This window comes from Elgaria multicarinata, chromosome 8 (genome assembly GCF_023053635.1).
Source record: "Elgaria multicarinata webbii isolate HBS135686 ecotype San Diego chromosome 8, rElgMul1.1.pri, whole genome shotgun sequence".
NCBI lineage: Eukaryota > Metazoa > Chordata > Lepidosauria > Squamata > Anguidae > Elgaria > Elgaria multicarinata.
In genome coordinates this window covers 107,157,017-107,217,964 of record NC_086178.1, presented here as the reverse complement: position 1 = coordinate 107,217,964, position 60,948 = coordinate 107,157,017, and the positions used below count along the sequence as shown (strand labels likewise).

Below are 60,948 nucleotides of genomic sequence, written 5' to 3'. Positions count from 1 at the left end.
AGAAGCACTTCGTAGCTTTGCAACAAATTAGGATAGTGTTCTGTAGTAAGTGTCTAATGCTTTCAACAGTCAGCTAACTGAACGCCAACGAAGTATAATCCACGCCCTGATTCAAATTGACAGGGACAGGTTGGTTGGGAAATAATCTCTTTAAATAGCAGCAGCCAATTCTCAAAGTCATTTCTTTGCCCCATCTTGAGTGGGAGGACGGCTTGCAGCAACCTGTTCACCAGGCACCTGGAGTTTGCTGTGCCCTTGGCCCTATTCGGAAAGGCAAGTTGTGCCAGTGGCCCGGGAATCTCGCCGTTTCAATTACAAACCAAGGAGTTGCTATGAATTTTGTTGCACAGTTTCTCTACTCCAGGGCTTTAAAGAACCGAACTCCCAGGGAACGCATCAGAGAAGAGGAAGAATATGATCCTTTCTGGCAAAGGTTGGAGAATGTTGCCATGTGACGTAGACCTAGAGTGTTGATTTATCCCCCTTAGGAGTTATGGACAGTCCTAGATATGTACCTGGGGCCAAGCATCTGGCAAACACCTCCCCTGGATCCTTCCTGCCTCCTTATGGTGCAATAGTTGGAGTATTGCTTCACTTCTTTGTTTATTTCATAGCCATACTTTATAGGTAATAATAATAATAATAATAATAATAATAATAATAATAATAATAATAATAATAATACAACCTTTTCTGCTCCTCATTCCAAGAAATCACAGTTAGCATGTTTATTTGCAGACTAGATTCATTTCTTCTAGAATAAATTGTTAGAATGCATGGCTATTCATCAAAAATTATATTTGTTTTATTATGATATAGGCCACATCAATTTACTTTAAATTTCCGTATTTTGGAACTTCTTACCTAGCACTGTAAAGGTCCTGCTGAAAATGAGCTCAAAGGAGCCAGCAAAATATCAGAAAATTGTGTTTATCTCATAAACTGCATTCAGTTTTATATGTTTTCCTAGAAGTTGTTATCACTAACAGATGTATATTTAGATGTGATTATAGACTGTGCTTAAACCTAATTGTATTACAACAGTATCCAGAGACATCAGTTGAGTTTAAGGAGCCGTGTGTAGAAGATTCAAGACATTTCCTTGCCCCCAGATCTTGAGTTCAAAGATGTACTTCTAGTTTTGAACCTTGAGTCTCAACCCCCCAATAGTAATGTGGATGTAGCTACCTGGAAGTGCTGTAATTGAGGATGCTCTCATGTAAACCCTTCAAATTACCATTATATAATGGATGCTTCTACCCTTGAGACCTTTGGCAGTGCTGAAACATTCCTTTTTCTAGCATCACTTAGCTGGAAGTGGAATTAAAACACAGGATCCACATAGCATTTAATATAATATCAAGCAATGTTCTTTTCTCCTTCTGTAATTATGCACAAATAAGTTGCATTCAAATGAATTCAATGTCAAATGAAATGTATAGCTTGCTGGTTCAGCCTTTTTTAATGCTTCCTGTTATTATTAAATATATTTATACCCCACTCTTTCACTAATAGCACACTCAGTTAAAAAATGTACAGCACAAAAATTAAAATAAAATTATAAAACCATATGGTTTTAAAAATAAATAAAATAAAAACAGCAATAAATAACAATTAATTTAAAAACAACATAAATTATTATTATTATTATTATTATTATTATTATTATTATTATTATTATTATTATTATTTGCATTTTATACCACCCAATGGCCAAAGCTCCCTGGGCAGTTCACAATTAGAAATTACAATTTAGAAAGCCTGTTGAAATAAAACACAGCACTAATCGTAAATGTTTTGCAATAAAAAAAAGAGTGAAGTAATTAAACACATAGATCCTGACACAAAAAGTGATATAGGGCACTTCATGGAGGTGTTACTAAGTCCAAGTCAAGACAGAAAGCAGTAAAAAGAGCCAGTGTGGTGTAGTGGCTAAGGTGTTGGACTGGGAGTCAGGAGATCTGGGTTCTAGTCCCCACTCGGCCATGGAAACCCACTGGGTGACTTTGGGCCCGTCACAGACTCTCAATCCAACCCACCTCACAAGGTGGTTGTTGTGAGGATAACACGGAGAGGAGGAGGATTATATATCCTGTCTTGGGTTCCTTGGAGGAAAAATAGCAGGATAGAAATGTAATAAATAAATAAATAAAATGGACTGAACTTGTAAAGAGGAAGTGCTTTGTCAAAAACTGTGGTTCCCAAACTTTTTCAGGTCACCACCCCCTTGGTTCCACAAACTCATGCTCAGTGCCCCCTACCCTACACTATAAAAATCATTATTCAGAATAGTGGTTTTCAACCACCCACTAAGGAAGATAACAATAAAATTCAAAACAGTAACAAGAATTTTGAATATTTATTCAAAATCCAATTACATTTTTTAGTTTATTCCATTAAACATAATTGATGAACTTGATCCAGTGATATCATCTTTTCAAAGTCTGATAGTCATTTAGCAAGAATATTAGATATCACATTTAGTAACTAGGGTAGAGTACCTCACTATTCTGTAAATTCTTAATGTGATGGATGGGCTTGATGTAGTGATACCAGTTTCCCAATGTCTGGTTTAAAGTAATTTAACATGAGTCTTAAATCACCACGTTTAGTAATCTGGAGTCGATTTCTTTGCTTGGAGAGAAGTAAGCAGACCACACTAAAACCACATTCCACCAAATATGATGTTGGAAATGCAACCAGGAGCTTCTGAACCACTCTCCATAGTGCAGGATAGCGAACAGAAATTTCCTTCTGTAACCAAAACTCCTGGTACAATTTCTTAAACTTTGGCTTCAGCTCAATGTCATTTTGTAGCTCAATTGGCCCCTTTAAATGGGAAGCACTCGCAGCAGGCTTGCTGAGGGAGGGAGGGAAAAGAGAGCGAACGCCTCTGTTTTGCAGCCGGTGTGGCGAGGCACACCAAGCAGAACATGTCTCTTCATTAGCGTTTTGGTGCTTTTGAAACATTACAATTCACTGTTAAAAGGACTCTTCTTAAACGGTATTAATACATGTCTGGATTCTTCCCCTATATGGCTTGGGACCAAACTACCTTCTCCCATAAAAATGTTCCTGGGTTTTAAGACCTTCTGGAGAGGTGCTTCTCGGAAAAGACCACCTTGAGCGCCCCCCTGCCGTCCCCTTGCCTCTTAGCGCCCCCCTGCCACCCCTTGCCTCTTAATGCTCCCCTATGCAATCCCACCGCCCCCAAGGGGGTGGTACCGCCCACTTTGGGTACCACTGGTCTAAAGGTAGAAGCACCCTGAAAAGCACCGACAGCGGTGCTGATGAATAGTAAATAGCATATTAATTGCCCCTTGAGTAGCCTCATTATCGAATTTTGTTCCTGTGGAAATTGGAGGCTTTAATTAGTGCCCCTTTTTTCCTTATACCTTTAGAGTAAAATAGTGCTATTTTACTATAAAAATTAAAAGAAAAATAATAATGCTAAAAAAACACAAATTAACTTCTCCCACCTCCCATAGAACTTGACACTGGAGCAATTAAGGGAAGCTATCCAAGGAGCAATCAACACAGTACTCTCCAGTAAACCTTCAGCTGTTATGAACAGGTGATACAACACATGAACGCTTAATTCTACATTGTAATAGACTAGGGGTGTGCAACCCATAGCCCGCCCTCAAAGCCTTGACTGTGATCCCCCAAGTCTGCCCTGATCCCGCCCACCTATTTCTGCCACCCCCCAGAGATACTCATACTGCTTGCTTTTTTTCCACCACTGCTAGCAGTGAGAAAAGAGCACTCTGTGTAAAGATTGCTGGGGTGGGGTGGGGGCGTTATCTCTCTGTTTGTGTGCACATGTGTAGCCCCCCAGCACAGCATCCCATGTAACCCTCAGGGCTTATGCACCTCTGGAAGAGACCTCCCCTGATCAGAAGGAAATTATGATTATACTTTATTGAGGAATTTTAGCCATTGGAAAGAGCATTGATGGATAAAGCAGTGCTAAATTAAGTGCTATAAGGAGCCTCCACTTTATTGTGCTTGGAGTAATGGTTCAGTAGTGCTAAAGGGGGCTCTAGTTAGGGTGACCCGATGAAAAGGGGGACAGGGCTCCTGTATCTAACAGTTGTACAGAAAAGAGAATTTCAGCAGGTGTCATTTGTATACATTCACCACCTGGTTAAAGCTGAAGAAGCTATACTAGAGTGAGCAGATACAAAAGAGGACTCCTGCTGCAGCTTTAACTGTTGTGATACAGAGGGAATTTCAGCAGGTGCTGCCTGCATACAAATGACACCTGCTGAAATTCCCTTTTCTATGCAACTGTTAAAGATACAGGAGCCCTGTCCTCCTTTTCATAGGGTCACCCTAACTCTAGTATAGAAGCATCTTTTGTTTTACCAGGCCAATAGGAGAGTATTGCTATCTTTCCCTCTTCTTCTGCCAGGGGCAAGTGAACTAGCTGCTTAACACATTCCTCCTGGAGAGGGGAAACACTTTAGGGCTGAACTACACACTACTCTAAATGTATAGCATGCAGCTGATCTTCACTGGACCGGTTCACATGATCTCCGCAGCGGACAGCATGAAGGTGGCCATTTTGAATATTCAACCCCTGGTAGGGGGTTGCCATGGTTTCTTGTGTTGTCCAAACCTGGGCCGCAGGTGTTGTTTGAGGGTTAAACAACTCTCAAATAACTCTACAACAGCCAATGGGTTATTTGAGGGTTGTTTAACCCTCATGCCACTCCCGCTGCAACCTGGTTGCCCACAGATGCCACAGGTCATCATGGTTTAAATAAGCCATGGTGGGCTGCTGTAATCATGCAAATCAGGTCACTTTCTTTTTTGCCTGTCAAGTAAGTGTGCAGCTCCAATCCAAATCAAGACCACTATGTGCAGGTAGGGAAGACTTAAACCTTCCCACTCAATCACTTTTCCCGCCTTTCTCCGCTGTGGCACCCCGGCTGTGGAACGAGCTCCCCAGAGAGGTCCGCCTGGCGCCTACACTGTACTCCTTTCGTTGCCAGCTGAAGACCTTTTTATTCTCTCAGTGTTTTAACACTTAATTTTAACTTAAATTTAAATTTTACTGTTTTATTTCTGCATTTTAATCTTATATCAATTTCTGCTGCGTGGTTTTATCGTGGTGGTGCTTTTTATACTGTATTTTGTATTTATGTTTTTAGACTGTTGGTTGTTTTATTATGGTTTTAATTTTTGCGAACTGCCCAGAGAGCTTCGGCTATTGGGCGGTATAAAATGTAATAAATAAATAAATAAATAAATAAATAACTCCCCAACAAAAGGACTGAAAAAAGAGAGAGAAAGGAGGGAAACTCCATTGGTTCCAATGGAGTTTTCCCCCTCTTTATTTTGGGGAATATGAGATTTAGGGGTGTGGGAAGTAGCTGGGTGGTTTTAAACCTCCCTTACTCACATGTAGTGATCTTGATCTGGATTTGGGCCCACACACTTACTTGGAGGCACAAAAGAGAGTAAGATCAGCCACTCGCTATGCATTTAACATAGTCTGTAGTTTAGATTTTAGCTTTCTTATTTTATTTTAGTATTTTTGTTACCTTTATAATGTATCCACATTTCTGTGTTTCTCCCCTCTGCCTCAGCTCTGCAAAGAAGCTATTTCCCAAAAAGTAGGTTTTATAATCACATTGCATGCCTTTCTAATTCCTCTAACGCTGAAGTGTGTGTGTGTGTGTGTGTGTGTGTGTGGGAGGCCTGTATCGAAGCCTCACCGCTACATCTGTTTGAATTTCTAATATAATAATAGAAAAATCTACATGCAAATAAAAACATCAGCAAAAACACCTCTCGGTGTATACAGAAAACAACTCCAGCTGCAGCCCTATGCCCAATCACCTGCAAGTAAGCCCCATTGAACACAGTGAGACTTACTTCTCACTTACACTAAGGCCTTAGCTAGATGTAAGGTTTATCCCGGGATCATCCCGGGGTCATCTCTGTGCATCTAAATGACACACAGGGGATCCCGGGAGCAGGCAGAGACGACCCCGGGACAATCCCGGGATAAATCTTAGGTCTAGCTAAGGCCTACGAGTCTTTATTTTAGCATATGGGTTTATTGGTAAATAAACTGGATCTGTGTGATCAGGATACATCCAAACTTTTTTCTATGGGGACCGTAAAATACCTTCCTTTCATTTATTTCCAACCTTTCACTAACACAGCATCTAAAAGCAAGGCCTCTGACAATGGCCTTCTTCCCATGAGCAAAATAAAGCACGCTCGTGATTGGCCACTCAAGGAAGTTTGCGGGTCCTTTTGATGACGTTGTCAACAGCCAGGACATTTTCTGGTGATCCTAACCCCCTTATTCCGTTTGAAAATATATCAGAGGTAAGCTGGAAAAAAACCCTAATGGTTGCGATATTGGCTGTGTGTAAAGCTGGCATCGCGCTATGAACTAGCTGCAATCGAGGGGGGGGGAGGGCAAAATGCTTCCCTGCAACGAAGGGAGGCAGATCTGATCCCCCCACCCCAGCAAAAGCACCCCTTTAAGTTCAATGGGGCTTACTCTCAAGTAAGTGTGTTGAGGGTCTTATGTCTACTCAGAAGTAAGTCCCATTGTGTTCAATGGGGCTTATTCCCAAATTAATGCAGATCTGCAGCACAATCTTACATTGAATCAGAACTCCTGACTTTCCTGAGTGCTTCGAGCACAAGTTAACCCACAAAAACAAGACTTCCCCTTCCCTCCTTTGCACACATGCCAGGGAGGGAGGGCGCTCCCTCAAATCAAACCCTTAAAAGAACCCCGGGAAACAGCAGGATCTTCTGACTTGTCACCCCTCTCCTCTGGTGTAATGAGCTCATAGCAATCGGGCCAAGAAACAGGAAGCACAGCAGCCCCCAGGGGGGAAAAACCCATTATCCTCACTGGGCTGTTATGCTGCTTTTGAGTGTCAACGAACGAGTGTTTTATCGCACGCTCGCTACTGCCCACTTACGGATGTTCGCGAGTCCTTTAGACGACGCCTCCTACATGCCTCCCTCTCCTTCCACTTATTTTTCCATTGAAAAATAGCCCTCTTTTATTTCCTGCTGTGTGCAAGAAAAGTGGCGCAATATATAAACGGCCCCTGAATGGGCCATGTGGTCGTTGCTGCTTCCTCATTCTCTCCCAGTGTAAAGAGACCGTAGCAATTGTGGGACAGCAGAAGAAGAAACACGAAAATCCACTCGTCTGATGGTGCTCTTTGTCTGGGCTGGAAGGTGGATCTGATGGGGGAGATTGCTCTCAGCAGGGTTCTGTCCAGAGGGCAGAAAACACCAGTACTGCAACCTGTGGCTGTAATGGGCACGGCTTCCACCTAATGGGCATGGCTTCCACCCCTCTGCTCAAAATATTTGAATGACTATGTATTCTGCATGGAACTATGACTCGCCTGCCACTATCTCTTGATTTTTCTTTCCTTTTGCTCCCACTAGAATGTTTATTAATATAACCATGTGTTAAACAACCAGAATGCGGGTTTTGCTACAATGGATTAACATGGCTCCCCGTCACAAATCCATTCTGTTTTGGAATGGGTATAGACTGAGCTCGATGCACTCAAGCCCTTCTCCAAAGTGGACAGCAACAGAGGGAAACTGGTTTGGCTTTTGACCACAGATGGGAAGACCCAGCTGGGATCTGTCACTGGCCTCTTGGTGCCTTTCAGCTTTGGGGTTGATGGTGGTGTGTTGACCTGCCTGATTTTGCCAGTAAACACTTCTGTGTTGTGCTATCCTGGTGTGTGTGTTTGTGTTGGGGAGTAGGGGTGAATGGTAACAGTGAGCATGGCTATGCCTATCTAGAGTATTGCATCCAGTTCTGGGCTCCACAATTCAAGAAGGACGCAGACAAGCTGGAGCGTGTTCAGAGGAGGGCAACCAGGATGATCAGCGGTCTGGAAACAAAGCCCTATGAAGAGAGACTGAAAGAACTGGGCATGTTTGGCCTGGAGAAGAGAAGATTGAGGGGAGACATGATAGCACTCTTCAAATACTTGAAAAGTTGTCACACAGAGGAGGGCCAGGATCTCTTCTCGATCCTCCCAGAGTGCAGGACACGGAATAATGGGCTCAAGTTACAGGAAGCCAGATTCCGGCTGGACACCAGGAAAAGCTTCCTGACTGTTAGAGCAGTATGACAACGGAACCAGTTACCTAGGGAGGCTGTGGGCTTTCCCACACTAGAGGCTTTCAAAAGGCAGCTGGACAACCATCTGTCAGGGATGCTTTAGGGTGGATTCCTGCACTGAGCACGGGGTTGGACTCGATGGTCTTGTAGGCCCCTTCCAACTCTGCTATTCTATGATTCTATGACTTAGGCCATAGCTAGACCTAAGGTTTATCCCTGGATCGTCCAGGGGTCAAACCTGTTCATCTAGGTGACACACAGGGGATCCAGTGCTCAGGCAGGGGTGAACCCTGGATGATCCCAGGATAAAGCTTAGGTCTAGCTGTGGCCATACTATCAAATGTGGGAAGCGTTAAGTCTTGGTCACGTTTTGATAATATAGCAGTGATGTAACGGAATGGTGTGGTTGGGACCAGATAGACTAGCACCATCGTGGCCTGGCTGAATAATCACCCAGCTTTTCCCTCTAATTTTCATCACCTCAGATTTACCTCGTTGGTGTTATTCATCAAGATATGGAGTTGCAATTCACTGATTTAGCCCATTGGTCCATCAAGCCTCTACAAAGAATCTGGTGGTATCTTAAGGACTAACAAATTTTAATCCATCATAAGCTGTCATGACTATAGCCCACGTCCTCGCAGGGTGGGAATTGTAAACGGTGAGGTCAGAAGGGAATTAAATGCAGCAAATATTTAATGAAGAAAATGTAGGAACGTATTCTTCTGACATAATTCTTTATAATTCCACCCCCGCTCTGAATCTGAAATTCACTATAATATGCCATGCATCTGTTGAAGTGGGCTATGGTCCATGAAAGCTCATGGCAGAATAAATTTGTTAGTGTTTAAGTTGCCACAAGACTGTTTGTTATTTTTTCTGTAAAAGACTAACAGACCAGGCAAGGCAGAAGTATCAATGCCAGGCTTGGTTAATCCAGAGTTTTCATTCTTCCTTTTAGTTGTGGAAGCTGACGTTGCACTCCCTGTACCCTTCTGTACATAAATAAAGAACTGAGTGCACTTAGTCCCAATAACACATTACATGTTCTGCCTTGGTGTCATATCCCCAAAGGCCGGCTGCTGCTTCTTCTCCTGTGCATAGCATGGCCAGGAGAAGTTGATTTGCAGAACAGTGATTCTCACTCCCCCACACTTTCCCTTTTTGTGTGTTCAACTTCTCCCCACCCATCTCAAACATGGGTCTCGAACCTGGGCTGGGAGAAAAGGAACCGTGGAGAAAAGAACTGGGGAGGGTCCTCTGACCCACACCTTTTATCTGCTTGCCATGCTCTTCTGGCCCTGATTTGCATAGGAGAGGCAACAGCTATGCAATATTGATGCAGGATATGTAGTTCTGCCCCAAGTCAGGCCATGAAGTTCCTGGAGCACTTACAATAGAGGAAGATAATCCGCAGCTGGGCAAGCTGATTGACTATGCATATTTAAAATGAATGGTAATGCTTCTCTTGGTAATGCTCTTAGAATATACTTTTAACTTGCCACTTGTAATAATAATAATAATAATAATAATAATAATAATAATAATAATTCTTACCCGCCTCTCCCTTTGGATCAAGGCCGGGAACAACATTAGTACAGAATCAATACATCTTAAAAATTATTGATTTTACATTGATCTAGATAGGCCTGCCGGAAAAGGCTAGTCTTCAAAGCTGCCTTAAAATCACACAGAGAGTTAATTTTACGAATCTCCTCTGGCAGGCCGTTCCACAATCTGGGGGCGACAGAAGAAAAGGTCCTCTGGGAAACTGATGTCAGCCTAGTTTTGGCTGACTGAAGTATGTTCTCCACAGAGGACCTGAGTGTGCGGGGTGGACTGTATGGGAGAAGGCGATCCAGTAGGTAACCTGGACCCAAACCATTTAGGGCTTTAAAGGTAATGACCAACATTTTGTACTTTGCCCGGAAACTAATTGGCAGCCAGTGGAGTGACTTTAATGTTGGGGTAATACGCTCACCCCTAGATGTACTGGTGACCAACCTGATATGATGGGAGGGGGCATAGCTCAGTGTGACGGAGCACAGGTTTTGCATGCAGAAGGTCCCAGGTCCGATCCCTGGCTTCTCCAGGTAGGGTGATGGAAGAATCATGGCTGAAAACCTCCAGAGATGTTGCTGGTCAGTGTCAACAATATTGGGCTAGATGGACCAATGGTCTGACTCAGTAAAAGGAAGCTTCCTATGACGGTTGGTATCACCACCACCACTCCACCATGCGTCCCACTTTGCACTTGAAAACATGATGTACCGTATTTCTTCGACTGTAAGACGCCATCGATTGTAAGACGCACACTAATTTCAGTACCACCAACAGAAAAAAAACCCGTAAGACACACCCGCGATTCTAAGACGCACCCTATTTTTAGAGATGTTTATATGGGGAAAAAAGTGTGTCTTACAATCGAAGAAATAGGGTATTCTCTTCCCCACTTTCCCCCCCTGTTCCTTAATTCATTCCTAAATTTGCTCATGAGTTTAGCCATCTCTTGCAACCAAACAGGCTGTCTCCCTCCCTGCCTGTGTGTGCGCTGTGGCACATGAATGTACAAAGAATGCAAGTGAAATTCAGGTGTTGGATGTATGGTAAGTTTTAACTTGGTTGATGTTCCATAACACGTTTCTCTGTCTCTATCCTTTCTCCTTAGGGGTGAATGTAAAGTGAGAAAACTAGATGCTCCCCCACACTGTGGACTTCATTGCTGCAAGGATGGCCCCATAAGAAATGGCCATATTGGGCAACGGCCACCTTCCATCAATCCTGAAAGACTGAAAGATTTTGGCGAGGAAGATTACTTAAATGGGGGAGTGAAGACATGGGAAATGAAGATAATTAGCCATAACGAGGAACTGCTAAGAGACTCGGTCATCCGTCCAGATAGGATTCGCTTGCCGACCAACAATAAATTTATTAGATTTGAAGATATCAGCGCAGCAGCTTTCAAAATCCAGTGTGGAGTCCAAAAAACACCCTGTATGGTATGATATTGTTTCACAGTTAAGTCTAGTTAACTCTCCACAGCATCCTGGAAATCATTTACTTGTGAAACATGCCGCTGGTTTTAGTGGAGTGAGATTGTAGCCTTGCTTTAAGCTCACATACACAAGGCACGGGTTATTTCAGACAAGTTTGAAGCTAGTGATTCCAGATAGTTCCTTCCTCTCGCTTTGTTTACACAGGTTGGCTTTTTTTTTTTAGCTACGCTGCTTACCTTCTCAGAATTGGACCTTCTCAGATTGGTCTCTGATCAGTGTGTGCTTGAGATATGATTTCCCCTTGTCTCTGAGTATCTAAGGCTGTAGCTAGACCTAAGGTTTATCCCAGGATCATCCCGGGTTCGTCCCTGCCTGAGCATTGGATGCCCTGTGTGGCACTTAGATGAACAGGTTTGACCCCTGGACAATCCTGTGATAAACCTTAAGTCTAGCTACGGCCTAAGACAGGATCTACACTACTGCTTTAAAATGGTTTATAACAGTTTTGACAACTGTTGGGGGCCATGACACACTCCCTATACGGTCTTCAAAACATTTTCAAAGTGTTTTATCCTGCTTGGGGTGCTGACTGAGAAAACAGTGTGGTGTTGCTTACGTTGGAAGTGGCCTCTTCCAGTCAAATCAGAACGGGTTCCACTTGCTCACCCTGTGCTGCAGCCAGCTTGTACCCTGCTATAGCATCCTCAAACATTCATGGTTTAATGGATTATTTAAATATTCTAGGAGCAATACTTGCAATAAGTAGAAATCTTTTTATGGACAAAGTACGTATGTTTTGTGAAAACAGAATTGCGTGTCAAAATGAGCTTCTATTAGCCCAGGGTTGCAGAACCTCTTTGTAATGATCCAAGGCGTGGGCAGCCGGACTTGAGGGCTGGGCCGCCGGGACCCGGGAAAGCTAAAGTGTAACAGAAGGCCTTCCTTTAATAATACTAGCCAGGGGTGGCAGGGCCAGAGACTAGAGCAAAGTCCCGGAATGAGCAAGGCTCAGAGTCCTAAAGGGATGCTTTAGGTGGATTCCTGCATTGAGCAGGGGGTTGGACTTGATGGCCTTGTAGGCCCCTTCCAACTCTGCTATTCTATGATTCTATGATTCTATGATTCCTGGAGTACGCAAAGTCCAAGTAGGGCCAGAGGCAAAGGCAGAGTCCAGGAATAGCAGGATTCAGAGTCCAACGGTACACAAAGTTTGAGCAGGGCAAAGGCAGAGTCCAGGAATAGCAGGGTTCAGAGTCCAAAGGCAAACTTGAGTTCGAGCAGTGGCGGAAACCAGAAATGTGGTCTGAGGGCAAGCAAGGGTCCGGCTCCAAGTCCAAGAGCAGCAGGGCCAGAGGCAAGAGACGTGGTCTCGCTGAAACAGAGGTTCAGGCAGAGCAAGGTCCAGAGTCACAAGGAGTATGAACGGGCTACAGCAGATCCAAGACACACTTTGCTGAGGCAAAGGGTTGAGTGGGCATGCTGGTCTTATATAGCCCTTTCCCTAGCTGCTCCCAGCTGGTCTACATCAGCCCACCCAGGAGTGCTGCTGGCAGTGGGCCTGAATCTTGCAAATACTCCGCAGCAGGACAGCTCCCAACACTGGGCCCGGGTCCTGCAAATCCTCTGCAGCAGGGCAGATACTGACACTCTTTCAGCCTAAGGGCTGAGTTCCATTTTGGAGAAGCTGCAGTCCAGTGGGGAGCGGGATAGAGGGCCCAAAATATCAGCATATTTCAGCTTGAATTTCTTTCAGCCAGTAAGCCTTAGGAAAGAGGTCTCAGCCTTTTAGAATGGGGGGAAAACTACACAAAAGCTGGAAACCACTTGAGAGTTTGCATTTGGGGTTTTGCAGCTGGTTAACAGTGATTCCTCAGCAATGGGAATGCTTGCTCAGGTGACATCTGGCTGGTTGAGCCATGGGCCTGCAGTTCTTCCATTACAACAACTCCATCTGGAAGAGCCTTAATAGATATGTGTAGGGTTGCTTAAAGAGACTGCTCATAACTTTCCTTGAGGTTATTTCCTGCCTCTGCCTATGAGGAAAAGGATTATTTCCTTTCTTTATGGTTCATACAGCCAACCTCATGTGTTTAAAAATGGGTGGGGGTGTTTATGGGGCTGTGTAGGTTATCCTTGCTGGGGCCTAGCAACCCCCCCCCCCCCATACACACACACAATTCAGCGCATGTGAGAAAAAGCTCTGTGCAAGTACAGAGGTCCACCACAAAAGGGAGATTCTGGGCCAACTATGCCCCCACACATACACACACACTTTATTTATTTATTTATTACATTTCTATACTGCCCAATAGCCAAAGCTCTCTAGGTGATTCATAAGAATTAAAACCATAAAATACAACATGATAAAATACAACATAAATGTTTAAAACTGTAGTATAAAATATAAATATAAATAACACCTAGCAGGAGTACAAGATTTAAAATAAAACAACAGAATCTGAAAGACTAAAATGCTTGGGAAAATAAGGTCTTCGCCTGCTGAAAAGAGCACAATGTAGATGCAAGGTGAGCCCCTCTGAGAAGCTCATTCCACAACCTGGGTGCCACAACAAAATCATAGAATCATAGAATAGTAGAGTTGGAAGGGGCCTATAAGGCCATCAAGTCCAACCCCTTGCTGGATGCAGGAATCCAAGAAAAGGACATCTTCTTAGTAGACACCCACCTCACATCCTTTGGTGGGGGGTTCCCATGCAGATGGAAAAGTACTGGCATAATATGATCACGCTTGCCAGTCCCTGTAAACAATCTTGCTGTTCTGTTTTGGACCAGCTGAAGTTTCTGGACCATTTTCAAATGCAACCCCACATCTAACACATTGCAGTGATCCAGATAAGAGATTATCATAGCATGGATAAAAGTAGCTAAACTATCTCTGTCCAAATAACAATGTTGTTGGTATAAAAGCCTAAGCTGGTAAAAGGTGCTCCATGCCACCAAGTCCACCTCTGCTTCTAGTGACAATGCTGGATCCAAGAGCACCCCCAAACTACAAAACTGACCCTTTAAGGAGAGTGCAACCCCCTCTAGAACAGGTTGAACATCTCTTAGCCAGGTAGACAATCCACCCACTAATAGTACCTTCATCTTGTCTTGTCTGGACTGAGTCTCAGGCTGTAGCTAGACCTAAGGTTTATCCCAGGATCATTCCGGGTTTGTCCCTGCCTGAGCGCTGGATGCCCTGAGTGGCACTTAGATGAACAAGTTTGACCCCAGGACAATCCTGGGATAAACCTTAGGTCTAGCTACGGCCTCAGTTTATTTATCCAGTCTAATATTGAGCCCAGGCACTGATTCAGACAGCCACTGCCTCACCTGGATTCGATAAAAAGGAAAAATAGAGCAGGGTGTCATCCACATATTGATGACACCTCAGACCACACCTTCAGATAATCTCCCTCAGTGGTTTCATGTAGATGTTGAACAGCATGGGGAATTGAATAGAGCCCTGTAGAAGCCCATAGCATAGCTGCCAAGGCACAGAGCAATAATCTCCCAGCACCAGCACCTTCTGGAATTGGCCATCCAACTAGAAGTGGAGGCACTGTAACACACTCCCAACCCATAAAATCTATCCTAAAATATATCATAGTCAACGGCATCAAAAGCTACTGAGAGTTCCAAGAGAATCAACAGGTCTTACTTCCCGTCTCTCGCTTTTGCAAAGATCATCCCACAGGGCGACCAAGGCAGTTTCCATTTCAAAACCAGGCCTGAAACTCGATTGAAAAGGGTCTTGATCATTAGTTTTCTTCAAGATTGCCTGGAGTTGACCAGCAACCACCTGCTCAAGCATCTTGCCCAGTGTTGGTTACTAGTCTATAGTTGTTAACATCATTGAGGCCCAAGTCGGGCTTTTTCAGGAGTGGCCTAATTACCACCTCCTTTAAAGAGGCTGGCACTACTCCCTCTCTCAGGGCGCGGATATCCCCTTCATATTAGATGTAGAAGCCAAGGATCAAGCATACAAGTAGTAGACCAAACTTGGCCAAGCCCCTTGTCTGAAACTCATCCAATAAAACTGAGCCAGACAGTGTTCTAGCCACCTCTACTAATGGAACTACATTCAGTATGGTGTCCGACTGATTTGAACAACTTTATCTTCAAACGTCTTGCATTGAGAAGCTCTATGAACATATGTTGGTACATGCATAGAGTCCCTTCTTGCATTCACTGAACATGTGGATGGCAGGTTGTGTGACTACTGGTAGTTTCAGGAAGGGGAGGGCTAGCCTCCCCCCCCCCCACATTCTCTGAACACCTTGATGGGTGACCACGTGAACTCCCCTTTTACACTTCATATTGAAGTTACTTTGTTGTTTCACATAAGATTAAGGAAGGTGGTGAGTGACAATATTTAAATGCAAATATAAATAAATTAGAATGTGTCTACACATGTTCCTGAGAGGGAGCATGTAGAAATACATGCAGATGTGCCATGTCTGTGTGCACAGATCGTAATTGGAGACCTGTGTGTGGGAGAACACAAAAAGTCTATCTAGTGTGTCCTGCTAGCCAAAATAGTTTTGGTGACATAATCCCAGAACAAAATGGGTACCTTGGAGTTTTGTAGAATTTTATTTTCCTCAGCCTGGATTTAACCCCTAAATCCAAACTGTAAAGCAGTGGACAGCTTGAGCTCAACTACTTGAATTCTAGAAAACATTTGGGGTTCTTCAGGGGCTAAATGTGGTTCCTCAATTAGAAGACTGGTAATGGCAGAGAAGAAAACCTGAAAGACAGATTACCTATCACTACCAATCTTCCCTATAAAGTGTAGCCACAGAAGAGTGTTTTGGTGGGGTTTTTTTTACTGTGTGCACTCAGTTTCTGTAAGGCAACGATAAACCTCTGTAAACCTGGCCAACATGTGTAGATTTTATACTCTTTTCTGTTCTTTATGAATGTACACCCTGCCCTTCAATGTAAAAAGAAATCCAGGATGGTTTACATAAATCAAATAGAAAACAACAATATAAAAATACGACAATTAATGTACACCAGGATAAGAATCACTAGTAAAACAGTTCCTCCAGAGGTTAAAAGTTAAAAATCTGGGAAAATAGAAAGATCTTTGCCTGGCACCGGCAGAGAGCCTTTGTACACAAGGTTTTTTATTGTGTGCTCGTTATTCCTTATTCACAGTAGTTTGCAGGTGCGTTACACAATATCCTCCTCCTCCAGAGCCTCTCCCGTACTTTGCAACCATTATCACATTTCCCCCCTAATAAGTAAGGTCTTGTATTTTTCTGAATGCCATTATACAACCCTCATGCAATTCCACTATACCCACTCCCCATGTCTCGTAGGCTACGATTCCCATCCACCCCATATCCCCACCGTAGCCCTGATGGCTGCAGCGTGCCCATCCGCCACTTTTCCTGGCTACTCTGGAGTAAATGCGGTAGCCGGGAAAAGCGACGGACCTGGCTACATGCCTGTGGTCTTGGGCTCAGCCCAAGACCGCAGGAAAAATTGGGCCAGAAGCGGTGCCGGTTACCCTGGGCCCAGGGAGGGTTCACCCCTGCCTGAGCCCGGGATACCCTGGATACATCTGGACACACAGGGGTGACCCCAGGGCTTGCACTGGGCTAAAGCCTCGTCTAGCAAGGCCCTTGGTTGTTTCTCTTTTTCATTCAGACTGTGATATAAATGTCTAACGTAGGTACATGCTGGTGGGGAAGCATGGCTCACCAAAGTAACTTAAGGATGTCCCTTTGTTTTCAGTATTCTAGGCTTTCAAAGCAGTATGGAATGGACATATATCTAAAGAAAGAGTTCCTTCAGTACACAGGATCTGTGAAGGAGCGGGGTGTGCTTTACCTTCTGATGTCTTTACAACAGGTAGGAAAACCAGTGGAGCAACATTTGAGCATCAGAGTGATGTGGCTGTTTACTAAATTTACGAACCTGTGAGATAAGCTTTGCTAGCCTGAGAGATAGTGCCTTCCCGCTCAAGAATTTATCACCTTTCCACAGTATTGCCCAAGCTGAGAGTAACTTACCAATGGCCTCCCTACAGGCTTTGTATCTGAACGGGGATTTGAACTAGGGTTTCCAAAGAGAGCCCCGTACTCTGCTACTCTACTGCACCAGTGGCCCATGCCTGTTCTACAAAGGCCTTTCAGTTGTCAGAGCCCTGACCCTCTTCTGTTCCAGCCTTCCGTTTTGACTGACCCTGCTTTTGTGCTTTTAGCAACTAATTTACAGAAGTTTTGGAGCTTCATCCCACGTACCTGCTTCCCTCGGATTATCCCCGTAGTGCTAAGCTTTCACGGTGGTTGTTGTTTTTGCTACCAGGCGACAGCGATCCTTTGCATACCAGGAAGTGAGTTTAAGGGGGGAAATGTAAAAAATCATAAAAAATCAACAGATGACCTAACTCAATTCAAATTTGGTATGCTTAAAGCTCTCCCTAAGATCTATTACTGTGCCAATTTTGGTGTCTTTATCTTTAAAGCTTACGCAGATGTAAGCATTTCTTTAAAATCCTGCTCCTGCGCCCCAGCGGCGCTCAGAAGATACGCTCAGAAAGTAGGGGCTAAATGCGGTGAATCTTTTGGCTTTGAAGCACAATTAAGGCAGGATGCACGGGAGCACTTCACAATCAAAGCAGATTATAAGGTGGAAAACTTCTGAGTCCTTTGCATGCAATTCGCAGTGATGGCCCACTATAACGCTGGTGTAATGAAACTCTAAGCTGGCAGAGCTTTTCTGGGCATGGAGAAAAGGAAAATGATTCACCTCCTACACTGATGTATGTCAGCCTGTGCTTAAAGGCACAAGAACAGGGGCAAGGGAAAAACAACAACCTGTCTCTCCCTGTCTCATTGGCTATGCAACCTCTTTTTTCTTGCTGTCACCCTTTTCTGGTACAAAAGTGTATAATCTAAAACAAGGTTGATCTGGAACCTTCCTTCATGGTGCTGTGTTGGCAAACCCTGTGGTATCACTGTTGTGGGGTGGCTGCAAGAAATGTTCATTGGAGGAGGAAACACAAGCTTTCTGGTGGCCATTCAGCTCTCCAGGCCCACCCCCTGCCCTCTCCTAAGTTCTGGTGACTAATTGGAGGTCACCTTCCACCCAGGAACACCCCCGGCACGACCCTGGAGTGAGGTCAGACGTTGGAAGAGCCATAGTGACCTCGCTCCGGCAAGAAAAGTCATGGTAAGTCCCTGACTTTTCCAAAGCACTGCTTCATTAAGCTCTGCAGTGGCTGCGAGGTGGCTGCTGCGTCATATAACCCAGGCAACGCCACTATGCAGCCACCACGAGGCTTTTATGGATAGCCCCTGCTGCCCTAACACTGCTGGGCCCAAATAGATGTTTTCAGAGGGATTGAGCCATTGGGATAGACTCTAAGGAAGTCTTTGGAAGCTTGCATCCAGATGAAGAACTATTTCATTAACTTTGGTTCAGCCAGATACATAGAATCATAGAATCATAGAATAGCAGAGTTGGAAGGGGCCTACAAGGCCATCGAGTCCAACCCCCTGCTCAATGCAGGAATCCACCCTAAAGCATCCCTGACAGATGGTTGTCCAGCTGCCTCTTGAAGGCCTCTAGCGTGGGAGAGCCCACAACCTCCCTAGGTAACTGATTCCATTGTCGTACTGCTCTAACAGTTAGGAAGTTTTATGTCCAGCTGGAATCTGGCTTCCTTTAACTTGAGCCCGTTATTCCGTGTCCTGCGCTCTGGGAGGATCGAGAAGAGATCCTGGCCCTCCTCTGTGTGACACCCTTTTAAGTATTTGAAGAGTGCTATCATGTCTCCCTTCAATCTTTCCTTCTCCAGGCTAAACATGCCCAGTTCTTTCAGTCTCTCTTCATAGGGCTTTTTTTCCAGACCCCTGATCATCCTGGTTGCCCTCCTCTGAACACGCTCCAGCTTGTCTGCGTCCTTCTTGAATTGTGGAGCCCAGAACTGGACGCAATATTCTAGATGAGGCCTAACCAGGGCCGAATAGAGAGGATCCAGTACCTCACGTGATTTGGAAGCTATACTTCTATTAATGCAGCCCAAAATATCATTGGCCTTTCTTGCAGCCATATCGCACTGTTGGCTCATATTCAGCTTGCGATCTACAACAATTCCAAGATCCTTCTCGTTTCTAGTATTGCTGAGCCAAGTATCCCCCATCTTGTAACTGTGCCTTTGGTTTATATTTCCTAAATGTAGAACTTGGCATTTATCCCTATTAAATTTCATTCTGTTGTTTTCATAGGTGACAATGGAGGCTTTTAAAAGCCTAATTACAGCATTGGGTGTATTGGGGGTCACTGTTGGGGAGGCAAGGGCTAATTTATAGGCCAACCCTGTGGACCCCCTTGAAATATATATTTTTTATTTATTCTGTTATTGCATTTATATCCAGCCTTTTTTCCTCCAAGTAATCCAAGGCAGTGTACATAATCCTCCTCCTCCTCCTCCTCCTCTCCATGTTATCTTCACAACAACAACCCTGTGAGGTAGATTGGGCTGAGAGTCTGTGACTGGCCCAAAGGCCAGTCAGTGGGTTTCCATGACAGTGTGGGGACTAGAACCCAGATCTCCTGATTCCCAGTCCAATACTCTAGCCACTACACCACATTGCCCCTCCCCCACTGCCTTCAGTGGTGTCAATGGAGGTCTTTGAAGATTAATTACAGCATGGTGGGCATTTTCAGGGTGTGTGTCACAGAATAGGGGAGTGGAGTCTCCAACGCTGTGACTCCTCCCCACAAAATTGGCCCTCTCTCTCTGCAATCAGGGCTTTCTCTGCTGTGGCACCCTGGCTGTGGAACGAGCTCCCCAGAGAGGTTCGCCTGGCGCCTACACTGTACTCCTTTCGTCGCCAGCTGAAGACCTTTTTATTTTCTCAGTATTTTAACCCCTAATTTAACTTAAATTTAAACTTTGCTGTTTTAATTCCATATTTTAACCTGTATCAATTTCTGCTGTGTGGTTTTACCCTGGTTGTGCTTTTTATATTGTATTTTCTATTTATGTTTTTAGATTGCTGGTTGTTTTATTACGCTCTTCATGGTTTTAAGTTTTGTGAACCGCCCAGAGAGCTTCGGCTATAGGGCGGTATAAAAAAATGTAATAAATAAATAAATCAGGCTTTTAAAAAACCTCCATTGCCACCCATTTTAAAAGCCTGATTGCAGTGGAGGAACAGTCATGTGTGACTATGCGTGTATGTACGCATGAGTATGTGTGTGTGTGACTGAATAAGGTCTGAACCCACTGAGACGGCATACCGTCACTAGTTTTTTCTCACCCCACGCACTACTGGCATGTGGCCCCCGACATACATGGCCAGAATCAATTCAGCCCTTGGTCTCCAAGTAAGGATAGTTATTGGCTACTATCTTGTTTCTCTTATGGTTCATGTTCTGCAGGATCAGCAAAGAAAAGGCGTGATCGTTGCCTCAGACAGTAACTTCTCCATGGCAGTAGCATTTCACGCCTCGGAGCACCAAATTCCTGTGTTTGTCATCATGTCTACCAGCACCTTGCCAGCTAGAGTTAAAATGTGCCGCGACTATGGTGCCATGGTCATTTCCTATGGCTCTACAATGAGAGATTCACAGCTGCATGCCAGGAGGCTAGCACAAGAAAATGGCTACCTGTATCTCGAAGAGTAAGCGAATATTTCATATATAACACCCAAAGTTGAATTTGGCTCAATACAAGCGCTCACTATTTTGTATGCATTTTACCTTGCTTGGGTTTTAATCCATGGCAATTTATTTGCGTTTATGCCAAATTGGTCAAAAGTAGTCCGCTTTTGAACTTTTGCTCTCATTTGGCTTTAGGCTCAGTGTGTTCAAACTAATTATCCAGCTGATTAATTTTCTTTTTCTCACATATCCTGTCACTTACTTTATTGAGAGACCTGAAAGACGATCTTTATACTTGGACAAATTGTAGTGTGGGAATTTGACTGACCTTGTCGGACAGCGGTCATTAAAGTACCACCTTTAGTTCCCTTAATCGAGGGATTATCCTCAAAATAATGGAATAAGTATATAGCAAAAACTTTATGCTTATATTAAACAGCTGTTACCATTTTGTGATTTGACTTGACACTATTGTTAGTAACTAGAGCTACTGGCCTAGTAAGCTCCATGATATGCACTAAACAAGGAAGAAACCACTCAAAAACCCACATCCTTCCCAGGCTTTCTTGTTCTGGGGTCTTTTCCATGTTTACTGAAGCTCCTTTAGATGGCGACCAATAGCAACCACATGATTTGTAATTGAAAACTTCCCCTCTCAGCAATTCTCTGTATAGTTCAATAAAACATCACCATCTAGTGGCTCTATTATAGTGCAACTCTGGCCTAACACACTGGGAATATCCCACAATAATTTTAAATAGTGCATTATCTCTGATATTTTTTGAACTGAGATTTCAACTTCCTGGAGGTTGATGGTGCCATGTAAATGTCCCCCAATCATCTATTGAGTTGCGAATCATGAGTGTGCAATAAATTGCCTTTGTAGAGAAGCTCTAGGATACCACAGATGCTTGACCAAAGGCAAGAATGAGCAAAATGTGAATTCTGCAGTGCAGTATTTCCAAGTATAAATGCGGGAAAGTCATTTGTTTTTGTGATTCTCTGAGTGGAAAATATAATGCATGCATTGGCCACAATAAGGGGTCACAGTTGAGATGCCTTGGGATTAGAATATTTTCCTTTCTGCCAGCCATGAGCATAACATAATAAGTGTCCTGGAACAAATGGAATAAACAGTTTCCAAATGCTATTTTGTACCAAAAAATAAATAAAAACCCATTAATTCCTCATCCTGCAGGTTAATAAACTGAGGAAATATAACCTTTTATAAACAGCTCTTTCCAAATTTTCCAGCTCAGATATAGTTATCCCCACTTTAAAACATGTATCCTCATGTATATTCATTATCTGTTCACTGAAACAGTTTTACCTATTAAGAATTTGGTCCCCATAAATCTTCTTTATAGCCTTCAGGGAAGTCCTCCATGCCAGAGGTTAAGGAATCAAATTTTTCTCTGGGTCATGGAAAGACCTATGCAGTGTTGATCTGCTTCACATTTGCACAACAGGCTAAACTGAAAGGTGTAGTTTTCTGAAAACTCCTTGCTACCCTAAAAAGCAAAATTGACTATGTCCTCATAATGGAATGAAAGAGAGGTTCAAAACATTATCCTTTCTGTTTCATTTTTTTAATAAGAGCAGAAAGCAAAAGAGGGTTTGACAAGCCAAGAGCAATAGCAAAAGAATCCAGCGTTCTCTGCTAAGCCACAGCTGAAGTTATTGTTGGCTATATAACCATACAGTCGATTTGTTAAAATTTAGACTAGCCCCCAAACTATCCAGACAGCTTCCTGAGAGGAAAAAATGAGATACTTGCCATATCTGTATCATAGACTTAACTTGACTTAATGGTAGTTTTGTTTCCCCAGGGAATCTTGGGAACTATAGTACTACAAGGAGACGAGAGTTCTCCAATGAAGAATTCTCAGCAGATTCATCGAACTAGAACTTACAAGATTCTTTGGGGAGTTGCAGCAAGCCATAACACTTAAACTTGCATAGAACCAATCTAGGTTTGGAGTTCAGATATACCCTCTGTCTTCCTTCTGTTACTTCAATCCTGTTTGCTTCCTAGATACAGTCATTCCCGTCAACTCCAGTGATTTGCAACTAACGTAGTCTGCGGTAATTTTAAGAATGTGTATGTGCCAGCACTCTTCTATGTCACACTTGAAACAAAGTTACTTTTTCTCTGACTAAATTAGCGATTTATTGCACGCTTGTGATTGGCCGCTCATGAAAGTTTGTGGGTCTTTTCAATGACATCGTGAATGACCAGGATGACTCCTGCAGCATCCATGGGAAATTCAGTCATGAAAAGAGCCACTTTTAAAATGGTAGCATCTGGAAAAATGTGGGATCTTTTGCCACTAGATGGCGTTGTCTCAATGGAACTGAACAGAGGGGAAGTATTCAGTTCAAACCACATGGTCACCCCTCTCTGTCCATGCAATTAAGCCCATAACAATTGCGCAAAAAAGCAGGAAGCACAAACACGGTGGGTAAGAAACGCAATTTCCCCTTAATATAAAGTCGCCTAGCTCTACAACTAGAAATGAAAATAAATGGGTTCTTTTCAGGAATTGAACATCGGCACAAGGATTATCAGTTGAACAAGAATTTCTATTGTAAATAACAAGCGTTGTGTGCTGCTTGGTTTTTTTTTTTTTAATGCATTGTATTCTTAGAATGTTATAAAGGGAGGAGGCAACGGTACTTAATTTTTAAGGAGAGGTGCAAGGGCTTTGCAGTAAATAAGAGCCCTGCTGTATGTCTATGCTGGAATGAAGCCCTCTCCTTAAATCTGTGTGTGATCAGGGTTCAGTTGATCATTGGTGAGGAAAAGACACTCTGTACATGCTCAGAGGTGCTTTCCTACATTACATAATATCTGAGATGTTGCCATTGTTGTTTTTAAGATAGAAGGGGTAATACTAAATGGATGTCAATAAATGATGGAAGGAATGGGCTGATAAGATCAAGACTTAACAGTACTTGCAAGATATTTTTCCCACTTATACCATTGGCTGGAAATAATCATAACACATTTCTTATATGCACATGGCACACCTCCCAAAATAAATGTTGAATTTGCACAGTGCATAATGCACTCTACCATAAAACAAGCACTGCAGAGTAATAATAAAATACTGTATGATCATGAAGGGCCTGGGTACTTAAATTTAACACCAAATTTAAGTACACAAAAGTCACAAAACTCTGTGTTACTCTACAGAAAAAGGGAATCCAGGGTAACTTGTGCTGTCAGAACTGGCCCTCAGTAACATTTTATCACATGTTCAGTAGCAGTACAGTGAATTTCAGATATTTTTCAAAGTGCTTAGTGTGTCTTATGCCCTTGTACAGCTTGTACATTTATGAAGACAATATTCAAAAATGAGAGCAATACAAGTATCCAAAAAGCACTAGAATCCATGAACTGTGCATACTTATACATAAAAGCAATAAGAGGTTATTTGGATCCCAGTAGAATTTGCAACTGCTTTAACAATGTGCTCATGAAGATTAACTTTAAGGTTTGTTTGATTGTTTGTTTGTTTTAGCAGCAAATAATCAGGATATTGCTCCTCGTTGACGATCAATATATTTCTTTTGGCTTGGTTTTGCAGAGCAGACAGCGCTGTCTATCTGTCAGGGCTGGGGACCATGGGACTGGAAATCTATGAACAGGTGCCAAAACTGGATGCAGTGATATTCCCGGCAGGACCCCACTGTGGATTGCTAGCGGGCTCAGCTGCTGCACTGAAACATCTGAACCCACATATTTCTGTGGTTGTAAGCATCTGATAACTTTGGCTCCCACATGTATGCATTTTGGAAGTTGTGGTTATTCCATTTTTTTCAGTTGGTGGTAGAATTAAATGGGCTTAGTGACCTAACGGAGGCCTTAGCTAGACCTACCTGTTAGCACGCGACAGAGGAGGGAAGATCTCATGATGTGTTTATCGTGAGATCCCTCCTCTGTTTACACACAACGCACGACAACCTCAGAAGGAGAGGCGCCGTGCCAGCCAATTTTTATTTATTGAAGGACCAGCAGCGCACGAATGCTCGTGCGCAAAAGGTAAGTAATTTTTTTAATTTAAATTATTTTCCCCGCTCCCCCCCCCCATCCTACCCCCAATGGGTGCAGCACTCCTGAGGAGTGCTACGCCCCTTGAGTGGCTCCTGGCTCTTCACGAGGAAGCACGAGGAGCCAGGTCAACCCGCGGCGCCCAGCCACACGTTCCGTGGTCTCTGGCTCAGCCCAAGCCTGCGGAAAAACTGGGGCTAAAGGGGAGGGCGAGATCCCGGGGCAAGAGGGGGATCATCCCTCCCTGATCCCGGGATCCCCTATGCATCATGTGGATCACCCTGGGATTTCGCCCCGTCTAGCTATGGCCTGAATAAACAGAAAGGCACTGCACTTTTGATAGCTTCTGTAGAAAAGCAGACCAAAGACGCTTCCTGATAAGTGATATCAAGCGTTTGACCTTATTATGCTCTTCAGTGTTGCTGCAGGAAAAGTACTATTTGTGCAAGACTAATTGTTCAGGGTGGGGATGGAGACATATATTCAAATGTGCATTTCAATGAAAGCAATGTAGTGAGGATAGAGAGGAACCAGCCGTTCAATGAGCATTCCAAGGCACAGTTGGAGTTGCATCCAATTTATACCTTTGCTTCCTGATCTTACAAATGATAGGCAGCAGAAACTTGTTCACAGATGCCCTTAGGTGAAAGAGTTTTCACCTGTTCACACAGATCAGGGTGAAGGAGTTTTCTTCTCTTTTACTAAAGAAAATCCCAGAGGAAATCTTTACTCTTAGGGGCTGTTAGCACGTGCCAGGCACATTCTGCAGCCTTTTGGAATATTCAGGCCCTCATTGGGAGTTGCTATATGATGTCTGAACATAGACGTTAATCATAGGTGCAACAACACATCCGAACCCAGACACTATCGAATCGGGGGTTAAATATTCAAAATGTCTGTGACACCGTTATGTGCGAACCGGGTCATAGAATTATAGAATAGTAGAGTTGGAAGGGGCCTATAAGGCCATCGAGTCCAACCTCCTGCTCAATGCAGGAATCCACCTAAAGGTTTTATAATCAGAACTTGGCTTACTACCCATCAGGTGTAAACTAAGATAACTTGACACACTTAAAATGAGGGGCACCATTGCCAAACAATTCTACACTCTGCTGATTTCAGTAGGAGAGACTTGTGGCAAGTTACGGATGAATATAAACAATAAAATCGTACAATTATGTCAATCAATAAAAACAGATAAAACTAGACCAAGAATCACAACTAGATTGATGGGAAGTAAAAGTGCTTACCTTTGCTGGATTGTGCCCAGTTAGGTTGCCCTAGCACAAAAGAAAAACAATGCTGTCAGTTTTGAATGTTTAGTAATGCAGAGTTTGGTACCTAATGATACCTGGGTGTGTTTGTTGTTCAGAGACACTTCTAAAAAGGAGGCTGTGTGTAGGGGTTGGTTTTGCACCAGCAGACCTACGCCCATGTGATCTATGTTTGCTAGTACATGCAGGAGAGCCTTCATTGATGTGGAAGGGATTCCTTGAACAGGCAAATTTGAAAACTAGTTATTGGAGACATAATAGTAATAAGTAACTGAGCTCAAACACTAAAGCTTCATTTAAATTTCTTTCCTTTTTCTCAGGGTGTAGAGTCAGAGAGTTTCCCTGTATTGCAACAATCATTAAGGATTGGCCATCCTGTGGAAGATCAGGCTCGCAGAAGCCACCATTTTTACAGAGGTAAGCGACTTTGGAAGCTTTTGTATGTTAGGTCTCATGGAAGAAGAGGAGCTAAGTTATTCTGTTCTGTTTTACGATGCAGCTTTGATATGGTAGCCATTCAGATGTCATATTTAATGCAGAGGTTGTACTCTGGTGTTTGCCACTGGCTAAAATTTTGTTTATCTGATGTTACATGAAGCATAGTACAAATAAGATGAAAAACTGTACATGTAATTAATACACAAAGTGGTTATTATATCAGATTAATAGTCCTACAGTTAATCTGAGAATAGGGTCTTGCAGCATCAGCATCTGTTCTATGTCACAGTATTGAAACCTCCTTCCCAGCCACCTCAACACAATTGACCCAAAAAGAGAGCAAAGAACTCTCTAGGAAAAGGCTCCTTGGTTCCTGCCATAGAAGCCTAATTCCTAGAGTGACCCCTGAGCATCCTAGGAAGCTGATAGGAACCTTCCAGCATGGCTTCCTAAGATGCTCCAGGGACACTCTTGGAAAGTGGCTTCTATGGCAGGAAGCATATTAAAAATTAAGGAAGATAATGGGAGAGGAGGCTAAAATGCCAAGAACAATCAATCCATTTATTGTAGTGTAGTACAATATGTAGATTATGAAGTGGCACAGATTAGGGAGAATGTTTTACATACATTTTCATATCTTCTTGAGGGTCCATTATAATGCTCAGATACACAGGAGAGTTATGAAAAGGTGCTAAGTCCTAGAGATATTGTTCACTTTGATAAGGAGCTTTTCTACATGAGGCATTTATTGTCCGCTAGTCATTCCCTACTCATGGTTGTTTACAGGTCCTTTAGATGACATCATGACGCTCTAGTTTTGTTTCTGTTTAGAAACAGCATTTTTGGCGAGTTTATTTTTAGAGCAGGAAAAATGAAGCATTATTTCTGAAAGTGAAAGAAAATACTGTTTCCATGTGTGTATTTGTGCAATTGTACTTTACCATGGAGGTGTACCATATCAGCCCAGCAGAAGGCTAAATCAGCACTGGGGCTGGAGGACCTGTTCCCGGAAGTCCGGGAATGCATCTTCCAGCCCTCCCAGTGCTGAGATTGGCCTTTTGCTGGGTCGGTGCAATCGCACCGGCCCAGAAGAAGGCTAGATTGGCGCTGGGAGGGGGTGGATGACCCATTTCTGGTTGCACCGGAAATGCGTACTTCAAGCCCTTCCCCCGCTCCAATTCGGGCATTTTCTTGGCCTGCACAATGGCATTGGCCAAGACAAAAGGCCTGGACCAGTTCAGGGGGATCCCTTAATAAAATATTAATTTCCTCCCCGGATGGTGGATTCCCCCCCCCATTTCTGGACTTGTCCAGGGGGATCCAGATGTATGGTCACCCTAACCATATGCTATACCATAGAGGTTTTCACACAGAAGGGGGAAAGATAGGAGGTTTCTGTAGCTTTTCCATAGCTTTCCCAACCGTGGATGAAAGGAACAATTTGAGGAAAGTGACCTTAAAAAGTTCTGGAGATAAAGAAGTTAAGTTTAGCCAGGCTCATCTTGCCAGCCTTTCTTCTGCTCAGACTCAAGATATTATTCAGTCCAGGGCTGTTTTGTGTTTAAAAACAAACAGACAGACACAAAATGGAAGAAATAAGAATTTGAAACTCTGCATAACATTTACTCTCAGCCTTAAGCTTTATGATGTGGTAACATTATATTCACATGTTATGTAGCTTTGCAATGATGGAGATACTCATCAATTTGTCTAATCCACAGCTGGATGGAATTAATTATTCCATCCTACCTCTCAAAAGGCTTTCCATAAACCCTCCCTCGGTTGTTTATGGGTGTGTGCTTAATTGAGAGGATTATAGCTTATAAATAGTAAATTCCGCAGTGAACTAATGTTACGGAGACGTGTAAGCAACAATTATTTTACATTAACTGAAACCAGAGCCCTAAAGCCAATGTTTTGGATCGTTATTTCAAATCAGTGAGTGAACTTCAGCCTTCTTCACCGCTTGGCCTCTCTTGTCTGATTCTCTCTTTCGCAGTTTCCTCCTCTGCCCTCTTCCAATTGCCCTTTCTAATCGCCTTGTCCTGACACCCACCTCCCTACTTCCTTTGGCTAACTTTTCCGGGGTTTATCCGGATCAGTCGATGATAATCAGAAACCCTTCCCTCCATGCCCAAATCTCTCTAACAATAGGGCAGTTCAGCATATCCCAGACAGAGGCTTCACTACCACTACGATAATCCTTTACTGTGTCACAATATAGACTGCAAAATGGCAAGTATTGCATTGATTTTATTTCTATTTACAACCAATAGGAAAATAAATTACTACCAATTTTTTGTGTGTCCCTTCAACCTACAGAAGTGAGCGGACCTTGTTTTGGCACCAACTCTTTGCAGCTGACTGGAAAATTTGTTGATAAGGTTGTAACAGTGAGGTAAGTATAGGAAATGCATAACTCCACAAGAACTATTATTTTGTGTGGTCACTGTCTAGGGTACTTCCGGGTGATTCTAAGGGCCAATTCACAGTATAGCTTTCTAACCTGAGCACAAAATGTACCTGAGTTTAAATTAGAAAATGCACCTGTGATACATTGCACCTATTGTGACTGGTGGCTGCCAGAATGCCCACAACACTACCCGAAATACGGTGGTGGTGGAAAGAACTAAGGTAGGGTGACCATATAGAAAGGAGGACAAGGTTCCTGTATCTTTAACTGTTGTGATAACGAGTGAATTTCAGGAGGTGTCATTTGCATGCAGGCAGCACCTGGTGAAATTCCCTCTTCATCACAACAGTTAAAGCTGCAGGAGCTATACCAGAGTGACCAGATATAAAAGAGGGCAGGGCTCTTGCATCTTTAAATGTTGTGATGAAGAGGGAATTTCACCAAGTGCTGCATGCATACAAATGACACCTGCTGAAATTCCCTTTCCTCTACAGCTGTTAAAGATGCAGGAGCCCCGTCCTCCTTTTCATATGGTCACCCTAGCTAAGGATTTACTTGTGAGGAGGCAGCATAAGCCAATATGGAACAGGGAAGAGGTGTTGGAATATCTCTGAGTGAGGCAGGCTTCTGTAGTCCACCTCCCCCATTTGGCAGCTGTAGCCCTGGCAGGCACACAATTCCCTCATTTCCCTACCCCACAGGAAATACAGAAGTGGCTCGCCCACCCTTTTCTAACTACCACTTCTGGCTATCCTGCAGGATAATTTGACCATTTAAATATGTTCATGCCATTTGGGCACCAGTTGTGTAATTTGTCTTTTTTAACACGGCTGATTCTTGTATCTGAATTTTAATTATGCATTGGCACTCACCGTTGTGACTGGAAGCTTGTTCTCAGTACTTCCGATCACCACAATAAGTTTACGGGCACTTCAGTGGAGTTTCTGCCAGCCCACATGGATAACTATTTGCAGTGAGCACGAGGCCTGAAGAAGAAGGAGGAGGTGGATGTATCTGTCTTTTCTTGTTATATGCTTCCAATTGTACTATAAGGCAGGCTGGATCTACTCTTGGGGTATTTTTCACATTTACTTTGGATAAGTCATCGTTCAAGCTGATTTGCATTGAAGCCGGACATTTTGAACAGGGGATTATTATTATTATTATTATTTATTTATATAGCACCATCAATGTACATGGTGCTGTACAGAGTAAAACAGTAAACAGCAAGACCCTGCCGATTGGTAGAGTGGTGGAGAAATTCATATAAATGTCACTGTTAATATGTTTGATTGTAACTTGAGGTTTTTTTCCAGACACATGTGGAAATGTTCATCTACAACGCTTGAACTACTTACCCTAGTTAATCAGAACACCAAAGAAATTCCTTAACTTAAAGCCAGTTCTGCCTCCCCTTTTTTTTCCTTAAGGCATTTAGTTAAAAGGATTTAAAATTAGATTTTTCCTGCCAGGTTTTAGAATTCTAAATTTTGCTTTAACTCTGGGCTAGTTCAGACATTTGTGTTAACCACTTGGTGACTGCAGCATACGCCGCCTTGGGTTCCTTGGAGGAAAAAAGGCGGGATATAAATGTAATAAATAAATAAATAAATAAATAAATAAATGTGAATAGCCCACCTCAGAGGTGGCACCACTGATAGATCTTTTGTACATAGCTTCACTGAATGTTCTCTCACTTGAATATTGGCTTTGAATGTAGAACATTTTTGATACAGCACAAGAAGCTGCTAAAAAAAAACCTCATCTTGCTAAACATGTCTGATTTTTTTTATGTTGTTCAGTACCTTTTTGGTGTTCTTGGCTGGTGACTTCTTCTCTCCCACTGTCCCATTTTATTCAGACTGGGTTGAATCCGGTTGCGTGTGGCAACATATAGCATCACAATCAGCTATAACAACAGCATGTCATGTGTGCTGTTGTGACATCATGGCCAAAATCACATTGGCTGCCACAGTCAATAGGATCAAGAGGTGGTGGTAGAGACAACCAGGTCCAAGAGCTATTAAGGCAAAGAAAGAGGAAAATGGCACTGGGAGGAATACCATTGAAGCAACATGGATTTGTTCACAAGTACAAAGAGAGAGAGAGAGAGAGAGAGAGAGAGAGATGAAAATAGCTGGTGCTTTCTGCCATTAAAAAAAAAAAGGAACGCAAAGTGATTAGTTTTGGCTTCAGAGCTGGGCAGAAGGGGGGGCAGTTGGCATGTCCCTACGATTTTGAGGGGGCCTACGCCAAGTCCCCCTGGGCAAAGTTGCTTGATTTTTCTGTTGTTGTTGATGAATTTGCCCAAAGAAAAGTACGTAAAGCATTTCTGAATGTGAAGAAGTGATGTCTTATATACATCTCGAATAAAAGTGCTTGCCATTACCTTTTTTCTAAATTGTTCTAGTTCATATGTATTTAGAACTGATTTAAAAAAACTTAATGAGCAGTTTGAAATGGGGCCTACATTTCCCCTCTGGCCTGGCCCTGTTTGGCTCAGATGTATTTTCATATCTCCGACTGTCAATATCTCCGACAAGTGCAATACCTTTGAATAATGATATGAGAAATGAAGGGACATACTGTTAGGGTAAAAAACCCAACCAAAAGGGAGGGAACAGGAAAACCAGACAAATCCAGATGAAGTGACTGTTTCTTTATTGAACTACACGTGTAGGAGGAAACTCACCCTCGATGGATTGAAGATGAGCTTCTCTACCCATCATCCACAACCAACATCCTTTATAGCATTCCCTGCCCCTCCTGATGAGCTCATGGCTCCTCCCTCCTCCCATCCCTTATTGATTGCAGAATTATACATTTTCCATAAATGAAAATATTTCTAACAGCCAACAATACATAATATTGTGACAACTATGTCCCGTTTATGTAACTTACTGTACCAGGTAAGCCCCCCTTGCCAAGGGCGGGCGAAGCTGACATCACTGACTTTGCTGCCCAATGGGGTGGGTGGGTTTCGGGTGATAACAAGGAGCAGTGCACTGAAGTGTCTGGGATCATGTCAACTTGGATCCGGGATCCAAGGCTTAGCAGCTGTGTTTTTGGAAACTGCTACATTTTGCTGAGCAGACTAAACCCTGCTCTGTGGGGGTGGTGAGTGCAGGGCAACCTTGAGCAACCGACCAACTGCATTCTGATGACTCTTTATTAATGAACAGAGGGAAAGAAGGGGTACGGTGGGACAGGGCCTTGAATGCTTGGTGTACACTTTTCCCCAGAAAGGGGGTCTTTTGGCCACCTTAACGATACATGTATGCATGAAGCAGCCCTCTTTATGACACTGTTCCCCTCACTATTCAGGGAAGAGGACATTTTGATTTCCATGCTGAGGTTACTGGAGTACGAGCGTGCCACTGTCGATGCTGAAGGGGCCATTGGACTTGCAGCTCTGGTCGCTGGGAAGTTGCCGGAATTAAAAGGCAAAAGGTACTGAAACTTTGCAGCAGCTAGCAAAAGAAAAAAGAGAGCTGTACTTCTTAGATACCAAGGAATTACAAGCAGATCTAGCTGCTCCATGTTGTTTCTTCTCCTGGCATCTATGGAGCAATAGTGGCTGAAGGCAGGGTCTAATCTTGCCAGGTCCACTTCAGGTTCAATAAAATCTAGTCCATGCCACAGTTAAAGTATCTTTGTTTATATCAATGGGGTTGCCCATCGTATAACCAAGCACTATGTACAAAAATGGTTGCTTCTGCCTAGGCCAGTGGTCAAGCAGAGTTTGAGGCCAAGATGAGGATTCATCTCAGGTTCAGTTTTCAAGCTACCTTTGAAGGACATTTGTACACTCTCAGTAGGACTGCTGGAGATTGCTTTGATTCCTCTGGGAAAGTGGCTTGACATCTTTCTTTGTTATGGCAATTACTTATTCTAGAAGAAGAGAGCATTAGGGGAAGGGGGTTATCTTTCCCCCTCTCTAAGGACTGTGCTAATTTGGCCTATGTAGGGTTTGGACAAAGACAGCTGCTTGAATTAGTGGCAGCTATGGTCAGAGAGAGAGAGAGAGAGAGAGAGAGAGAGAGAGAGAGAGAGAGAGAGAGAGAGAGGCTAAGTTTTAGGGTTTTTCTACATTAAGGGAAAAAATCACACCCTTACTAGGTTTCTTCTTCTGGAGTCTTTCCACATTTACAACTGGCTCTTTTAGACAGCAACCACATGATTTTGAACTGAAAACTAGGGATGTGCTCCGCTCCGATTAGGAGCGTAGAAGCAGTAGCGGATTGGCCTGCTCCGCCTTACCCAGAGGCGGAGTAGGAGCGGACCGCGGACCCCCTAGAAGCAAGGCGAAGAGAAGCGACCATTTTTCGGAGCTCCGAGTTCAGGCGGAGCGCTCCGGTCGCCATCTTGAAAACATTTCGCCATAGGATTGCATTGCGGCAAATAATCGCGCATAACTACGTTGTTTTTGAAGCTATCATTCTGGAAATTCTTGTGCACAGAGAGTCGTGGATGGGGGTCATTTTGAGACCACTCTCACCTCTCTGCGTGCTGTGGTTCACGTGCAATATTTTTTTAAAAATCGGGTCAACCGCGCGGCTCAAACTGCGTTTCGGCTTTTCGCCCATAGGATTGCATTGAGGGAAAGAATCGGGGATAACTGGGGGGGGGGTTTAAGCTATCGTTCTGAAAATTCTTGTGCACAGAGAGTCGTGGATGGGGGTCATTTTGAGACCACTCTCAACTTTCTGCGTGCTGTGGTTCACGTGCAATATTTTTTTAAAAATCGGGTCAACCGCGCGGCTCAAACTGCGTTTCGGCTTTTCGCCCATAGGATTGCATTGAGGGAAAGAATCGGGGATAACTGGGGGGGGTTTTTTAAGCTATCGTTCTGAAAATTCTTGTGCACAGAGAGTCGTGGATGGGGGTCATTTTGAGACCACTCTCAACTTTCTGCATCGTACGGGTCGCGGGCTAGAAGTTTTTAAAAAATCGGCGGGAAAAATACCTTTTTCAAAGGGCTGAGGGGCAGAGTCAGCTCCCGGTCATGATGATCCCAAAGTTGGAGGAGGGCATAGGCAAAACAGGTAACTTGGGATTCTGGGAAACTTCTCTTTCTTCATCTGAACGGGCTTTTCCCCGTGTTTTTTAACACAGTAGCCCCACCAAATGCACAAACACAACCTGAAATCATATACTAAGCCAAGAATAAGAGATAGAAACACAGCACTGCTCCCCACCCTAACCTTGGTGAACAACTGAATCGATGTGGTGCAAGGGGATGAGCTCCCCTAGGGCATCTCATCGTGGACGTGCCCCCACTCTCTCCTGCACTGGAAGGCCATAGAGCCTTCCAAAGAGAGTAAAACGGTGGAGCAATGCCTATCATGAGTTGAAGTGAATGGTCACTTTTCAGTGGTAGAGCAATGCCTGTTATGAGTTGAAGTGAGCGTTTTACTTCTTCTCAGAGCTGTTGGTGGCTGTCATTGTCTTGAACTGGCAGCTACTTCCCCCTCCCCCGGGCACGTCCCCCTATTGCTGGTAAAAGACAGATATAGCCTTTTTAAAAAAATTCTTCTTGCTGTTTATTGAGCAACACTGCTTCTTTTAATTCCACCCCTCCTTTGTTTATTGATTGATTTATTCCATTTTATATGCATTACTGGCTTATCCTTGGCTCACTTCCTTATGCCCCAAGAAATGCCAGCTGCATGCCTGCCTGCCTTCCCTCCCTCCTCCCCTGCCCACCTCGCAGGGATGTTGTGTGTGGGGTGCCCGATTTTCAAAAATTCGCCAAAAATCAGGGGATGATGGGATTGCTTTGAAACTTGGCATGCGTGTGTATATCCCCATGAGGTGTCATGGTGCCAAACATGAGGTTTCTAACTTGAACAGAAAAAAAGTTGTATAATTTTTTAGCTTTCAATGCAAGCCTATGGGGGGGGGAAACGGAGCTCCGGATCCGGATCCGGAGCTCCGGGCGGAGCGGAGCGGAAGGGGGCGGAGCGGGGGCGGGGCGGAGCGGCCCGATCCGGAAAATGGCGGATCTGCAAGTGAAGCGGAGCGGGGGGTCCGTGCACACCCCTACTGAAAACTTCCCTTCTCAGTAATACTCTTATGTTCAATGAACAGCACCATCTAGTGGTAGAATTATAGCATTACACTGGCATTACACATTGGGGACATCCTGTGATAATTTAAATACTGCGTTATCTCTGATTTTTTAAAAAGTGAGATTACTGGGGGAAAACACCGGAGACGTCCTGGAGGTTGATGGCATCATGTAAAGGACCCACAAATCACGAGCGTGCAATAAATCACTCATAGACTTTGTTTTTCCCTTTTCAGAGTGGCTGTTGCTATATGCAGTGGTAACCTGGAACTTCCCTTGATGCGACAGTGCATTGATCGTGCCCTCACCCTTGACAACAGAGTGTGTAAATTCTCCATCTTGATCTCTGACTGTCCAGGAGATATTTCCAAGCTACTGGAGATCTTGGCTCAGGAAGAAGTCAGGTAGTCTAGAATGATAATCAAATATAGCTGGAAGAACACCATGAAAATTGATGGCGCTATATAAATTATTATTATTATTATTATTATTATTATTAATAGTAATAATAATAATAGGATAGTGCTAAGAAAGCAACTAATTGGACTGCTTAGTTTCACTTTATATTTCATATATCTGGGAACTGTTGCATCCGAAAATGCAAGAATGGATGTATTAATGTATTTATTTTATTGGCTGTATTTCTCTTTTGTCTGTCTCAAGCTGACATACAAATGTAGCAAGTTTATATAAAACCATTAGCTAACACAATTTTTAAAAACACATAAATTTCAATACTACACATTTTATTTTAAAACAAAAAACAAAACAAAAATTAAAGCAGCAGAAACAATTTCAATATGGAGCCACAACCAATAAAATCCATTTTTTTGTATTAAACTTGGAAAAGCTTTTAAAACCAAAAATGTCTCCATTTGGGGGTGGGGTGGGGTGGGGGGTGGGGGTTGCAGCTGGATTAGGTTTTCAAGAGCAGGGGTTGGGGAGAACCAGATTGATCATCTTTGAAATAGGCGATGAGAGCCAAAATGAAGAAAGCAACCAGGAACAGTGGGGCTCAGGAACAGACTTTCCCTAAATGTCCACCTCTTTCCACCCTCCTTACTTCTAACTGGCAGATGTTGGCTTCTAGGGAAGCTGCCATTGCTCTCCACAAGCAGACAGTGTGCTTCTGTGACTGGATCTGTCGCAATCTCATATACAATCTCTTTGTTCCAGAGTGTTGGACATCAAGCAAGAACACATGTATAAGACATCAGATCTGTTTACCAGCGAGGTAAGGAGAAGACTGTGGTTGAGTTTCATTTCTATGATTCCTACGCAAACTTCGTCATGACTGCATAGGAAGCTGCCATATCTAGCTGTCCATATAACCCTAGTACTGCAGACTTTCCCAACCTGGTGCCCTCTAGATGGTCAGTGGTTGGCTCTGAATTTTGGAAGTTGCAGTTCAAGGCATCTGGAAGGCATCAGGTTGGAGAAGGCTGCTTTGTATCATTTCTGTGTAGCCATGACTTTTGCGTAAATTGTGACCTTCAGAGAACGAAGGGTGTCAGCCACCAAGCACTGGTATGGCTCTAGTCTCCAATGCAGTCACTTAAATGGAGTGGGATTGAACCTCACTGCTTTTGATGATTAATATTGGCTCCAAGTCTTGCTTTCTCCCTAGCTGTGCAGCAGAATCTGAATTCATAAGCCAACTTTTGCTTGGACATCACATTACGCATTCACCCATGGAAAGCTGTGCGTTTCCTGGCTCACGTGGGTGGTTGGCACAATACCAATGAGGTGGTTTTCTTTTCTTTTACATTGCATTTATTCCAGAGGCATTAAGTTATTTTGGCCAACTCTGGACAATTTTAACAATTCCCACTGGTCCAACTTTATTTTGCTTGTAAAATGCCATAAAAGAATATTTATAGCTTAAGTTTTCAATTGGTTCCAGATTTTTGGAGCTTTCATTGCCAGGAGGAATACATTCAATGCATTAAAGTATAATTGGGAATTCACTTGGCTTGCTAGAGAATAGACTATCTTTACAGAAAACGCCCCAGTTTAAAACAAAACACTTTTACCTCCCAACTCCCGCATCCTTTCTTTTCAAAAGGTATAATTTTGTTGGGGAAAATGAATAGATAAAGAGCTTCTTCAGATGAGCATTTTAAAGCATGCTTGTGACTGGCCACTCACGGATCTTCGCAGGTCATTTTGATGACACCATGTTCCTCCTGCGCGTCTCCCACTCGTCTCCTGCTTCTTCCACCATTTTTTTGTTACAAAATAATCTTCATTAAACACAACTCTTCTGAGCTATAATGTTATTTGTCGCGATTTCCTGCCGTGTGTCGGAGAGGTTTTGCTATAAAATTGCCACTAGAGGGCACTGTCCCACTAAACTGAATGGGCTACGTGGTCCCTTCTCTTTCTGTTCTCTTCTTCCATGTAACTGTGGCTCGTTGCAGAAGCGGAAGAGAAGCCGCTTCAGAGCAAATGGTAAGGGAATGTGATTTTCCCACACACACCCCATCTGGAGCGCTTAATGGACAACACAAATTATAAATAGTACTGAAATTCCTCTCAACAAACTATGACTTTGTACTCTACCCTAGATAGATTAAAGTATCAAGTGATCCAAATTCTGCAACAAAGAAAAGATGAAGTTTGCCCCTGATATGAATTACGCAAACTGAGCAAATTTGTATAATTTCACATGTTGTACGTAGCATTGCGTCATTTTTCCTTTTTTTATATAATTCATTCTAGTTTTTTCTAGACATGGGACAGAGCAAGGAAACTGCGCAAGTTGCTAAAGTTTACCTTCTAGGCAGCACTGGGAACCATTCAGTCTTCTCTCTGGCTTCTCAGACTTCTGCATGCTTTTAAGTCCACATGCCTTTAAGTATATGTTCAAAGCCATATAGAGTACATACTTGTTTTGTTTTTGTTTTTAGAAAAGGTAAGCTAATTCTTAGGAAACTAAATTCTGTGTCCAATAACATTCTGTGCTCTTGCTGAATTTTTACAGATTCATAGCATACACATGACTCTGGCTATAACTGTTCCCATGATTTGCTATTCTCCATATTCCAAAAAACATGTTGGTCTCTCCTAGAATTGGTAATTTTTACATGGATATAACTGTTGACTTTGAAAATAGATATTCCAAATTCAGAAACAAATCTTCTAATTTCTGTAGCTGTCCTATTTATGGCTGCACATCTCGATAAGTGAAGGACTTATGATATAGTTGATCTAATAAACTGAATGCATTACAAATATTAAATTATAACAATTCCACATAGATATATTGCTTTACATCTAGGCAGAGGAGGAATCTCCCTAGATGTAATTCCATTTTATGCAGCACAATAATAATCTAAACTCTGGTAATCATGGTAGATCCTGACAGGAGGTGCTTCAGAGTACACCGCTGAAGCAAAATCAGGATCTCAGCATATTTTGGAGCTAAATTCAGCAATCCCATCAGATCCCCCCTTTGACAGAGAAGAGACTCAAATATTGGGTCTAAACTGACAGGCGGAAGCAGGGTCCTCCTTAAGGAGATTGTAGGCCAGTTAGCAAACTTAAAGCATGACCTGGCAGATAACATACACAAGTAATGGAAGGCAGTAGTTATTAAGTAGTACTATATAAAGTGCCCAAAAGGCACACAACTACTCCAAACACCAATAAAAGGTGATAATGATCAAATAACCCATTTATTTACAATTTATAAGGATATATAAAACCAACTGATGTGTCTCAAAGTGGTTAACCATCACAATGTTGGGTACTATAATAACCAATAATATATATAATTCATGCAAGAATACAAATCTAATACAGTCCAACAATATTACAGACTTTTATAACATTTAGCACCTGAGACAATACCATCAGAATAATATATGTACAGAAATAGGGTTACCGATATCTCCAAGAAGGTGGCAGGGGCATTGGAGAATGCGGAGAATGCCAAGAATGCAGAGCAGAGATGGGGACCATTAAGAACTCACATATTCATCTCTTGGAACGTCTTGAAGACCTATAAAACAAAACAAAAAATTAAGGGTGAGAAGTCTGATTGAGTATCAAGAGGACACTAAGCTTATTTCCTGCATGATATGACCTCCTTGCTTTGATATTCAAGCCTTTATTCATGTAGCTGAACTGATGTTTCTTAAGAACTTTGGAGGAAGATGAAAGTGGATTTTAGAAGCAAGGCTGTTAGCAGAAGGTGTTGGGGATTTATTGAAGAATGGGTGGGTTACAATGTTTTTAGGAAACCATTATTGTCACCTTAGTACTCCCCTATCTAGGGTTGCTCCACATTTGAGGCGGGTGTTCCTATATGTTATGGTGAGTGTTTCACCTACGATTGACTTGATTGAGGCCTGACAATTTTGTTGTGGTATATTGTAATCAGCTTAAATGAAATTCTCAACGTTTTTCTTTCCAGGTCACCTGCATTGTAGAGACTAGAGACAAAATCCACACTGCTCAGTTAAAAAACGCCCTCTTAGACCGCTACCCGTTGATGACATGGATGGAACATTGATGAGCAAAGTCGATTGAAAAGCTCCAAGATCTTTTTTGTAAAAAAAATTATAGAGAGCTTATTCTTGTTTCCTTCTGTAGCCATCGTCTATGTACATGGTGCTTTATAAAGAACAGGTTTGACAGGTCTCTACCCCAAGGAGATTACAATCTAAAATGGCATTACAATGAATAACAATGACAATGATATGTTTAAATCCTGAAAAATCAAAAAGTTAGGGAGCAGCTATAGGGATTTATCTCTTTGCAGTATCCTATCAACTAATTATGAATCTCACCATGCGGATGAATAAATTTAAACCTTTAGATTAGCTCAGGAGTGCTTCATAGCATATGCAGGATTTCAGTTGTAGATTCTCTGCTTTGTATTAGCTTTGCATGTTTTTTTTAATCTACCTGAACCCCCACCTTTCCTTCAGCATTATATCATTGAGAAGCAATTAAAGTCTTATTGCTGTATAGAATCCTAGAATGTATGGCAAGTAAATTCTAGGAAGGGACTTCTCCAATTCATAGTAAAAAAATCTCTTCTTCTATATGCTCAGAAGTATCGTAGGATAACAGATGCTCCTTCTGATGACAATTCTTTCTATTATTATTATTTTTTATTATTATTTATTTATATAGCACCATCGATGTACATGGTGCTGTACAGATAACACAGTAAATAGCAAGACCCTGCCGCATAGGCTTACAATCTAATAAAGTTGTAGTAAACAATAAGAAGGGAAAGAGAATGCAAACAGGCACAGGGAAGTGTAAACAGGCACCGGGAAGGGTGAAGCTAACAGTATAGAGTCAGAACAAACTCAAAGTTTAAAAGCTATAGGGAAAAGAAAAGTTTTTAGCTGTGTTTTAAAAGCTGTGATTGAGTTGGTAGTTGCTTTGCTTGTTCCATGCCTGCCAAGCCAGAAACAGTACTTTCAGCCTTGCAAATAAGTCTACAGAAATGTGTACCAGCCTGCCCATTCTCTGTTACTTAATTGTGGTACATTGACAGCCTGGAAAAAAATAATAACACATTCTCCTCCAGTTTACAAAAGCTTTTCTGGCTAATCACCTGGTGGCAATGCTTACTCACTATGGGTGAGTAATGTAATTTTCTACAGCCTGATCAGTAGATTCAGTCTTCGTAGGGCTTTTTAAAGTTAAACAATGTATTAACAGGCAAGGGGGGAAAAGAAAGTACAACCAAAACAGAGGTACATTGCACAGTCTCAATGTGTCAACAACACAAACAAAAAAGAGAATTCCTCCCTCCCAATTAAATATCTTGCCTAAAATACTGAATAGGTCTAATCCGTTGTATTAGTAATACAAATACAAATACAATCTTTCAACCATCCACATCTAATTGTCTTATCGAGCCCTGCCACAGGGAAACATGGGTAATTGGAGAAGAAAGAAGAGGTAAGGATTGGTTAATGTATATGATGAAAGGGGACCATATCCCATTAAACTTGCCTATACTAGAAAAACCCTGCCCAACTTTACTATGTTGTATTGATTTCTCTGACAAGGCAATTTCTCACACTTTACATTTGTACAGAAAGATAATTAGCATTTTTCCACTGAGCTGCAATTTCCATATGTGCTGCAGTTAATAGCAGAGTGACCAACTCCTTATGGATTGTAGGAACACTTAAATAGTCAGTAAGAGACAAAAAAGCATGAGTTGGAGTGGGAAACCAAAATTGCCCTGCCATGTCAGGCATTTTCCCATAAACAGCTTCCGAAAAACTTTTTGCTGGCTTACATGCCTACCACATATGCATAAAAGAACCTATTTTTTTTTTGAATGAATGAATGGTTTATTGGTTTGTAGCACAAAGACCATTACAAAATACAGAATTGCTCACATATAGCAACACACATTATTTGAAATATTCAAATTATTCGAGGTACAATCCTTTCTCAACCAAGGAGTCAATCAGTGGGTCTGGGGTGCTCCATTTATCTGTAGCACCCACCCTTTGCTATCACGATGGTGACATACATGCCAAAGTCACAAGGTTAATTTCAGTGATTACATTATAACCTAAAATACTAGCAGTCAATATCTGGCACTATCGGATCGGTGGGATCTCTGATGATAGTTATACAAAACTATTAAATCAAATGGTCCCCCTTACAATCTACGCAGACTTTGTTTAGAAAGTTATTTCTGATTTTTTGGGCTACAGCCGCAAACTTTGCTACCTTGATTGTGATTACTTTACTGTGGTCCGCCAGCAGATCGCAGATAATGTCTCTAGTGTGCCAACCCGCTCTTGCTAACAATATTTCCTTTAGAAAACGCTCTCTGATTTCTTTATACAGAGGGCAACGCAGAAGATAATGCGCTAGGTCTTCAATCTCCCCAGAGCCACAAAAACAGATTCGCTGGGCATGGGGGACTTTTTTATACTTCCCCTCCAAGAAAGCAGAGGGCATTGTCTGAAAACGAAGGGCAGTAAAGGCCTTTCTTAGGGCAGGAAACGATAGGTCAAGCAAATATTGTGAAAAGTACTTTCTTAATAAGACTAAAGCATGGAGAGAAGGCCTGTAATTGGCTAGCTATTGCGTTTCCTTGGGCATCAGCCTCATAGATTCTATCTCCAATACTTCTTCATAAAAGAACCTATTATTTATTATTTATTTATTTACAATATTTATATACCGCTCCCCATTGAAAATTTTGGAGCAGTGTACAAGATAAAATGAAAATAAAGAAACAGAATAAAACACTTAAAACAGATTTTAAAAGAAGCAAATACAGTGACCCATGGCTGGACATTAAGGAAAGGCTTCCTGGAATAATGATGTTTTCAGGAGGTGCCGAAAGGAGTACAAAGTTGGCGCCTGCCTGACCACCAGAGGCAGGGAATTCCATAGGAGGGGGGCCACCATGCTGAAGGCTCTTCCCCTGGTGGACTCCAGTCGGAGGATGGAACTATGTGGAACCACCAGGAGCATGCCCTTGGATGATCTCAGTGACCAGGCAGGTTGGTAGGGGAGAAGGCGCTCTCTCAGGTATCCTGGTCCCAAGTTCTTTAGGGCTTTGTACACAAGTACAAGAACCTTACACCTGGCCCAGTAGCGAATAGGCAGCCAGTGCAGTTCCCTCAGCAGAGGAGTTACATGCTAGAAAAGGGGCAGTTCCAGACAACAGCCAAGCTGCAGCATTCTGCACTAGCTCCAGCTTCTAGAGTAGCTTTAAGGGCAGCCCCACATAGAGACTATTGTATTACAACCTCTCTAGCAAAGAGTTGGAACAGAGTTATCAATGTGGTTCCCAAACTTTTTCAGGTCAACGTCCCCTTGGTTCCACAAACTCATGCCCAGCGCCCCCCTACCCTACACTATAAAAATCATTATTCAGAATAGCGGTTTTCAATGACCCACCAAGGAAGATAATAACAATAAAATTCAAAACAGTAACAATTAATTTAATATTTTATTCAAAATCCAATTGGTGTGCCCTGCCACGCTGGCTGCAAACAGAGGCGTTCGCTCTCTTTTCCCTCCCTCCCTCGGCAAGCCTGGGGCGGGTGCTTCCCATTTAGAGGGGATTCTAGGAGTTGAAGGACTTTTTTCTATCTAAACATGCATAAAATTGTGCCTTTAACTTATCATGTCACACTAGCATGAAAACAGGAATCAAATAGGATTTCCTTCTTCAGTGGAACACACTTACTTAGGAGTAAGCACCATTTTGTTATAAGAAAGGATACTGTATTTTAATTAAAATTTTAAAATAATTATCTGCCACCTGGTACAGAGCTTTCCTATAGAAAATCTGGCTGGGACTGAAGTAGAGGGGCACTAATTTTACTGTACTTATTGTCTTTAAATATGGTTAAAAATCCCACAGTTACCTTGCTATTCTATTTCTACAATTCATTTTCTCCTGTCTTTTCTTCACCCTCTCTTCGTTTTCAGGCTGAATCCTATGCACATTTACCTCAGAGTAAGTTCTATTGATCTCAGTGGGGCTTACTTCTGAGTAGACGTACTTAGGATTGTGTTGCAGCTCTGTTTTTATGGTGACACAAGTTACACACATACCATGTTTACCAAAAGAACGCTTGAAAAAAGGGGGTTGGACACCCTAAAATAAGCAAGGGCAGATAGGAAGGTGCTGCTGAATCTTCTTTAGCCAGGAAGCACCTGGGGAATTGCAATTCTCCCTCCCTCCCCCTTTTCTTTTCTCTCCCAATCCTTTGTAGTCCAGATTTTTTTGGGGGTGGGAGCAGACACAGAGACACACAGCATCTCTCTCTCTCTCTCTCCAACCCCCCTCCCTCCAAGCCCCCTCCTCTCTCCAACCCCCCCTCCCCCCAAGCCTCACAATAGCTGCCGGGCTGACAGGAGGGCAGCAGCTCAGAGGGGAGATGGCCCCAAACTGCAACTCCTGACAGGGGAAGGGAGCCTGGTGATACCTTGCAGCAGCACAAGCAGTCCTGCTCCCCACCCAGCCTGCTGGCTGACTGCTGTTCTTGGCAGCTGCTCTGCCGTCCTCCACATGCTCCTTCCTCTCCGCCACACGGCTGCTGCTCCCGCCTTGTGCAGCAACTATCGCGAGAGGTCTGCCGGGGCAGCTTGTAGGAGGGAGCAGCTCTGGCCGAGGGAGCGAGCCAGCGAGCAGGCGGCGGTGGCTCCAGCAGGAAAGAAGCCCTGGGCCCTCCTAGGCAGGAGAAGAGTGGGCGGAGCAGCTGAATTTGCCGCTGTTTCCTGCTCTGCTGCCTCCTGTGGGCGCTTCCCCCACCCCCTACTTCTGGTGGGGCCGCTGTGGGCTTGAGATAGGAGGAGAGAGCGGCTGTGTGAGTGAGAAAGTCCTTCCTGAGCAGGAGCGGTGTGGGGAGAACAGCTGAATTTGCTGCTCTTTCCTGCTCGGTCCCTGGGTTTTAGGACCTTCTGGGGAGACCACCTCGAGGCCCCCCTTGCCGCCCCTTTGCCTGTTAGCACCCCCTATGCAATCCCACCGCCCCCAAGGGGGCAATACTGCCCACTTTGGGAACCACTGTTTTAAAGGTATCTAGTGCCACCTAGAGAGCATTTTAAAAGCCACCTCTTGAATTCTAGCTGAACCTGTTCTGAGAGGTGGTTGGTACTTCACTTGCAACCATTTATGTTCATCATTTTTAATTTCTAAATCATTCTCCCAAGCCAGCCTTATATTATTGGTGTCACCAATAGTAGCATTTGTTAGCTGTTGGTATATAAGCGCAGCTAACCCTTTCATAGATTTGTCTGCTGCAACACAGTGATATTCAAAAATGGTTAACGATCATCGTATTTCATTGTGTTTTTATTTATTAAAGAGCGAACTTGGGCTACGCGGAGTCTGTTATAAAGGGTATTTCCTAACTTTATGCTCAGAGATTCCTCTGTTATACATTGGCCGTTGACAAATAAGTCTCTAATTCTAAATATATCGTCCTCCTCCCACTTCCCGTATCAGGCATACTTGTCATGTCCCCTCCCAACACACATTTTTTTGTATCCAGCCAATAGCTGCACTAGATCTCTAGAAAAAATTAAAGGGAGGAAGTAACACTGACATAGAATCATATCATAGAATCATAGAATAGCAGAGTTGGAAGGGGCCTACAAGGCCTTCGAGTCCAACCCCCTGCTCAATGCAGGAATCCACCCTAAAGCATCCCTGACAGATGGTTGTCCAGCTGCCTCTTGAAGGCCTCGAGTGTGGGAGAGCCCACAACCTCTCAGAACTTCCGAATTTTAAGCAAAATGTATTCAGGCCAACCAACGATGACAGCTACAGAGGCATGCTGATGGCTTGGCAGACTGTGCTAGATTTCAGTTATAACCCAGTGGAATTTGGTCCCAAAAAAAGGGAGGGATCTGTGACAGCCAGGTCTGTAATATGTCAGGAAGGGATCACAAAGAAGCACGACAATTAAAGGCTTTTAAGGCTGCTTCCACACTAGGCATTTATTGTGGAATTGCCGTTCCTCATTCACTCACATTTTATGGAAGGTCCAGACAAGTTGCCATACATTTGTAATCCTCCTGTGTTTTCCTAGTTCTATCTTTTTTCTTACCACAAAAAGCCCAAGTTTATTGAGAAGGGTCGCACAGCCTCCAAAGGCACCCCCAATTAAACACTTCCAATCTATATTGATTTATTATTGCATTTATATCCCGCTATTTTTCCTCCAAGGAACCCAAGGTGGCGTGCATAACCCTCGTCTCCATTGTATCCTCACAAGAACAACAACCCTGTGAGGTGGGTTGGGCTGAGAGTCTGTGACTGGCCCAAAGTTACCCAGTGGGTTTCCATGGCTGGACTAGAACCCGGATCTCCCGACTCCCAGTCCAACACTTTAGCTGCTACACCACACTGGCTCTATATTTCCAATCTAAAACAAATGTTGAAATGCTTCTTTCCTGCCATTTCATGGGTAGTAATCAGCAATAATTTCTGAATGAATAAGTGCTTGATGCTAAATAAAGAATTTTGCTTATTTACTTATTTATGAAGGATTGCTCAGAATTTTGTCTTGCTTCCGCACCCACAACAGCTATGGCATGTCCACTAGCAGGGATGAAACACAGCAGGATGACCACAAGGGGGAGTGCAGCATCTCCCATAGCGTGGGAAGTCAATTGCAATTCCTCTCGTAACTTACACTGGAAGAGTAATGATTTATCAAGGCTAGGAGTCATCTGTCTGGAAGCAGCTCAAGGCTGTAGATCAGCTTAGCTAATGGATAGCCACATACAGAGACAGAACTGAGGCTGAGAGATAGGGAATTTCTCAAGAGCACCCACTGTACCTATGGTCTCCTTGGGCCACCTCCAATTCTATGTTCAGGGACCACATGTATTTTCAGAATCCAGCATACAAAATGTTGTGCTGCTTTTAAAAAACACAACTTTCTTTCAATAAACAACATAGTGTCTCTTGTTGTTTGGATAGAGCATTCAGTAGTCATTAAGTAAATGTTTGCACTCGTTTATAGGTTCTGTTATTTCATCTTTGCACTTCGTACTTTTGTTTATTGTTGACTAATGTTGTCTGGGGTCTAACTCTCTCCTTTCATTCATGGCCCCCAAAAAAGGAACAAAACATTACAAATGCTAAAACAAGTTAAACAAAATTCAGACTATTGTTATTTTAATATACATGGTCTTCAATTAAATCCAGTCCATGGTTATGCACAAGTTATTCGCATTCATTTCAGTGGGATTTGAATAGCCTGGATTGCAGTCTAAGGCTGTGTAACTTTCTTTGTGTTCCCTAACATTCTCCAATCGCAAAATGTAGTTTTTTTTCTATAAGCATGAATGGAGCTATGTGGTTCCATGCTGGAAAAGTTTTACTGAATCTGAATTTTTCATTGGAATGTCCAATAAACTGCTTCCATTCTATGATCCTCTGCTGTTGAAAGTAAGGTCAAAGTAGATGTGACACCTCCCATGTAAATAGCAATTCCATGAATTGGTGTTTTGTGTGTGCGTGCGTGTTTAGAGTAAATAGGTGAATTCCCTGATTCAGATTATTGGCAATAATCTACCAATAGGGTATATTCCAATACTTGGAGGGCTTTTTGGCTTGGTGTAAGAGAGAACAAAGGAATCCTGAAATGGGACAGGTCCAGGATATTCTGTATTTTTTACAGGCAGGCTTCTCAAAAGGTTTAAGTATTAATACACTTAAATGGCAGGCTGCAGCTTTGAACAGTGTTCTGAGTTGTGGGGGGAAATGAGTCTATCTGCCCATCCATATATCCGCCAGTTTCTGATAGGGGCGGTGTTATTGAATCTTCCTCCTATCCATAGGTTTCCTTCTTGGAATCTAAATTAGGGTTTGACAGCACGGATCCTTTTGAACCTTTGGGGTTCATTAAAATGGTATTTTTTAGTGGCTGTTACATCTGCTCACAGGGTGTCGGAGTTGGGAGTTTTGCTCTCCAACCCTCACTTATGTGTTTTTTATCTGACAAATTGGAGCTTCACCCTGATCTGTCATATATTCGCAAAGTGAATTTTATTTTCCATAAATCCCAGGAGGTGGTTATTTGGACACATGCCTGAGCATTTGCGAGCACTTGGAGGTGGGCCCACCCTTGTGCTGGCCACGTCTGGTTGGGTCCATGAGGGGCGGACATGAGGGATCCGCTGCCCTCGCAGACCCAACGAGATGCTCACAACAATCCTGCTTTGCTTTATCCAGGGTTCGGCTTGCAGGAGCCGCATAGGTGCATTTTGGTGAACATGCTTTCAAGCTCCTCTGGAGGCCTTCATGCTCAACATGCGAAGGTCTCTGAGGCAGCCAGGCACGAGGCGACACGTACCGTCCTATCCCCACTTTAGCGCTACGGCATAGGGCTTATTTTGTAATGGACAAGGTGTTGGACCAGGACCGGAAAGGCTTGGGTTCAAGTTGCCACACAACCATGAAGCTCACAGAATAACCTTGGGTCAATCATGCTCTGTCAGCCTAACCTCCCTCACAGAGCTGCTGGGAGGGCAAAATGCACAGCGAGGAATGGTAGGATTCAAATATAATGAAATAAATACATGACGCCCAGATTTTGAGAGCTTGGTAAAAGAGGCCAGCATCTGGAAGCACAGGGAGTTCAAATTGGATCAGAAAAGGACCCCCCTGGAGGCCTTCTCAGAAGGCTGTGCAACTCCCTCTCAAGGGAGGCCTGTTCTGCCATTAACGGTTTTCTGCCATGCATGGAAAGCCTCCCTTCTTAGGCAGGCTTCCAGGCCATAAGTGTTTAAGCCAAGGGTGCGCAATTGCAGGGACTCACAGGATCATTTTCATCCTCCTGACCTCTCCTTGCAGTCCACACTGGGTGGGGAGATATATTTAAAAAAAAACAATTGCTGGTTTGTTTATATTTGGTGGCAAACCACTCAATAGCTCTCAGTAGCACTAAAACAGACATATTTAGCTTTTAGGCAAGCTACAACTGACCATTTTAACTTCCAAATAAGCTAAATTTGCCCTTTATAGCACTCCATAGCTGCTACCAAAGCTGCTACCAAGCACCATTTTGTTTTGTTGTTTAAAAACTAATTTTGGGATGCAGAGGGGGCTGTCCTTGTTTAAACCAATGCAAGGAAAATGCTTTTCCTTGCATTCCTTCAATATCTTTTTGAATTTTAATGGGACAACCCCCTTTTTTCAGATTTTGCTCTATGGATTAACAAATTACATCCCACCATCAAATTTACCAGTCAATTTGGTACATCTCAGATCCCCTTTTTGAACAACAAAGGATATTGATTTATATTGACAAAGGAAATGTAGCAGTTAGGCTTTCCCCCAAAAAAATCTGCAGAGAGATATACCATACTTCATTCTTCTAGCCACCACATGCTGCATAACCTACCATATGGTCAATTTCTATGTGTTAAGAGGAATTCCACCTTGCACGGGGACTACAATATTCATTCTGAAGTCCTCACTATAAAACTACATATATAAAGCATACTCCAGTCGCTTTATATATGATGCAAGGAGGAGAGCTGATCAAAGTTGCACATGATCAATTGTTTTCTAGACAACTTTGCTATTCCATACCAAAAATACATTGTGCTATGCAATACTTGCCTTTTCCCTTGTTAATTAATAAGATCATTAGCAAACATTGGCATTTAGTAAAGTTTTTATCTGGTTGCACTGTTGATAAGTTACTGCAGAACTACTACCTTCAAGGATTTCTTAGTCCATCTGGGTTTTCCTATTTACCTTCTAAACACCAGAAACCACTACAGATGTGGTCATTGTTTCTAATAACCACAAAACCTAATATTGGTTGGTGCCATGTCATTGCCCTCCTGATGATTTTTCAAGCAATTTAAGAAAATGAAGCATTTACACAACATAAACCAGTCAATATTTTGAGTTTATTTCTCTGCACTTCTATTCTTAAGCTACCAGATAGAATGTAATATATTTCTACAGCTAGAGCAGCTTCTGTTAACCACGCTCATTATTATGTAAGCATGCCAAGCTGTAAGAAACACACTGAAAAGTACAATGCTCCGAAGGTGATTTCTCTGTTCATTAGCAAAAGAAGTGTAATATAGGCAAAACTGTAGATCACTGCTGAAGAGAGAGATCCAGGTCTTAAGGCCAGCAAGATCAAAAACCAATTACGAGGTTTTTTTGATATAATATGTAGATAAAGTGTGAATTTGAGGAAAAGTACTATCTTGAGAGACCTTGCTAAGCTTAATATAGAATCATAGAATAATCGAATAGCAGAGTTGGAAGGGGCCTACAAGGCCATCGAGTCCAAAAAGATTTTCCATGTTTTTCATGTTAGGAAATTAAAAACTTGAAATGTTGTCTCTCATCCAAAAAATAGGTTTTTGCTTTGTTCTAATCTACACTGCAGAGTATCTCAGCTGATTCTGTTTATACTTGCACTGTAGTTGACTTTGAACTGAAGACTTAAGTTAATCACAGAGAGAAGCCCCTTCCTGTTGAGGAACAAAATGTAATCTGCAGCTAAATTGATAAGAAATGAAGTTTGACATCCCTATAGTCTACTGTATTACAATAAAGACAAATGCAGTTTCTTTAAATTACTTGCTTTCCAAGTGCTTATTTTGGTGCTTTGGAAATAAAAGGGTGTGTATTATTCAGACTAAACAAGAGATAGTTCAGTAATTTGATAATTTAAACAGTGATTTCAAGTTTAAAAATCCAGAGGTGCTTGGAACTGCATTTTCTCCACTAGGTTATTTATTCTCCTCTTTAAAGCTTGGAAAGCACGTTCAGGAATATGTGTTCGCTTTTTCTTCACCTTCCACTTACGTGGTGTAAATACGTTCTGGTTGTGTGCAGGCTTCTCATTGAATCATCATAACTAACAGAACAATCATATTAGAAGTTGTTACACTTAAGAATTCACAAACATGCAGCTGCTAAACAGGATCTTCATTCTTTATGAGCAAATCTTTCAAGAGTTGAGCATCAGGCTTAGATTAATAAGTACATAAAATATTGGAACATTAGACTACAGCTTTAATTACATTAAGGACTCTACTGATTTCCAAGGTCCTATCTATACTTCTTTGTTTTCAGTCTACTTGGAAAAATTAAAGGAATATATTGTGGTATTTAAACATCGTTTTAGGTAAAGTATTTAGCATCAATTTTTGTGAACCGCCCAGAGAGATTTGGATATTGGGCGGTATAGAAATGCAAATAATAATAATAATAATAATAATAATAATAATAATAATAATAATAATAATTTCAAGGAGGGCTTTCTCTGTTGTAGCACCCCGGCTGTGGAACGAGCTCCCCAGAGAGGTCCGCCTGGTGCCTACACTGCATTCTTTTCGTCGACAGCTGAAGACCTTTTTATTTTCTCAGTATTTTAACACCTAAATTTAAACTTTGCTGTTTTAATCCTATATCAATTTCTGCTGTGTGGTTTTATCCTGGTTGTGCTTTTTATATTGTATTTTGTATCTGGGTTTTTAGATTGTTGGATGTTTTATTATGTTCTTAATGGTTTTAATTTTTGTGAACCGCCCAGAGAGCGTCGGCTATTGGGCAGTATAAAAATGTAATAAATAAATAAATAAATAAATTGCCCTCAGGTATTTCAAATTCAGGAATTTATATACCCTGTGGATGGTTGTTGTTTGAAATTACACCATGTAATTCCACCAACACTATTTATGTTGCAATATGTACTTGTGGATATTTGCATGTGCATAAAATGGGTAGGGCCCTAAGAATAAAGATGTCTGAACACCACAGTAAAATTCAGAACACAGTCATAGAGGCCCCCTTTGGTTTCACATGCTATGGACAAGCAACATAAACGGAAAGGCTTTTCTTTAATGTTGCTGTTGATCAACAAAATAGAACTATAGAATAGAACTGATGTGAATAGATTCTTGCTACAAAGGGAAGCATTTTGGATTTTTACCCATAAGTCGTTTTACCCAGATGGTTTAAATGAGAGGATGGATTTGTCAACATTTCTGTAAATATTGTTAATGAGTACTACACCTTTAAATTACAAATCATGCTTTAGTACAGCCTTCCTCAACCTGGGGCACTCCAGATGTGTTGGACTGCATCTCCCAGAATGCCCCGGCTGGGGCATTCTGGGAGTTGTAGTCCAACACATCTGGAGCACCCCAGGTTGAGGAAGGCAGCTTTAGTATATATACAGCTGTACTCAGTCTCTAGTTCACACCAGCTCATCTGAAATAATCCGTAGTAGGAGTATTAACTTCTAGGGACATGTGAGTTGAAGAGATAAGGTGAGAATTCACTGAAATTCTTTGATATGGTATTGTTTATCAAATTTAGTCAAGCAACTGTTACTACATTTCAAAGTGTTTTCTATTTTCTTAGGATTTATCTCACCCTATCCTAAGGCTAGAAAAACAGGCTATTTTTCTTTATTTTTTGGCAGATGGCAAAGACACAGCTGTCTAAGAATGTTAAATTGTCCTACCAACACTATCACCAATAGCTATGCTGGCTAAGGCTCTTGGGAGAAGCAGTCTAACAACACCGTGAGGACCACAAGTTCTCCAGAGACAGAAAAGTGGAACTTGCTTCTTGCACAAGACACCCCTGGAGATAAACTAGGAAAATGTGTGGATAAATAAGAAGCAGAATTTATCTTTAGACCCTATTGGCCATGCTGGTTGTGGATTATGGGAGCTGTAGGCAGTGGGGGCTGGTGGCTCATGTCAGTGGGGCAGTGAATCCGCTTCAGGTTTCAATCAGAACTCTAAAGGAGCTGACTGAAGTCTGGAGGGGATTCACCAAACCAATGACACCAGAGCCCCCAGCCCCCATGGGTTGTAGGCCAATGCATGCGGAGGAGGAAGACTGCATCAGCTATCCTCACAACAGCTCTGTAAGGTAGGTCTAGCTGCATTCTGAGGCCTTTCCCGCTAAGGAAAAGTCAGCCAGACAGCTGGACAGGATGGGAGTGGGAGGTCCTGTGCCTGCCTGCTGACACCGATGGAAGCAGGAGTGAGGGGAAATGGAGCCCCCCATAGATATTAGGGTGTGCCTGGGGCTGGGCACACCGGGCACACCCTGTCCACATGCCTATGCAATCATCCATTAAGCATGGCCAGTCGTGAGCCATTGACCTATTTCTGGTGAGCCAATTACTGGCTGCCAAAATCACTGCCCACAATCCTTAGTTAAGAGGAATTTTGGTCTCATTTAGAAAGGTACTTAAGCAACAATGCACACTCAGGAACACTGAATTTGAATGGTTTTAAAAGGAGTCAGGGGGCTCTTAGAAGGTACCTGAGGCGGACAATAGGGGTGTAGGGAGGGCTCCTTTGGGTCTGAGTCAAGCCCCTTAAAGGCAGGTAGAATTTGCAGCAAGCAGTTCCTTTGTCTTTTGCATTGTGACTCTGACCATGCATTTTTTTAAAAGACCTTGCTCACAATTGGAATGTGCTCTGTATGATTACAGCAACCTCTTTGTCTGCATGGATTTGGAGGGCTCCTGCCCCTTCTGCCAGCATTGGGCAATGCATCCCAAAAGGAAGGGATTTATAATTGTATTGAATTCTCTATGGGTGACCATTCACAGGTTTTAACAAGGCTGTTATGTCACAAGCCAGCCCAGACAAGTGCTAGCTACACAATGGTTGTGGAGAGAGGTTGGAAGCTTGTGATCTTCCTCAGTTTCAAGCCAGGAGCCAACTTTTCTAAAAGAGAAACTATACAGATCTGTGTGGGGGTTCTACATTAGAAAAATATGCCAAATGAAATGGGTGGGGTAAGCTGTGCAAACATGTGCTCCTTCCCATGCTCTGCCGCCTGAGGTAGGGGCTTCATCCTGGCTCATGGGAGTGCCTGCCCTGCTGAAAAATTCCTTTGCGATCAGAAGCTCCACCCTTATCTTCTACTAATTGCTTATCTTAATTTTCCAATTCTTTTCTTAATACATGACCACTTCCTCCATTCAATCAGCCATAACCATTCCTTTTGACCTAAACTATCTTTAAGGTAGGAGTGGAGAGAGAGATGGTTAGTGGTGGTGACCATTGGCCTATTTCTGGTGAGCCAGTTACTGATTGCTGGTTGTCAGGAGTGTTGCTAATAATCCTCCGTTAAGAGGAATTTGGTCTCATTTAGAAAGGCACCTAAGCAACAACGCATACTCAGGAACACTGAATTTGGATGGCTTTAAAAGATTAGATGAATTCATGGAGGATAAAGCTATCAATGGGGCTACCATGATGGCTATATGCAACACAGCAGACAAGGGAAGCACAGAAAAATACCCAACCCAACCCAACCCCCCCAAACCCCCCACACACACACATTCCAATGGGGTCAATCTCCCTATCTGGAGAACCACCAGACCAAGGCACAATGGTGAGAGAGGGCCACCATGAGCCTGAAATTATCCCCCACTTCAGGAATCCTCACTCCCTGCCAATCTAAGGGGCAGATGCAATGGCCATAGCAATCATGAGGTAGATTAGCATGAATGCTCTGAGATACCCTGCACAATAAATTAATGACAGGGTTGTTGGTTTTTTTCTGTCCAGATTGTCATAAGAGAATTTAAGGGGACCTAACATCCATCTTGAATCAGTTTCAATCTTTTTGAGTTTCAAGCTGTAACCTTTATTAAGTTATCAAGCTTGAACTGTCCAGAGAGCCTTGAACCACTCAGAGAACTTTAGCTAGCCATGTTGGCCAAAAGAAAACTCCCAAAATCCGTATTAGAGAAATGTGTTTATTAGGCCAACTCAAAGATCACAAAAACTGCATTCTTGGACCTCTGATCATCCAGGCAACATGGACTTCAACATCAAATCAGCCTCCCCATAACATCTTGCCTGATGAAGAGATCGGAGATCTCAATGTTTCCACATTTTGGGGGACCTTCTGGCCAGCCTAATACAATTACTGTATCAATGTGGATTTCAAACTTTAGCTGAAACTAAACCTAAGGTATTAACTGATGTTCTTTTGACAATATTACCCTAAGCTGCAAGTATTTTCTCTCAGTGGCCATGTTTTGGTCTCAGCATCTGGATGAGCAATAGTGAGTCTGCACATTGACCTTCCAGCATGAACAAAGTCTTGGGGTGGAAAGAGTTCTCCCATTCTTCAGTCCCTCAGATCCAAACCAGGGCAGTTGTCTGGAGATCTGATAAGAAATCATATCTCCTCTTTCTCTTCTGCCATTTCATCGGCCAAACAGCAGTATTACTCAACGTTGATCCAGTCAAATGCTAGGCATCCTCAGCGGCTCTTTGCGTCCTTCAATTCTCTCCTGAAGCCTAATCCACCATCTCTCCCCGCCTCTCTGTCTGCTAATAACTTCGCCTCTTTTTTCAATGCTAAAATCCAAACTATTCGCTCTGATCTGGCCAGCTCTGCTCCTCTTCCAGTTCCTGTTCCTCATCTGTCAGTTCCTCCTGCAAATTTCTCTGCGTTTCCTTCGGTCTCAGCTGATGAACTGTCTACAATACTGCGCTCTTCGAAGCCCTCCACTTGTTCTAGTGATCCGATTCCCTCTCGCGTCTTTATTAAGCTTATCCCTGCTATCCTCCCTTCCTTGCTTCATATTATTAATTTTTCTCTGTCCTCTGGTTCATTTCCTTCTGCTTTTAAACATGCTACAGTCTCTCCTATTCTCAAGAAACCTACTCTTAATAGGCTATCTCTGTCTAACTACCGACCTGTCTCTTTGTTGCCGTTTGTTTCAAAGATCCTGGAGCGTGTGGTCTACTCTCGTTGTCTTGATTTTCTTTCTAGTAACTCTGCTCTGGATCCTTTCCAATCTGGATTCCATCCTTTGCATTCCACTGAAACAGCCCTTACTAAGATTACCAATGATCTTCTCACTGCCAAGTCTAAAGGCCATAATTCCGTTCTTATTCTCCTTGATCTAACTGCAGCCTTTGACACGGTTGATCATGATCTTCTTTTAGATTCCCTTCATGACCTTGGATTTTGTGGCTCTGTCTATAACTGGTTTGCCTCCTATCTAGCGGGTCGCTCTTTCAGCGTGTTGGCTAATGGCAGCTCGTCTTCTACTTTTCCCCTTTCTGTAGGGGTTCCGCAAGGCTCGGTGCTTGGTCCGTTGTTGTTTTCTTTATACATGTTGCCCTTGGGTAATCTTATTCAATCTCATGGCCTCCAATATCATCTGTATGCCGATGATACACAATTATATCTTTCTTCTCCGGATCTTTCTCCTGATGTTCACGATCGTATCTCGGCATGTCTTTCAGATATCTCAGCTTGGTTGCTTCATCGTCGTTTGAAACTTAATATGGCAAAGACTGAATTGCTTGTTTTTCCTCCGAAACCTTCTCGTCATCTCTCATTCTCTCTTACTGTCAATGATGTTACACTTACTCCAGTCAAGGAAGCTCGTAGTCTTGGCTTTATATTTGATTCCTCGCTCTCCTTTATTCCTCATATTGAGGCAGTAGCTAAATCCTGTCATTTTTTCCTGTATAATATTGCCAGGATTCGATCATTTTTGCCTGTGTCTTCTGCCAAGACTCTTGTTCATGCATTGGTTATTTCTCGGTTGGACTACTGCAACCTTCTTCTCACTGGCCTTCCTTCTTCTCACATCAGTCCGTTGGTTTCTGCTCTCCCACAGCGGCTCTGAGAGGGAGGCTTCCGGGCGTGCCGATCCAAAGCTGCCCACCCCAGCATCCTGGCTTCGCTTCAGCTGGGCGCCCACCCAGCCAAAGTGAAGCCACACCCACCCCACCACCCCAGCTTCCTAGCTTCACTTCGGCTGGGGGCCCACTCAGCTGAAGTGAAGCCATGCCCACCCCCACCCCAGCGTCCTGGCTTCGCCCAGCCGAAGCAAAGCCAGAACGCTGGGGGTGGGGGGACAGGTGGGCGGCTTCGGAACGGCGCACCCGGAAGTCGGTCTCCCAGAGCAGCTTCCAGCCGGGCGCGCGTTCTGAGGCCGCCCACCCCAGCGCCCTGGCTTCGCTTCGGCTGGGCGGGCGAGATGGTGCCCTGCACCCAGGTACGCTGCGGTGGGGGTGGGTGGGTGAAAGCAGCACACCTGCCTATGGCGCAAAATAGTCTGGCACCAGCCCCGCTTGCAGGCGCTAATGCAGCTAATGCTGGATTTTGCTCCTCCCAAATGATGGGGGCAGCGCCTGTGCCTGGAGGCCCACTGAGGTGGGTGGATGCCGCTCACTGCAGCCCCCATTCTTTCATCCTGTTTTTAAATAAATATGTTGATATCTCAGGGGAATGGGCTGCCAGGCAAGAGATGTTCAACGTCCCCCCCTTTAAAACTATAGTCTCCTTTTCTACAATAAAATGCTGCTTATTTCCAAAATCCATTATATTCCTGTTGCCATTATGTTTCTATGATTGAAATTAGTTTCAAACGCAATGCTCTGTGTATGACTTCGTCTTTCTTTTTCAGTGTTGGCAAATGGTGCCTTTTGTGTGTTTGCTGTAAAATATCAGGAATGAAGGAGCAGCTGTAAATCATGGAATGATGGGGGCAGGGGTGCTTCACAAATGAAGTAACACTCTCACTCTCTCTCTCTCTCTCTCTCTCTCTCTCTCTCTCTCTCTCACACACACACACACACACACACACACACACACACACACACACACTTAGATAGCTGTGGGTAAGATCATCATATCCAGGGTCTAAAATGAACTAGCTCCAACAGTGCTTGTACGCCTCTCTGTTCTTTTAATCTCTGGCTGCCAAATCAGCCGAAATTCAACAAGGGAGGCATTTCCCATCTCTGCACCTCCATGACAGCAGCACTAAATGTGAGGAATCAGGAAAGGAAGCAGGCCTGGCACAGGCCTATCCCATCAGACACACTAACAGCCGCCTTCTGGAACCACTTTCTGAGTTCCATATGGACAGTGCCGGTGCTACCATAGAGGCCACTCAGGCGGCCGCCTAGAGCACCAAGCTAAGAGGGGTGCCGGGTGCAGCACAGCACTCATGCGTGTTGGCTGTGAGCCGGCCTGGCCCGAGGATTCAGCTGGGCCTGGGCGGGTGAGATGGCGAAGCCAGGGACACTGGGGTGGGGGTGGGGCAGCTCCACATTCAGACTTCCGGAATGCACCGGGGAGAAAGAGAGAGAGAGAATGTATGGGTGAATGGGGTGAATGCATGTGTCTTTGAGTGAATGCATGTGTTCATGCGTGTGTTTGTTTGGAGTGAGTGATGCACAGTAAAATAAATTTAGCAGTTTAAAGTTTTGTGCTTCTTATTTTTTCCAGGAAACATATGTTCTTAAAAATCAAAGTTGGCAATTTTGGGGTGTGTGTGTGTGTAAGTAGCTCACCTTGCCTAGGGCGCAAAATAGTCTGGCACCGGCCCTGCATATGGATGTTGCCTGGCTGAAGAGTTGGAAGCAGGGAACAGGGTTTGTGGAAAGGGGCAACGTGTACAGGTCATGGACCACCGGGGAGGGCAGCAGTAGCCTGCCGTACTGCTAAGGTGGGCAGGAGGTAATGGGTAGATCTCTGGGTATTGTGCAGTAGATTGGCCAACAGCAGCAACAAAGTGACTCTTCCCCCTTAAATGGCACTTCTGAAATGAGGGAAGCTTGTGCTCTGCAGGAGTGGAAGGACTGTGAGCGCCATTCACTCCTGGTTCTCCAAAGAAATTCCAGGGTGATGGATCTTGGGGTTCTATAAAAATCAAAGCCGCTCCTATAAGCCTGCCTTATTGAATGGGACCATCTTTTATTCCCAGAGCCCATTGCTCCAAGGAGAACTCCTGTGCCAGTTCAGCTTTTCATGCGTTTGCATGGGAGCATTTGGGGGAAAAGGGCATCCATTTTCCTCTGTGGATACAGAAAAGGAGTCCTTGGGGGCAGATTTTCTGAACAGAAGGTGCTGGGGCTGAAGCAGTCACAGAATCGACACCTTCTGACTGACCAGCTTTTCCTCTAGGTTCTAGATGTGTGTGGAGGTCATCAGTAAAGGAAATGCACTCTGAACATGGTCAGAGGCAGCTCCATCTGTAGTATTCATTTTCATGTTCTAGCACTGAGCCCTGACACAGAAAGCAGATTTCCAGGATGAGACTTACAGCTCAAATACAGCTAAACACTACAAGAAAATGGGGGCAGATGCTGTGTAGCCCTGTGGTGGCTGAGACAATAATTTAAAATAAAGGATCTCACCCAATACGTGCATGTACCTGTCTATTGCAGCAACTAGACAACCCTACTCCTCCTCTGTTCTCCATTACTTGCATTCCAGAGCAATGATACTTTCAAGGGCATTTTGGATTCAGATGCTGTCCGTGCAAAGCCCACAAAAGAAAACCAGTACAAAAAAATCTAGGGTGATTTGCTAGATCAAACCCAGGTCTTTTCCTCTCCCCATCTTTGATCTTGAGAAGCATCCAGCCACAGCCTGCCTCTGTCAGTTCAACAGCAGTGATGGAAGGTGGGGGCTGAGCGCTGGGACTGGTCTGCGCCCCACCCAGCATTCAGATGCATATTGCCTGTGATAGCAAAGGCTGGGAAGACTGTTATCATCCATACACACTGAAAGGCATCAAAGCTGCCTTCTCTTCACTCTCTTCATAATGCTATGATCTCCCCCTCCATGTCTCCTCCTTACTCATTTTTTTATTAGACCCAAGCACTTTGTACCATTTCTCATGTGGAAGGGGCTCCAACCACATATTTACTGGGGAGTAAGCCCGATTGAACCCAGTGGGGATTGTAGATGAACAGGCATGTATGAGATTGTACAGTTAAGGAGCAATCCTATGCATGATTAGACAGAAAACTCCTAGCATTTCCCAGCCAGCCATGCTGTGGGACTTTTTTTCTGTCTAAACATGCACAGGATTGCACCCTTAATTGCCCTTTTCTGGTATTCTTATATGCTTTTCTAAATGGAACTGTTCACAGTACTCAAAATGGGACCACACCTTTGATTTGTGTAAAGGCGCAAATATACAAATTTTCAATGATATAAAATACAGAAAAAGACAGAATTAGAGAATTATATTAACAAGCACATAGTTTTAGGGGGTGCTTGCAGTTAACATCTAGGATGCCCCCCCTGCCATAAAATCCCATGAATGAGACCATGAGATTGCACAATAAAAGTGTATTCCAGAAGCAACTCCAGGAAGTGGTCTTCTTTCCACATCCTTTGCCAGACATCACGTCGCACAATGGCAACAGACAAAGCTTGCCTCATGCAATGACCTTGAATAATAAGTAATCCATTGGAAGCCACTTTCTATTTTTTGGGAAGCCACTTCTATAGATGAGTAAGTGAGTAAGAAGTCTGTATCTCTCCTGTATCTCTCCCTATGGGGGAAGGGAGTGTTTAAAAGATAAAAAAATTAAGCTGTAGTTGTCATTAATGGCCAAATCATCCTAAAACAACAATCTTCTCATCCACCTAAGGCTCTTTGCCCCCAGCTTCTCTTTTTATACGAAGATAAATTCTGTCTCCAAGTTGATGACCTTGAATGTATTAGGACTGCGATAGATAGTCTAACGTCTGCTGTCATTCTCAAAGGTTTTTTAACAACAACAACAACAACATCTTTATAATACAAAAGCAGGAAAGGACAAAGGCATAGGGAACTGTGACCAGGGACCTGATGGGATGTCCGCTTCCAGAAGGGAGTTGGTGGAGGAAAGTGCCCTGGAGTTGGTCTTTCAGCAGTGCTGAATGGTAGAAACCTCGGGTTAAACATAGTGGTTGAAAGAAGAATGGTGGCTCTGGAGAAAGTCATCCAGAGTTTGGAGTTCAAGTGTCAAGTAGGCAGTGAAAATCTCCCAGGGAGGCTGAGAAAAGATGAAGCACCTAGAATCATAGAATAGCAGAGTTGGAAGGGGCCTACAAGGCCATCGAGTCCAGCCCCCCGCTCAATGCAGGAATCCAACCTAAAGCATACCTGACAGATGGTTCCCCAGCTGCCTCTTGAAGGTCTCCAATGTGGGAGAGCCCACAACCTCCCTAGGTAACTGGTTCCATTGTCGTACTGCTCTAACAGTCAGGAAGTTTATCCTGATGTCCAGCTGGAATCTGGCTTCCTTTAACTTCAGCCTGTTATTCCGTGTCCTGCACTCTGGGAGGATCGAGAAGAGATCCTGGCCCCCCCAACCTTTTAAGTATTTGAAGAGTGCTATCATGTCTCCCCTCAATCTTCTCTTCTCCAGGCTAAACATGCCCAGTTCTTTCAGTCTCTCTTCATAGGGCTTTGTTTCCAGACCCCTGATCATCCTGGTTGCCTCTTCTGAACACGCTCCAGCTTGTCTACGTCCTTGAATTGTGGAGCCCAGAACTGGACGCAATACTCTAGATGAGGCCTAACCAGGGCCGAATAGAGAGGAACCAGTACCTCACGTGATTTGGAAGCTATACTTCTATTAATGCAGCCCAAAATAGCATTTGCCTTTCTTGCAGCCATATCGCACTGTTGGCTCATATTCAGCTTGTGATCTA

At 43.2% G+C, this 60,948-nt stretch overlaps 1 protein-coding gene across 2 annotated transcripts; it reads left to right on the top strand.

Moving 5' to 3' along the window:
• Positions 1-210: 210 nt before the first annotated feature.
• Positions 211-39,548, top strand: LOC134402296 (L-threonine ammonia-lyase-like). Of its 2 annotated transcripts, none has more exons than XM_063131679.1 (12): positions 211-433; positions 5,595-5,621; positions 10,800-11,130; positions 16,876-16,992; positions 20,533-20,774; positions 24,345-24,510; positions 26,403-26,499; positions 28,843-28,918; positions 32,258-32,383; positions 35,240-35,407; positions 36,180-36,237; positions 39,421-39,548. In XM_063131679.1, exons 1-12 carry the CDS (start codon positions 333-335, stop codon positions 39,517-39,519), a joined length of 1,608 nt encoding a protein of 535 aa, XP_062987749.1. In that variant the 5' UTR covers positions 211-332; the 3' UTR covers positions 39,520-39,548. The 2 variants fall into 2 exon arrangements, with proteins under 2 accessions (XP_062987749.1, XP_062987747.1); XM_063131677.1 differs by having other exon boundaries at positions 354-627.
• Positions 39,549-60,948: the final 21,400 nt, after the last annotated feature.

Coding starts and splice junctions, on each gene's coding strand:
- LOC134402296 (XM_063131677.1), top strand. CDS start 494: ATGGACAGTCCTAGATATGTACCTGGGGCCAAGCATCTGGCAAACACC. Junction 628..5,594: donor TTCATAGCCATACTTTATAG/GTAATAATAATA, acceptor CCTCTGCCTCAG/CTCTGCAAAGAAGCTATTTC. Junction 16,993..20,532: donor TTCTGATGTCTTTACAACAG/GTAGGAAAACCA, acceptor CATGTTCTGCAG/GATCAGCAAAGAAAAGGCGT.